At 38.1% G+C, this 72,089-nt stretch overlaps 3 protein-coding genes across 3 annotated transcripts; 2 read left to right on the top strand and 1 right to left on the bottom strand.

The window, feature by feature from the left end:
* The first annotated feature begins 17,596 nt into the window (after positions 1–17,596).
* Positions 17,597–25,763, top strand: LOC121777938 (chromosome transmission fidelity protein 18 homolog). The gene is made up of 23 exons (XM_042175273.1): positions 17,597–18,317; positions 18,637–18,698; positions 18,935–19,075; positions 19,207–19,482; positions 19,804–19,890; positions 20,481–20,582; positions 20,694–20,759; positions 20,994–21,104; positions 21,181–21,242; positions 21,537–21,581; positions 22,221–22,294; positions 22,501–22,568; positions 22,714–22,782; positions 22,883–22,983; positions 23,055–23,136; positions 23,282–23,360; positions 23,453–23,540; positions 23,606–23,759; positions 24,173–24,355; positions 24,467–24,526; positions 24,672–24,931; positions 25,234–25,339; positions 25,506–25,763. The coding sequence occupies exons 1-23, from the start codon at positions 17,702–17,704 to the stop codon at positions 25,557–25,559; spliced, it is 2,946 nt and encodes a 981-aa protein (XP_042031207.1). The 5' UTR covers positions 17,597–17,701; the 3' UTR covers positions 25,560–25,763.
* Positions 25,764–28,712: 2,949 nt separating this feature from the next.
* Positions 28,713–30,246, bottom strand: LOC121776028. Its single transcript, XM_042173141.1, has 2 exons — positions 29,985–30,246; positions 28,713–29,711 (listed from the first exon to the last, which is right to left on the bottom strand). Exons 1-2 carry the CDS (start codon positions 30,110–30,112, stop codon positions 29,357–29,359), a joined length of 483 nt encoding a protein of 160 aa, XP_042029075.1. The 5' UTR covers positions 30,113–30,246; the 3' UTR covers positions 28,713–29,356.
* A 26,147-nt stretch (positions 30,247–56,393) lies between these two features.
* LOC121777402 (non-lysosomal glucosylceramidase-like) lies at positions 56,394–63,911 on the top strand. The gene is made up of 18 exons (XM_042174655.1): positions 56,394–56,951; positions 57,643–57,753; positions 57,827–57,883; positions 57,977–58,053; positions 58,134–58,233; positions 58,337–58,410; positions 58,533–58,633; positions 58,730–58,833; positions 58,977–59,030; positions 59,123–59,178; positions 59,268–59,306; positions 59,795–59,936; positions 60,017–60,201; positions 60,449–60,516; positions 60,668–60,740; positions 60,816–60,877; positions 60,985–62,278; positions 63,411–63,911. Exons 1-18 carry the CDS (start codon positions 56,871–56,873, stop codon positions 63,670–63,672), a joined length of 2,940 nt encoding a protein of 979 aa, XP_042030589.1. The 5' UTR covers positions 56,394–56,870; the 3' UTR covers positions 63,673–63,911.
* The last annotated feature ends 8,178 nt before the right edge of the window (positions 63,912–72,089 follow it).

The raw sequence follows: 72,089 nt of genomic DNA, 5'->3' as shown, positions 1-72,089 counted from the left end.
AGCACTTTTACAAGTTTCAAGTCTATTTTATCTAAGCTAAAAACGCGTCAAACCAATTAATAGAGGTCAGTTTGACTTTTTTAGTTTTATTTTTAAATTACTCGATCTTCTTCCTCACTCAGTCACTCCCCATTGCGCCATGGTTATACTTTTTTTTTGCAATTTTTAAATTTTCCCTTCTTCCTTCTTTAATTTCAGCCCTTACAGCTATTCATTCCAAGATAATTTCTTCTATAATACCATTAGTTGGTAAGGGCTTAATATGATTTTTCAAAATTTTAAAAATTTTGAAAGTAGAAATTTTAAAAATAAATTGGGGTAAAGGCTTAAGCCCTACCCTCCGCCCAAGTGTGTCCGCCCCTGCACAGAGGGCCACGGCATGTAGCTTCGATGCCCCCGCCATGTTTGCGAATGTGATGTCACGGGCAAGAAAACCGTCTCCGGCAACCCCTTGTGTTCACCGAAAATAGTCATTTTATGTGGCAAAAGGGGAGTATTAATTAATTTTATCAATCTAAGTTGATATGCAGATTTCGATTTATTAATCAATAATTTTGATTGAATAATGAGAATCGATTTGGTAAAATATTGTAATAGCGTTTGTTTTCTTACTTTTTTAGATTGATGGGGTACGTACTAAACAAGCCCAATAGCAGTGACAGCTCGGCCAGCCCAAAGCCCAAGAGTTCAGTTCGGCATTACCAAAGAGTTCGGCCTCAGCCTACAGCTCGGTAAAAGCCAACCAATCAAGCTCTGCTCTCAGGTCGGCATCAAGCTCTACTCTCAGATCGGCAACCAAAGCAGTTCGGTCTCGGTATTCGACCGAACAAGGAGTTAGTGGACCCATACCGGATGTCCAACACACCCACTACCACGTGATGTCAGTTCAGGCCACGATCGTAGGCCATGACCTACGCTTCACCCACGATCTTAGGCCATAACCTACACGACATCCACGACTTAGGGTGGTGACGCAAGCCATGATCTGAGTTCATTATATAAATAGAACTTAGATCTGATAGAAGAGGTTAGAATCTCTCTAGAGAAACAATCATATAGCAAGTCTGTGTTGTAAGCTGTATTTGGCAGATCAAGCAATACAAACCTGCCCCCATTTCTCCCCGTGGACGTAGATTTACCTCAGTAAATCGAACCACGTTAAATTCTCTGTGTCGTGATTTATTTTTACGAGCATTTATCATCATCAATAATTCGCGGAATCATCACTGGCGCCGTCTGTGGGAAACGAAGAACAAAATTTGTGATAAAGCGAATTTTTGATCCATTTTTTCCACCCAAAAAATGCATACCAGATCGCAGAATACCCGCATTCCTGCCCGTGAGAACCCGGAGGAAGCCAATCCATCCCATAGGTCTGGAAAACAGCCTAGGGATAAATCCACCACCAGTTCTCATGGCGAAGGAACAGGCCGCTCCAAAAATCGTCCCACTGAGTCTTCCCAGCAGCCTGATCTGAATGAGGCTGTCAAGCTGTTCTTGGCTGAGAAGCAGGATGAGTTCTTAGCCTTCCTGCAAAAGAGCCAAGAGCCGAAGACGAAAACGGAGGATTCTCCTTCCTCATCCAGACATGAAAGTCACTACCGCAGTAGTGCCGTGTCTTCCAGGAAGAAGAATCCTCAACCCCGACATATTCCTGCTCTTCCTCGGTACCGGAATCACAGGAGAACTCAATCTCCTCCATACCGACGAGATATCGGATTCGCCGTGTACGGAGCACTGAAGACTCCGTTCTCGGACGACATCACCCGAACTCCCCTACCGCAGAACTACCGAACTCCGTCGATGACTTACGACGGGCTCGTGGACCCTCACGATTTCTTGGGGCGCTATCAGTATAACATGGCGAACCAGGGTCTCAACGAGGTCCACATGTGCAAGCTGTTTCCCGAGCTGCTCATCGGGAACGCGAGAAGGTGGTTCGATAGCCTCCCCCAGGGCAGCATCAGATCTTACCGAGATCTAATGGATGCCTTCCATAGGAGGTTCTTTCAGAAAGCGGAAGCCCGAATCACTTCGGCTCAGCTGCTTTCCATTCGTCAAGGTCGCGACGAAAAAATCAGCGACTTTATGACAAGATTCCACAAGGAATGCCTGCAAGTAGACGATCTCAACGATCTGCTTGTCATCTCGGCATTCCAAAATGGAATCCTGCCCGGAGCTCTCTACAGGAAGCTCGTTGAGTGCGGTCCGCAGACAGCTCAGGAAATGTGGGACATTGCGGACCAGTACTCCCGGGCCGATGAGGCAGACCGTCGCAAACGGTCGTTAGACAGCTCATCGTCCCGAGGAGACAGGAGGAAGCCCGATCATAGCGATCAGGGACATCCTCGCCGAACTCCTTTTGGCGATCAGGGACATCCTCGCCGAACTCCTTTTGAAAGGATTCAAAGGACTCCGGTGCAAGACAGATTGGGACCCCGTCTCAATCCCGAGAAGCCGCCCGCTCAGTTCGTACCGCTGAACAAGCCGAGAGCGGAAATTTTCGAACTACACTCCGACCTGTTCGAAAAGCCAAAGCGGATGACGAAATCTGCCGCGCGCCGACCCCAGGATAACTACTGCTCCTACCATCAAGACCACGGTCACGATACCGAGGAGTGCAGAAACTTGGCTGCAGGTATCGATGTTCTTGTGAGGGCAGGGACATTGAAAAAATACCAAAGCAAGCAGTCAAAGAAGAATAAGAAGCAGAGAGGTGCGAACTGCGCTCCTCAGGATCCGAAAAGGCAGCCGGATCCCGAAGACGATGACGAGCCGCAATATGATGGAGTAATCCTGACTATTGACGCTCTCCCTGCCGGGAAGACCAAGTCGTCCCTGAAGTCAGAGCGCAGGGGCTCCAATCGAGAGGAGCCAACGCATAAAAGGCTGAAGCAGGACGAAGTGATTACGTTCTCGGATGCTGATCCCGTCCCGGCCATCTCTCCTCACCAAGACGCCATTGTCATCCAAGCCGGAGTGGCAAACAAACTGATCCACAGGGTGTTTGTGGATACAGGAGCGTCAGTCAGCATTCTTTTTAAAGAGTGCTTCGACAAACTAGAAGTGGACCCAGCTCGGCTCAGCCCGGCTCCGCTTCCCCTGAAGAGCTTCGCCCAGGAGGACACCCGCCCTGAAGGTATTATCAGCCTTCCGATCACGGTGGGGAAAGCGCCTACTAGCTCCAGTACGATGATTGAGTTTTTCGTGGTAAAAGCTCGGTCCCCGTACAACGTCATCCTGGGAAGAGACTGGCTCAACACAGTTCGGGCCGTTTGCTCCACCTATCACCTCACCATCAAGATCCCTACTAAAGGAGGGATAGCGGTCATCCGAGGTGACCAAAAAAGAGCAAAGGAATGCCTGCAAATTGCGCTTAGAAGTGCCGAGCAGTCAGATCGGCACCACCAAGCATAGCAATCACAGCAGCCGGAGTCAGAGGCGATGACCGAAGTCATACCGGAGCCGAACTCGATGACAGTTCAGCTGTACGAAGACGATCCATCCAGAACGGTTAAGATCGGCTTCGCGGGAACGCCTCTACTTCGGGAAAAAACCATCCAGCTCCTCAAGGAGTACAAAGACGTCTTTGCATGGTCTCCGTTGGACATGACCGGAGTGCCCCCCGAGGTAATCACTCATCGTTTAAATATTGATCCTTCGGTCCGGCCGATAAAACAGAAGCAAAGACTCTTTGCGGCAGAACGAAGTCAAGTCATCCATGACGAAGTCCGTCAATTATTGAAGGCGGATGTGTTATTCGAAGTGAAGTATCCTTCGTGGGTGGCCAATCCTGTCATGATCAAGAAAAAGGAAGGAGGATGGCGGATGTGCATAGATTTCACCGATCTAAATAAGCACTGTCCCAAAGATTGCTATCCCCTTCCGAACATAGATAAAAAAGTAGAAGCTCTGATAGGCTTTGAATTTTTTTGTTTTCTTGATCTATACAAAGGATACCATCAGGTTTTAATGGATGAGATTGACGCTTCAAAAACGGCCTTCATTACTGATTTCGGCATTTTCGCTTATAAAAAGATGCCATTCGGTTTAAAGAATGCCGGAGCCACTTATCAAAGGATGGTAGACAAGCTTTTTCGGCACCTGATTGGAAAGGAAGTCGAAGTATATGTTGACGATATAGTCGTCAAGAGCAAAAGCACCTCGGAGTACGAGCACAACCTCAAGTCCACTCTCAACGTGCTCAAGAAAGCCAACCTCAAACTTAATCCCCAAAAGTGTACCTTTTTGGTAGATTCGGGAAAGTTTCTGGGTTGTTGGGTTTCAAAAGACGGACTCAAGGCAAACCCCTCAAAAGTTCAAGTCGTTCAGAACATGGCAATGCCGAAGTCCATACATGACGTGCAAAGGCTAACCGGATGTCTAGCCGCACTGAGTCGATTCCTTTCCCAAGCAGCCGAAAAGCAACTGCCGTTCTTCAAGGTGTTGAAAAAGGCACCAAAGTTCGAGTGGGGAGCCGAGCAGAAAAAGGCCTTTGACGAGCTCAAAAGTTATCTAGCCGAGCTTCCTATTCTCTCTGCTCCAGCCGAAGCCGAAGTACTATTCTTATACTTAGCGGCATCGGATCAAACCATCAGCGCGGTGCTTGTACGAGAAGAAGGCCTAAAGCAGTTTCCCATCTACTTTACAAGCCGAGCATTAAGAGGTCCAGAAACAAGGTATCAACCTCTGGAAAAAATTGCTCTGGCGTTAGTAAATGCAGCAAGGAGACTGCGGCCATACTTTTATGCTCACAAGGTATGCGTCTTAACCGATCTACCTCTTCGGCAAGTTTTGACCAAGCCAGAAGCATCGGGCAGAATCGCCAAGTGGGCTATAGAGTTGGGAGAGCACACAATTGAATATCTACCTCGGAAAGCCATCAAGGGACAAGCCTTGGCAGATTTTCTTGCAGAAGCGAAGTTCGATCAAGCAATTCCTATTATTGCCGAACAGAAGAATTCTGCCAATGCCGAACTAGCACAACCCTTGGAATCCGAAGTAGAGCCGCCGGACTGCTGGAGCGGATTCGTAGATGGAGCTTCAAACAAGATGGGAAGTGGAGCTGGTATTTTACTTGTCGCTCCCGACGGACACGAGGTAACCTACTCACTTCGTTTCCTATTCCCCACTACTAATAATGAAGCCGAGTACGAAGCCCTCCTGGCCGGACTCCAGTTAGCGCAAAGTCTACTCGTCAAATCTCTCAAAGTCCATTGTGATTCACAAGTCATAGTAAATCACATGTTGGGTACAAGTGAAGCCCGTGACGAGAGAATGAAGAAGTATTTGGACAAAGCGCAAAGCATCAGCCGAAGTTTCTCCTATTTTCGGATAATCCGCATTCCCAGAGCGGAAAATAGCCGAGCAGATACCTTAAGTAAGTTGGCCTCAGATCCGAGCTCAAAGGCGGAAGAATTAATGCATCGAAGCATTGATGAAGCCGAAGTACATTCTGTATCCAGCTCGCCGAACTGGATGACGCCGATCTTGCAGTATCTGGATCAAGGACAATTGCCCGAGGATAAGAGAGAAGCTCGGAAGATCACGTGCCGAGCTCTTCGGTACGAACTTCATGAAGGAGTCCTCTTTAGAAAGTCTTACCTCCAGCCGTTATTGCGGTGCGTAGGACCAGAAGAGACGGACTACATCCTCAGAGAAGTTCATGAAGGATCGTGCGGTAGCCACATCGGAGCCAGAGCTTTAGCTAAAAAAGTTCTGAGATGGGGATATTATTGGCCAACCATGGTACAAGAGGCAGTGCAGCTCGTCAAGAAGTGTACGAAGTGCCAAATTCATGCAAATGTCCCAAGGATGCCGCAGACCGATCTATACACTATGCAAAGCCCTTGGCCTTTCATGCAATGGGGCATAGACATAGTGGGACCACTTCCTCAAGCTCCTCGGCAAATGAAATTCCTTATCGTTGCCGTGGACTACTTCACGAAGTGGGTGGAGGCTGAACCATTAGCTACGATAACGAGCTCAAAGGCATTGGACTTCGTCTGGAAGAACATAGTGTGCCGATTTGGCATACCCCACATCCTCATCTCGGATAATGGGACTCAGTTCACCGACAAGACGTTCAAGAATTGGTGCCAAGAGCTGAACATACAACAGCGGTTCGCTTCGGTCTCCCATCCCCAAGCAAACGGACAAACGGAAGTAACGAACCGGATTCTGGTGAAAGGGTTGAAAGCTCGGTTAGAACAAGCCAAAGGACAATGGGTAGAAAATCTCCCTCAAGTCCTATGGTCCTACCGAACTACACCCAAAACCTCCAACGGTGAAACTCCGTATAGTCTGGTGTACGGCACTGAAGCCGTAATTCCGGTGGAGATCGGCGTACCCAGTCCCCGAACTCTAAATTTCTCCTCAGAAATGAATGACGACGGACTGAGAGCAGAACTAGATCTCGCCGAAGAAAGAAGAGAATTGGCGTGCATAAAAGCAGCCAAGTATAAGGAGCAAGTAGCCCGGTATTATAACCAAAGGGTGAAAAAGCTTCAATTTCAAGTGGGAGATCTCGTCTTGAGAAACAACGAAGTAAGCCGAGCAGAAAAGCTGGGCAAACTCGAACCCACATGGGAGGGTCCATATCGGGTGTCAGAAGTCCTCGGCAAAGGGTCTTATAAATTGACTCACATGTCAGGAAAACAAGTACCCCGAACATGGCACGTCTCCAACCTCAAGAAGTTCCACTTGTAAGAGACAAGTCCGGTCAGTCCGTCTCGTGTCTAGTTCGGTCATAGGGGTATGTGTTTTTATTTGTTTGTTTTTTACTTGCACCTTTTACTTGTCGTTTTATAAAAAGTTTAAAGTTTTTTCTTTCGTCTTTTTCATTTTTTCTCTATGTGTTTTGTCCCTATGTGCTTGTCGTCTCTTACAAATGGTACCAAGGTATATCGTTCTTTAAAGACTGATCCCCTTTTTAGATCGATTATTAAAGACTATTGTGAGTCCAAGCTTCTAAGGAGGATATAAGACCACAATTCAGCTTAACAAGCAGTCCGTCTGAAACGAACTGCAATAAGCCAACGATTGTGAGTCCAAGCTTCCAAGGAGGATACAAGACCGCAATTCAGCTTAACAAGCACTTCGTCTGAAACGAACTGCAATAAGGGAAAGTCCGATCCACGCGATAAACCTCGCCGAATTAGGACGACCAAGTTCGGTCAAAGAAGTTTACCTCATAAGACCGGGGACGACCATGTCTAGTCAAAGAGGTTTACTGCATAAGACCACTTCGGTTAACTGGGAAAGTCCGATCCACGCGATAAAACTCGCCGAATTAGGACAAGGGAAAGTTCGATCCCGGCGACAAAAATCGCCAAATTAGAACACAAACCAAGTCCGGTCAAAGATGTTTATTTCATCAGACCAAAGACGAGTCCGGTCGAAGATGTTTATTTCATCAGACCAAAGACGAGTCCGGTCAAAGATGTTTATTTCATCAGACCAAAGACGAGTCCGGTCTAAGATGTTTATTTCATCAGACCAAAGACGAGTCCGGTCAAAGATGTTTATTTCATCAGACCAAGGACCAAGTCCGGTCAAAGAAGTTTACTTCATAAGACCGAGGACAAGTACGATGAAATTTTTTCGCTAAGCTGTAAATACAGTGTTAGAAGCGAAAACAAAATTTCATTTATCAAATCTTGTTCGGCATACAACTCCGCTACCCTACAAAATGGCGTTACGCTATTACAAAGGACTATTCTACTGTCCAGGGTTGCTGAAGTTAAGCCACCTATCTGCAAAATCCTCTGGAAGCCGAGTTCGGTTGTTCCGAGCAGATGAAGAATAAGCAGGTCGACGAGATGCTATCCTCGACCCAACGCCTCTTCCCCGAGCCCGAGAAGTCCTAACACCTCGGCGATGAAGAGTCTCTGCAATAAGCATCTGCTGGTCTTGCTCGCTCATAGTCACAACTCCTCGGCGAATTTCAGTCCGTCCCCGTCTTGACGATTCCGGTTGCTCCTGAGCCCGTTCTCGCCTTGACGTTTCCGGCTGTTCCGGAGTTCGTTGTTGGCTGGGAGTAGGATTTTGAACAAGGGAACCAGAGGTTTGATCTGGAGTGCGAGCATCTGTTGGCGCGATATGCCGGAGGAATCTCTCAATTGAGGGACGCCGGGCAAGAACAATGTCGTACCGAGAAGCCCAGCGCCGCAATGATTTCACGACTTGTTGGCAAGCCGAGCTCTCCAGCGCATTGTTCCTCCGGAGTACATTATACTCCTCCCACAGTTCGTCAACTCGTTCCTGAACATCTGAGATGGTCAATCCCCCGCGCACACGGATGTAATCCTCGTACGCAGTCCTCTCAGCAATGGTCGTATTCAGCTCGGCCTCCAGATCCTTCTTATCGGACTCTAAGTCCTTATTATCGGCCTCCAGCTTCACTAAACGAGCCAGAAGCTCGTCATTCTTCGTCTGATCGGCTATAGCTCTTCTCTCAGCTTCGTCTAAAGCCGAAGAGTACAGCCGTTTCCAGTGAAGTATCTCCATCTCCTTGAGTACAAAGCAGCTATATTAGTTCGGCAGCTGTACCGAGCAGATAGTAAAATACAACAGGAATAAAGGCGAGTACGAAAAGCTATACGAAGACAAATGTAGAGAATTTTTCATTCACAAGGAAAATTTTTTACACTAAGGCTTCAAGGCCATTTTACAAGGAAGAAACTAGACTAAGAGAAGGGAGACGAAATCATACTCCGCCAGCTTCGTCTCCGGCTCCTCGGTCTGGTACAGCTTCCTTCTCCTGGGCTACCTCAGCCTCGGCCTCGCCTCCTGCCGGCCTCGCCTCCGCCTCCTGATCGGCCTCCTTCTCCGGATGCCCGGCCCGCTCGACTTCGGCCTCCAGCTCCAGCGGCTCGGCCTCACCCTCTCCGTTGTAAGTCGAAGCGGGTGAAACGGGTCCCACGGAGGCAAAGATAGCCTCCAGGTTCTCGTCCCGATCAGCTCGACAACTCCGGACTCGGTCTGCAGAAAGCAGGACCGAGGATGAAGCGAGCTCCTCAAGGAGCGGCAGATTCTGAAGCCGAGCTGCTATCTCTCGGCTGTACAGAGGCAGCACGACGTCGGCCCCCTGCTCGCCCTTATCGGCAATTAGCCTTACCAGACTACCGACAAAGGCCGAGAACTGGCTGCTCAAAAAGAGTCTCTCCGTGTAGGCACGGAGACCCTCTCCTTGGGCAACCACGGCGGCAGCATCCCTCCGTTTCGTCTGCTCTCGCTGGATGACGAGCTGGTTTTTGGCAAACTGAGCTTCATCCTGGGCCGAAATCCTAGCAGCCCTGGCTTTCTCAAAGTTTGCCTCAGCCTGCTCGGCCCGGTGACAAGCAGCCGCCAATTTCCTCTGCATCTCGGCATAGTCGTTGGACGCTTTGGAGAGTTCGACGGCGACGAGCTTGGAGAGCATATCATTCCTCTGAAAATGGATAAGGAAAAAAGTTAACAGAGGGCACCAAAAATACAAGACAAGCCAAGCCAAGGAATCAAGAAGACAATTCACCTCGGCGAAGTCCGTGGGCCATAAAAATGGCTCACAGATATGCTCCGAAGGAGGCGCCAAGACCACGTCTTTCTCTGGCGCCCTTGGGGGCTTCTGGGTCTTCCCCTTCTTGCTTGCCGAAGTCGACTCCGGCTTCTTTGGACCCGAAGAGGTCTTTTGCCTCTTCGGATTCTTCTCGGCATCAGGCGCCGAGCTGGTAGCCTTCTCTCTCTCCGGCTCCACAAGCTCGGAGGACTTTCTGATAGCCTTATTCAACATGAACACTGCCAAAAAGCAAGAAAGCAAAGTCAGATTTTCTTCGTTAAAGCAGTAGAGCATAAAGATAAAGAGAAATCCTCACCCTCGGCCTCTTCGTCCGAAGACGAGATGTCGAACACGACGTCGCCCTTGACGAGCTCAGACTCCGTGTATTGTTTCCTAACTATGGGAATCTTGTTGAGCTCGCCATCGAGCTCGTCCAACGGTTCAGGCCGAGGGTGACGGATAACGGACTCCGGCCCTCTCCAGGGAAAACTAGGAGCCGCGGTCCTATCATAGTAGAAGAAGCGATTTTGCCACTTCGGCCACTTCGTTTTACAAAAGGCCCTAAAGGGCTGTAAAGGGATCAAGTAAAACCAAGACCCCTTCCTCTTAAATTGAAAGAATTTAAGGATCGCCTTCAAAGACAAATCCCTTCCTAACCTACGGAGTTCGGCAGCGAAGGCCGACAAGTGCCTCCAAGAGTTCGGAGTCACCTGGCCTAAAGGAAGCTGAAAAAAATCTAGTAAATCTATAAAGGCAGAAGGGAGGGGGAAACGAAGCCCGCATTCTAAGCAGGCCTCATACACGGTGACGTAACCCTCCGGCGGGGAGTCAGCCCTGTGATCACCGTCAGGTACCACCGCCTTCCCCCCAGGAAAAGAGTATTTTTCGTAAAGGGATATCACAGTATCCTTACTCAAGATACTGTGAAAATACTCTACGGTCTTCTCCCCGGATTCTTTCCGGCTAGAAGACCCCTTACCCCCTTTCCTAACGCTACCCGACTCCGAAGAAGAAGAAGAAGACATTTTTCTTACTTTTTGAAGGTGAAGGTAGTCGGAAGAAATTTTTGAAAGCGGAAGGAAATTTTTCACGCAGAAGATAGAGAGTGCAGAAGAAGCCAATAGCAAAGGTGTTCAAATGATGAAGAAAGACGGTATTTATCAGATTTGGAAAAGATTTCAAATCATCGCACCGTTTCATATCCCACCTTTTCAGGATTCAACGGCCGGATTTTACTGTCGCATTTAATGCCGCATTTAATGCAGTCACGCGCAGGGCACGTCCCCTGACTTCAGCCTCCCCCGTACCCTTTTCCAGAATGCCGAAGTGACTCGCTTCGCCGAAATGAATCACTTCGCTTTTCGGGGGGGGTAGTGATGGGGTACGTACTAAACAAGCCCAATAGCAGTGACAGCTCGGCCAGCCCAAAGCCCAAGAGTTCAGTTCGGCATTACCAAAGAGTTCGGCCTCAGCCTACAGCTCGGTAAAAGCCAACCAATCAAGCTCTGCTCTCAGGTCGGCATCAAGCTCTACTCTCAGATCGGCAACCAAAGCAGTTCGGTCTCGGTATTCGACCGAACAAGGAGTTAGTGGACCCATACCGGATGTCCAACACACCCACTACCACGTGATGTCAGTTCAGGCCACGATCGTAGGCCATGACCTACGCTTCACCCACGATCTTAGGCCATAACCTACACGACATCCACGACTTAGGGTGGTGACGCAAGCCATGATCTGAGTTCATTATATAAATAGAACTTAGATCTGATAGAAGAGGTTAGAATCTCTCTAGAGAAACAATCATATAGCAAGTCTGTGTTGTAAGCTGTATTTGGCAGATCAAGCAATACAAACCTGCCCCCATTTCTCCCCGTGGACGTAGATTTACCTCAGTAAATCGAACCACGTTAAATTCTCTGTGTCGTGATTTATTTTTACGAGCATTTATCATCATCAATAATTCGCGGAATCATCATAGATAAAACTAATCACCATTAAAACTAAAAAATGGCTACAGGATTTGGTAATATATTAAAAGTGGTGTTAAAATCTTCACGACAAAATCCATAAGTCAATTAAATGAGAAGAAGAGAAGAGAGAGATAGATGAGAGAAAAAGAAGGTGAGAGGCAAGAGAGAGAAATGTAGACACAATCTGCACAAAATAAAATTATGAACTGACATCCTCCTGCTATGCTCAAAAGCATAAATAATGAAATGATCGAATTGCCCAAACCCCAAAAATGGTACTTTCGGCTAAAAAAATGCCAAAATGACTATTTTCGAGATAAATCCTTAGTCCAGGGTTGTCTGAGGATATTTTTAAAGTCCAGGGACTATAGGCGAGATAAACTCATAGTCCAGAGACTATTTTTGAAGTTCATTCTATATAATTTATGATTGAGTTGTGAGATTATTTCAGTTGTGGAGAGTTAGTTGTGACTAATTATCCCGTAATTATACATCTATGATTGAGTTGTGGGATTGAATCACATAAATCAAACCCACTGCATATTTAATCCCGAGATACAATCTTGCAAAACGAACACTCCATCTATGGTATATTTATACACTTAATCGTCTTATTTTTTGAGCATACGTTATAATTTGATTGATAGTTCAACGTTTTCAATCAACGGTTAAAAAACGCAAACTTAATAATAGCTCGCCAACGAAAAATTAGCATAATTTAATTATTGAAGTAATGTGAATGAGCGTCCCTAATTCGGGAAAAAAATAGGAGAAATAATTTTTTTTAAGAAAACCATTGGAGCCTAATAGTAAGATATTTTTACAGAAATTTGACGACAAAATATTAGAATCATTATCACGGCTCAATAATAAATTAGGATTCGAATTCAAAATTACATAATACTGTCTCCGTGCGTCATTAAATATTCCCTCCAGTGGCGGACGCAGAAATTTTGTTTGGTAGGGACTTTACTGTACATCAACATCTATAATCTCATTTTGACTTAGCACGAGTTTTACAGAATTGTTTGACTTTGTGAAGAAATATGGAAAAATAAGTTAGTGGAATGTAGGCTTCATTTTTATACTCCATATATTAGTTTTATAATAGAATATGAGTGCAATGATTTAGTTGAATGTGAAGTCTACTTATCTAAAATGAAAAAGGCGAATGAGAGTTTGAACCCCGGATATTCTGAAATGGCAAATGAGACAATTTTTCACGGACTGAGAGAGTATATTTATATAGTCTAGATATGTGTGTGTGTACACGGTCACATATCCATGATTTTTCAGTTTTAGGATGAGATAAAAATTATAGCGTCTCAAAACTTTAAAACATAAAAGATATAGTAAAATATTTATACATCAGAAGAACTTAACGAATAAAATGCCTATTAGATGAGAGAATTTAAAAAGATACTTCAAATTAACAGTATATTTGAAATAGAAAATTGAATTAAAAAGAATTAAAAAAGATCCAAAGTTTTTTTACAATTAAAATGATAAGGAAAAAAAAGTTAGTGAAAACTAAAATTATTGGTGAAAGCTAACCAATACTTTAAAAAAATAAAGAAGCTGCATTGTTTTAATCTTAAGTTTTAAAAATGAAATAGAATAGTAATATAAGTCTTTTAATTACTTAAATCAGCTAGAAGAAATTAATATTATAATTTCAAATAAATCGGTGGTTCTTTTTTGAAGCTATTATATTGAATTTGATAATGCCCACGTCTTCTTCTTCTTCCTAAATGTAGTGTTATCCATGATTTTAATGTGCGTTCAGTTTATTAGATTCAGCCCCTTCTTTTCATTTCACTTTCAATAATTTACTCTCCAACAACAATTATTGGGAAGGACCGAAACTCAATTTCAAAATTTTCATATATTTCACAAGAAGAAAAAATGGACAAATAAAACTTTTGGGAAGGGCTTAAGCCCTCCCCCATTGCTTACTGTGTCCGCCAATGATTCCCTCCATCCTAAAAGGATCAGACTTTGAATGACACGAATTTTAATATGCAATTGATAAAATAAGAGAGACGAGAAAAAGTTTTAAAAAAATGGAAAAAGTATTAGGGGGTGTTCAATTTGTAAGATTGTATCCGAGATTAAATTTATAGTGTGTTTGGTTCATGAGATTCATTCTCACAACTCAATCCTAGATGGATAATCATGAGATAATTAGTCATAGCTAACTCCATATGACTAAAATAATCTCAAAGCTCAATCCTAGATTATAGTATCTTGGTATTATTTTATCTTGACAATTGAACACCACCTTAGTGGATTGTGTGGTCAATATTAATATATTTTAAAAACTTTTCATCTTTAAACTTAGTCTAATTTTAAAGGACGATCTAAAATTATAAAACTAATATATTTTTTTTTTCAGGACGGAGGGAGTCTCGCATTTCACTTTTAGTTTATATCGCAAGCATCATCTAAGTGTGCATTCATACACTAGGTGTTCTTAACTCTCCAAGTTACTTATGTGATCAAATTAATTTTAAAAATATGACAATATGATTTTAATCCATGCAAAATTAGATCTAGATATAAAAATGTAGAACAAAATTATATGGAGGATATTTTTAAATTATTGTTAATTTACTTTAAGGTCATCTTAATAAAGGATGACTTAAAATGATTAAAAATGACATCAAATCCAGATTTTATACAATGACCTATAAGGCCATCCACTATGCAGCGCGCCACCGTCCCGCGTTCCGTCGTGGAGAGACGGAACGCTCGCGCGACGCGTTGCGGCACACCGGCCCGTCCCGTGCCCGTCCCGCGACCCGTCCCTGCGAGACAAGAGATGGGCTGTCTCGCCACGCGCCATGGCGACGTGGCGCGCCCCTGCTCCATGCGTGACGCCCACTCGCCGGCCCGCGAGTGGGCGTCGTCACGCGCTGACGCAAAAAGTTTTTTTTAAAATAATCGAATTTAAAAAAAAATTGTAAACGGTAATATTACCGTTTATATCCGTTTTTTCTTTTTTTTAATTAATTTTTTTCCTCTATAAATACTCATAATTCATCCTTATTTCACACACAACTACACATCTATTCTTCCTAAATCATCTCAATTTCCTCTCCATTTTTCATCTAACATCTCATCACAAAATGTCCGGCGACGGCAACTCCGGCGGTGGAGGTTCCGGCGGGTTGGATCTCAATGCGTTCGGCGATTGGGAGACCATGTACAACACACTGGGTGGTTCCGGTTCGTCGACGCCAGGAACCTAGGATTCTGCGACGTCGGGGGGTTACCAACCACCCAATTTTTACGTGGATTCATATGCCCGTCCCTCCGCCCCGCGGTATTCGCAGGGATTATTCCAGATTCGGGAGGATTTTCCCGTTGAACCCACGCGGGGAGTAGGCCGAGGCGGGGGAGGAGGCCGAGGCGGTGGAGGAGGCCGAGGCGGTGGAAGCTCCAGGGCGGAAGCCCAGGCGGGCGAGGAGGAGGAGGAAGAAGAGGAAGAGGATGAGGATCTAGGCCGGCATCCGTACACCAACAACAAAACGATGGCGGTGTACAATACCTGGATTTCCGTCTAGTACGATCCCATCGTCGGGAATTAACAACCCCGAAAGTGCTTATGGGAAAAGGTCCTCGAGACCTACCACCAGATCAAGCCGAAAGGGTCCCACAAGCGCACATATAAAATGCTCAGCTCTCACTTTGACCGAGTCGACAGACAGGTCAAAAAATTCTGTGGCATCTACTCGACCGAAGCGGCGCACTACCAAAGCGGCGCCACGGGAGCCGATATTCTGAGGGCGGCTTTGCGCGTCTACAACCAGGACACCGACAAACAATTCAAATTTGTCGATGTTTGGCAGGCCGTCAAGGACGAGGAACGGTGGGCCCCCGGTGCCAGCTCTAGCTCGGGCTCAACCTCGAAGCGCACGAAGCACACCACGAGTGGCCAATACTCGTCTGGTGACACCGGTGAGGGCAGCGACGCACAAGAGGCTGCATCGCATGAGTTTGCGGGTACGACCGGCGATGACGAGGGACCCAGCCGTGGGCACTGTCGGCCGCAAGGGACGAAGGCAGTGAAAGCGGCTAGAGCGAGGAAGGGCCGAGGCGAATCAAGCCAAGCGGCCTCGGGATCAAACACCCTTATGGCGGTGTACATGGCCGCCACAATGGCGGACACTTCCCGCTTCTCGCCCGCCCAATACCAAGCCTGGTGGAACGGAATTGTGTATATGTCAGCACAACTTGGCCTTCCGCCTCCTATTGCATCTCCACCGCCTTCGGGGAATGGTTTGCCGACGGAGTAGTTTTTTTATTTTCTTTAAATTTCTATTTTAAATTATGCAACGTTTAATTTTTTAGGATTTTAATTGTGTGTTTTTTTACTTTTTTTAAATTTTAGGTTGTAATTTTTTTTTATGTTGTGTGTTTTTTTAATGAAGTGTGTTTGTTTTAATTGAATTGGGTTGGAAATAAAAATAAAAAATGAAATTGAATGAATAGTAATTTAAGAGGCGGTTAAGAGACGGAGGGTTGCAGGTTCCGTCCCTTAGTTAAGGGATGAAGTAAAAAAGTACAGTGGGGTCTTCAAATAGTAGTTTAAGGGACGGTATAGAGACAGCGTAGTGGATGACCTAAGGCTAAAACTGATTAATAATGACCTTTCATATTTTTGATTAATTATTGACTATTAGATCACCTAATATGTTGTGTGTTTGGGATGTTCATTGGGATGATCCACTAAATTGACTCTTTTCATCTTTTAACAAAAAAATAATATTTTTTCCTCTTTGTATAGTTGAGATATTTCTTTTATAATAAAAAATAATACTCCGTAATATTTTCTTTTCTAATTTATTTTTCCACTTTGGTTTCTCTATTTCATTTACCAACCATCAATTTCTTAAATCACATATCTAAAACAAATGAGCCGAATCTTGTATTCTGGCATAGAGCTATGTCCAATAAAATAGAAAATGCACGCTCTATCCAATAAAAAATACTCCCTCCGTATTAAGAAAGATTACCCCTTCCTTAAGTAGCACATAATCTTACAATTTAATTTTGTGTGTTAGGTGGAGAAAATAAAATAAAAGAGAGAATAATGTAAAAATAAAAATAAATTCTATTTTTAGTAATGAGTCATATTGGGTGGAACAAACTAAAAAAGAAAATGTGTCATTTTCAGTGGGACGGGGGAGTACTCACTATGTCCCTTAAAAATAGAAACTATTTCATTTTCGTCAATCCCATAAAATTAGTACACTTATATTATTGATAATTTATTTTCTCTCTAATGAGCTGAGTTTCATTCTCCCGTAACAATGCTCTAATTATTTTTTTCTTTCTATCTTTTCTTAATTAACCAATTATATATTAAAATATGTGATGTCCTAAAAGTTTCGATATATATAGGACGAATGGAGAATATTATTATTTTCATTATTTTTATTCATTTTTAGAAAAAATATGTTTTAGTTTTTTTTCTAGTTTCTTGTAATCATATTTCAATAGTATTGTTATCGGGTTATGCCAAACAACATTATATCGTGTCGTTAATGAGTTAATGTCTCAACTCGCACAATTTGCCACTTCTAAATGATATTCATCTCTAAAAAGTGAAAAGCTTACCAAAAATGAAAATAGATTAATTTTGTGGGCTCGACAAAAAGGAAGATAATAGATTATTATCTGAAGATGGAGAAAGTATAATTTTTTTAAAAATAAGAGTATATATCTAAATTAAATATTGGTTTATAATGTATAATAAAAAAACATACTCCCTCCGTCCCACATAATTTGACCCAGTTTTTTATTTTGGGCCGTCCCACATAATTTGACCCATTTCATTTTTACCAATTTTGGTAGTGGACCCCACATTCCACTAACTCATTCCTACTCACATTTAATTATAAAACTAATATATAAAAGTAGGACTCACATTCCACTAACTTTTTCAACTCAATTTTCATTACATTTATTAAAATCCGTGCCCGGTCAAAGTGTCCCAAATTATGTGGGACGGAGGGAGTAATTATTAAACGTATAAAAGTATGACTAGTAAAAGTGAGTAAGATATAGCACTCGGTTTGCTTTTGCCGCTCTTCTTCGTCTCCATTTCCCGCCAAACAAACACACAGTGGTTCCCTCTCCGTCAAGGTCGCCGCCGAGATACTCATCGTTATAGTCCGAGCAAGTGATGGATATTCCCGATTTGGATGAGCTGGAATGGCTGGAATCCCATGCCCAGGACGACGATCAGTTCGACGACGATTTCGAGCTCGATGTCGAACCCCCCTCACCCCCTTCATCACCCCCTTCGTCACCTTCACTTGACAAGCCTCCACAGCGCCCGCCTCTGTCTCTCCCTCCCAAGCCCTCACTTCCGCTAAACCCTATTTCCAAAAAACGCCCCGGATCTGATCTCTCGAGCTCGATATCGCTAGACGAAACCCCCAATCGCTGCCTCAACAGTAACGGAACGAATGGAAAGAGGAGCAGGTGCGGAGAAGACGAATCTCGGAGTGGTAAAGTCGCCCTGCCTGACTGCCCGGACGTCTCTGAGGAGAACAAGGAAGGAAGCGACGACGACGAGGAGTGGCTGAGATTCTCGCCGTCGCGGGATACAATTGAAGAGATGGAGGTGGTGGAGGAGCAGGAGAGGATATTGTCGAGATTCGCGACGGAGATAGACGGGGATTGTGTGCCTATCACAGGGTTGGATGGGGAAAGGGTGTATGCCAAGATATGCACTAATACGGAGATGGATGAGGAGGCCAGGAAGAAGAAATTGAATTTCAGCCGAGACAATAATGGTGAGGCTGTAACCAGCACAATTGATCAGTCCTGTTTGTCACTTGTTTTACGTTGACAAAGTGATTTTAATTTGCTGGATTAAATAAAAACAATGCTCATTATCTAAGGGTTTGCATTAATTTCATCCATCTGAGAAGAATTTAATCCATTTAGCATCCCTGTTTGTGTCTTTCTGTGCATTTACTTGTTATTTGGAATTGTACAATGAATGGAAGATTTCTTAAGCTTCAATATGCCATCCACAATAGTACGGTCTTCACTTGCACAAAATTCATCCTTTAATCTATTGATGTGGATCAAGTGGACTATTACATGCAGGACTTCTTCAGGAATCCGTCAGAGTTATGATGGAAAAGGTTGAGCAAGAACAATTTGCAAAGGTAAGTTTGTCCTGTCCATACTGTTATAAAAACTAATGTAGAGTTTTCCCTTTGACTTTCAGATGAATATTTCCATTCATATTTTTTGTTGACTAAATGGTTATGTTCTAGTTTAGACAAGTAAATGTGTATAAGCAAGCTTTGTATTAGATTTTTCTGGAGAAAGGGAGAAGATGTTATGTACATTGATGATGCTCAAAACAAATACTATATTTTGAACGTGTTCATTTGTGAAGGCTTTGCAAGGAAGCTTTGAAGATGATACCGTGGAGGTAGTCCCATCATTGGCACCAGTTACTACTGAAAAACTTTGGGTGGAGAAATATGCTCCGAGTTCATTCACAGAGCTTCTCAGTGATGAAAAGACAAACCGTGAGGTTGTGTAGCATCTTTCTGTGTCACTTTCTACTACATGTATTTGGTGGACTTCTCAAATAAAATTGATTTGACTGCAGTACTCCTACATTTCACTGCCATTTGTGTAACCTTTGTATTCTATACACTCCAGGTTCTCCTGTGGTTGAAACAGTGGGATTCCTGCGTTTTTGGGTCTGAGATAAAGAGTACCACTGACGATGTTTTGACTTCGTTGAGACGGCATTCTACAGGCTCCCAACATCTTAAACAATCTTCCAGGAGTTTTTCTCGAAATAACCGAGAAACCAGATTTAACAAAGATATGATGAAGGCTGATATTGAGTTGGATAAAGAAAACAACACCTCCCCAGGCGTTCAGGAAATGTGGGACAAAAAGAACAAAAGTTCTGGTCCTCCAGAACAGAAGGTTATTTATGTGTATATTATCTTTTAACAACACTGTGCCACCTTAATTATAACACCTTTTGATTGTGAGGTGGAGCTCAACCGCTGGAGCTGATGTCTCATTCGCTAGTAAATGCCAATATTAGGGAATTTTTTGATTGCTATATCAGTAATCTGTTCTGAATTTATGATTACTTGCAGCATGGGCAACTAGTTCATTTTTGCAACTGAAGTTGCATGTATTACTGTCAATCATTTTACAGTAGTCATCTGCATTACATTTATTCCAATTTTCTTCTCTGACATTTTAGGAATGCTAAAATACCGTTTTCGACCATCGCAGGTCCTATTGCTTTGTGGTTCCCCTGGACTTGGGAAGACTACGCTTGCACATGTAGCGGCAAGTCATTGCGGGTACCGCGTTGTTGAGGTCAAATGATTTAAACTATATGTTTTATAAATTATGAGCTCATATTAGCTGCCTTTTTTTGTTTTTTTTATGGTCAAATAAACATAAAATTTTAAAGGCCGTGCCACGGTGGACTCGAACCACTATACTGCTAGGCCCACACACACTTAGTTGCCTTTTTGTTGTAAAAGCAAATAGCTGACTATTTTTGCCTCATTGCTGAGTGGTTTATTGTGAAGAATATTTTCCCATGCTTATAGAATGTGCACTGAATGGTTGCTTTAACTAAATATGCTGATCAGGATGAAATTTTTACAAGCCATCGAGCTTGTCCTTTTTCCTAGTGTTTTTTAGATACTTACCAGGTCAGAAGTAAACTGTTTACCATACGAAAGGGCTTCTATCCAGGATCAGTTCTTAGTGCAGATGAATACTGCTATCTATATATGAACTCTTCTGATCACACCACCTACTAAATAGTGCCATGTTTGCTTTATTGAAATTGAAGTATCATGCATATGAAGTGATCGAAGTTGGTCGAAGCCTTACATTTTAAAAACTTCAAATTAAGAAACCCTTAACTGACTGGCTGGGTGTTGTTCATATGTCAGATTAATGCAAGTGATGACCGGTTAGCATCAACTATCGAAGCTAAAATCCTCGATGTGGTCCAGATGAATTCCGTAATTGCTGATTCAAAGCCAAAGTGCTTGGTTGGTTTCAGTGTGTAATAATATCACTGTTAATATACCTTTTCAACTATTTCATAACATTCATTCCATAGTTAATGTGCTTATCTTGAACAAAATTTGGGACTTTTTAAGGTTGTTGATGAGATAGATGGGGCCCTTGGAGATGGAAAGGGTGCTGTAGAGATCATTCTTCGATTGGTAAATTATTGCTTAGATTTCTTTCATTTTGGTCATAATTCTCATTTCATACAGAAGTTATACAGTTGAAAACCCATACCTCCATGGTAGATTATAGTAAAAGCTACTAGTGCGGTAGTGCCTTGGTAAAATTAGGTCAAAGCCTATTGGTTTTTCTCTGTTCGTAGATAGGCAGGCTTTCTAATGTCAGGATATTCACTACAAAACACTATATTATGAACCATAATGATGCAGTTAGCAGCTGAAAAAAAACTTGATACTGGAAAAGAAAACGTATCTCAAGAGGCAAATACTGGTCGAAAATCTTCTGGAAAGAAGCAGAAAGGCTCAGTTTTGCTGAGACCTGTAAGTGCGACTTTGCCTTGTACCGTTTCTCATATATAATATGTATTGCTATGAGTTCACTGTTTGGGATACTCAGGTGATATGCATCTGTAATGACCTATATGCGCCAGCCTTAAGGCCATTACGTCAAGTGGCCAAGTAAGTCCCTATTATTTGATTTTTATGTTAGTTAAGTTTCTTTTGCAATGCTGGACTTGACAGGACCAGCATAACAAAATGTGTTTATTTGGAATTGAAATAAATGTTAATTATCAGCTAAGAAGAAGATAAGAACAGAGTAAGGGGCATGTAATCCATAATATATGACTAAGAGTGAGTAGACAAATCTATTGCAGGTTTACAAAATTTGACCAACTTAAAGTACATAAACTATTGATTCCTAGCAATACTGCAACAAGATGATGATCTCAAAAACTTACGCTTCTGTTTCAGGGTTCACATCTTTGTCCAACCAACTGTGAGTCGTGTAGCAAACAGGTATGTGGTTGATTTTGTTAATTTCATGAATCAGTTGATATTTCTTACCAATTTATTTTGTTGCCTGATTTGATATATCTGCTTTTCCATGCTGTCAATTATTCATTTTTGCACACAGAACATCACTCCTTGTTGATCTATATCTGGTTGGAACATTATGGCTAATAAAGCCGTTTAATTATTAGAAGATTTGTAATATCTTTGGAAGCTGCTTATTTCATTTATGTTAAAAACATTAATTTGAGAGTAATTTATTCGTTATTGATGTATAACTCTTCATAAAGTATCTGCTTATGATCAATTTCCCCTTTATAAGGGGTTTCCCCCCCTTCTAGTACTTAAATTACAATGTATGTGATGAATCGTTTTTGCAGTTACACCCAGTTGATACAACATAGATATAGTACACAACATATTGATATTAAATTCAAAATAAAGGTTATAAGTTTGATATGCTTTTAAAAGTTTAGTGTTTTGCCACTTTCCCAGTATGGTCCAATAACCATTTAAGTGTATTATGTAAAGTTTGGGCTATTATATAGGTTTATTTGATTCTATTTTCTGTTAATTATTTGGTAATATTTGGAAAATACTGTTGCTTATCATTTTCTAAGCTTGGTGTATAAATTTTAATGACAGGTTGAAATATATTTGTAACAAGGAAGGAGTAAAGGCAAGCTCCGTTGCTCTTTCTGCTCTTGCAGAATGTACTGGTAAGTCAGACTTGCTGTTGAGTGTACCAAGATAATGTATTTTTAATAGCTGCTCGATGCATACAAAAAACATAGAAGCTTGGTGCTGAACACTTTATGTAGACAAACTACATATATGAGTTAACACATAGTAATTATTATTATTATCAGTTTATCACCAAGCAAGTCATTGTAGTAAATGTGTTCATAATCTTCACCTTCATCAGAATGTGACATACGGTCGTGCTTGAACACTCTTCAGTTTCTTAACAAGAAGAAGGAAATGCTGAATGTGGTATGACCTTTAGCAACTTTTCTTTGATATGTATGTGTGTGTGTGTGTATCTAAATATACGATCAATATATTACTCATGATGCTCTCTTGAAACAAATCAAAGATGGTTTGACCTCCTTATTTTTTACTACTTTTCTGCTTCAAGATGGATATAAGCTCTCAAGTGGTGGGTCGGAAAGATGCAACTAAAAGTGCTTTTGATATATGGAAAGAGGTGAGTTGCCATTGTTTTCAGTTACATGCTAATTTGCTTGCTCATTATTCTGTTTTCTGTTTTTCATATATTCATATAATATACATTTGTATTTACAAAGATCTTCCAAAAGCAAAGGCGGAAATCTAGCAGAAGATCTAACAACTCAAGCAACAATGCGTCCAAAGACTTTGAATATCTCTACTCCTTGATATCTAACCGGTGAGCATAAATTTTCCTTTTAAGTTCGACTGGTCAAGTGAAAGTTGATTTAATTTTTTTTATTTTGCCAGTGGCGATTCGGAGTTAATATTGGATGGGATCCATGAAAATATTTTTCAGCTCCATTATGTTGATCCTCTGATGCAAAAGACTGTGAGTCTTGCTATTCTTCATTTATTTGATTTTTTTTTTTGTTTCGGTGGGGTCCAACCCCTCAAATACTCACTAGGTGTGTGATTTGGAAGAATCATACTACTTTGGAGTAAACATAAACTTTTCACTGAAACTTATGTCTTAGGTACAATGTTTGGACAATCTGGGAGTTTCTGATGTAACTCATCGGTACATCATGCGCACACAAAAAATGTCTCTTCTAGGTAATACTGTTATAGCAATCTTCAGATGTCACATTCTCATTATATGATGCGTATCTGGTCCTAATTGTTTTTGTTATTTACTTCTTCCACAGTTTATCAACCGCCCATTGCTATATTTATTCATCGTATGATAGCTCAACTTCAAAGAAAGGACATTCAATGGCCAAAATCCTTACAGAGGTATCTACACTACCTTTAATCTCGATTTTTCACTCTACTAGTATAATCTAATTGTCATTCCACAGACACCGAACCGTTTTGGCAGAAAGGATTGACGTGTTTCACTCATGGCATAATGGAATATCACCATATATTTCAAGGCATTTGTCAACAAAATCCTTTGTCGAAGACTCAATTTCTGCATTGTTGCATATTCTTTCACCACCATCTCTGAGACCGGTAAATGATTTTATTCCGTTGACTTCAGTTCTCAATTTTAGGTTTTCGTTCTATTAGACTGTTAAAAAAATCGTGAGTACTTGATATGTAATGTCCCACAACCGATGTGAAACCTACGCTTCAAAAATTTATTAGCACAGTTTGCTCCTGTAGCAACACGGATTAATCAATTGGTAATCCAAAAATGGGTGTCAAATAGTTGCTTGAGGGACCATTGCGCAATTGTATCGCTACTGGGCCCCACCTCTGTGGGCTGGGGGCGTTACACAACACATTGGCTTACATATAAGCTGTTTTAATGTCTCCTTCATTCACAATGGTAGAAGGTTTCCACTAGGAATGTGAACACCAGTCAACCAGATTTGCTGCTTCTGTTTCTCGTGTGCTGTCACTAATGCATTCTCCATATACAGGTTGCACTGCATTTGCTTTCGGACAAAGAAAGGGGTGATTTGGTGCAGTTAGTAAATACGATGGTCTCATATTCTATGACGTACAAGAACATCAAATCCGATCGACCTGATACTTGGAGACGTGAAGATGAAGCAACCACAATTGCACTCGATCCACCGCTTAGCAATTTCATACACTTCAAAGTTAGTTCCCTGGTTATGCAAAATGAGCTTACAATATACTGGAAATATCTCCTTGGTTTATTGCTCTGGAAATATCTCCTTGGTTTATTTGGTTTTCTGTCTGTTGAGCAGGACTACAGTTCATGCCATGTCGATCTTGCCTTGGCGGTAAAGCAGGTCTTGATTCACGAGGTAATTTATAGAACTGTGGGATGATTTATTCTATTTGCTGAACTAATGCTCCAGGTTGTTCCTTCTGCTATTATTTTATCTTTTGTTTTTTAAATTCCTGCATCAAGCATTATGACCCTATTACGCGATCATCTTATAATTGCAGGTGGAAAAGCAAAAGATTCTTCAAGGTAGCTTCTCCAAATCGACCAATCTGCGTGTGGAGGAGAACCATGCCCTTGCAAAGAATAACGTTGGAAGTAGACCACCATCAAAATTTAGTTTTACAAATGATGCGGTTGAAAAGAAAACGAACCATAAAAGTCAAGCAGTTGAAAAACCTGAACTTCCTAAAGCTGTTGGTGAAGTAAAATCAGTTCAAAAGCCGAAAAAGCCTTCTGGCAGTCTGACTAGTTTTTTCAGTCGGTATGCTTATTCCTTTGCTTTGATCCGTTTCTAGTTAGTTAGATAGGAAAGATAACAGTAAATGCAACCTATTCACAAGATTGAAAAGCAAAATAAGATCACTCTCACGAAACACTCACACATTTCATGTCATGCTATTCCTCTGTTTCCAGTTCATCGTACGAATTTTTCTTATACTTTTCTCTACACCGATTGATCAAATCTGTTTCCCTCTAACTTCCCTGTTTACCGCGGGGCTGCAAATGATTGATTTTACTTTGTTTGTCATTTATCATTTATCATTTCTTATGCATTTCGATCAGGATTAAAAAGGATGGTGAAAAAGGTTCTGAAGCTACAAACAGTGATGTGCCAAAGTCTGCAACAAGCCGGAGAGATTCACACACTTTCTTGTTCAAATTTAACGAGGTATGCTACATGTTTCCTAGAATATATGTCCTCTCGGGCTGCAACAATTGAATTTGACATGATTTCATGACCTGACCCGGTCCTAAAACCGGGCTGGATCCATCATTTTGGTCGACCAGACTTGGACCGTGCATTTTAATACTTTCGTTTGCCGTGCTTTGTGTAGGGGTATACAAATGCGGTAAAGAGACCGGTGAAAATGCGTGAATTCCTTCTCTGATTTATCAAGCTCCAACAGATATATTGTTATAACTTCCAATAGTTTTTTTAGAAAAGAGCAGTTTCAGGTGTTTTCCCATTTTCATTTTAGATAATGTAATAATATACAGCGTAATGTATCATTTCTCATTTGCTAGAGAAAACAAAAAAGTGTATTTTCATCATAAAATAGTGAAAAAAGTCCTACCAAGGTGTTTACATTTTAGTTCATGGGTGTCTGATGACTGTGGATGTGAAATGACGAAAGTTCAGAAACCAATTTTGAATTCCACTCCAAAAATAAAATAAATTATTGTTTCTAAATCCCAAAAAAATGGTTTAATCTAGCAATGAGATACTATGTTTTATTACAGACGATTTTAAGATTTAAAATTAGGGCTAAATAGCCTGGAAATACATCAACTTATACTAAATTTAGTTTTTTTCTACAAGTTTTATAAGTGGTGAAAATCTAAACGTAATTTCAGTTTGTAGTAATTTTTGAACATAGTTCAATGTCACTCAAATTTAATCCTATGTGGCGCACGGGATGTCCATGTCACTTGACCGTAACATTTTTAAAAACTTGAATGTTGTAAAAGATGCACGAACTTTGAATATTTTCAATAGTTCACTAACTTTTGGCATATTAAATGCTCCGTCCGTTCCACCGAAGATAACATACTTTCATTTTTAATTTGTCTTATCTAAGATGACATATTTAGAGTTTGCATTTTATTACTAACCAATAGGCAGTACTCAGTAGTATATCCTTATTTGAACCTTAACTATGGGTAATCCAACTCAAAAGAAAAAAAAAACTTCGATAACAGTATTGCATCTATAGACTAAAGCACTAAAGCTCGAAAAATCTAATTTTGAAAAAAAAATAGAATATCCCACAGTTAAATTATTCCATCCTATTAATTTGCTTTCCGTGTAAAATTTAATGTCCTTTTTTTGTGTTATAGATCTTCCTGTCTCTCTCCATTGATTTTGTATGTTATTTTCACTAAGATGCCAACTTTGTGGATTCTTTCCTCTCTCTATAAATGTGTAAGTAAACGGATGAGATTGTAGAGAAAAAATGTAGTACTACTAAATAAACGGATGAGATTGTAGAGAAAAAATGTAGTACTAGTGTACTACTAAATATTGACAAAAACTTTATTAAAAAATGTCCGCAGAGGCATCGCAGTTGATTCCGGAGGGGCAGATTTGTATGAAACTTTATTAAGAATCAAAACATGCTATATATATGATCAAATGATTTTTTAATTTTCAGTTTGCACATATTTATTGCATCTAAGTCATATCGAAGATTCGGATTCATATTCCACAATCAAACATTTGAGAATAAAATATGGCTGAAATTAATTGTCATTGGTAGATCATTATCATGATGGATATCACTTAATCACTTTAATAGCTAATCTTTATCTGCGGGCCCTTCAGCTTTAACTACAATTAGTAATCCCCACTTTTGGTTAGTCCTTTCCATATAAGAAATGGGATTCAAATCAAACAATTAGACATAAAAAATTAATGGGACATACTACTCTTTTTTTCTAAAAATGCTCATTTCCTCATTTACCAAATTCGGCGCTAAACTAAGGAAATCTTCATTCCTTATGATGACTACATATGTTCTATTATTATTTGGAGACGTGACCATAGCTAAATAATCTATTAAAGCATTTATTTGTTCATCTTACCTTACTGTGTTTGGACTAATTAATTTAATATGAAGAGGAAAGCAAAAAAGATTAATGAATTTCGAATTCACTATATAAAAACGTTGAAAATAAATTGTCACATCATAGAGTAATCTCATCGAAGCAACCTCCACTCCATCAACTACTAATATTTTATGATCAATTTCAAATACATCCAAAGCCAAATTTAGCGTTTACATTGCTCGCACGAAAAAATCAACCTCAGCTATTATTTATGAATTATGAACTCTTGCTTTTTGTTGTTGTAGATGATGACATACTAATTTAACTTGTAGTAATGATGAACGATAAATAATCACTTAGTTAGATTAATGAATTTGATTGGGTTATTTAAGAGCAAAAGTCAACCATGCTTGCATAAGGCGTGTGAGAAGGGCCCCAAATGATGGTTAATCACCTTTTATTATATTCTTAATTACGGCAAAAATTTGGAAGTGGTTTCTTGTCTATATCAATGTAACCCATGATAACTATTCTCCCCTCCATACCAATTCTTTAACATTACTAACCCTATCACCAAATATGTTCCCATTCTTTAAAGCTCATTTTAAAAGGTGGTTGTAGTCTTCCTATTTTTAAGGACTAATTCCAAGATCATCAAGTTTGATCATATTATGGTCAGTATTATCACTTTTGAAAATCATTGATTGTATCATAACTTTGATATATCTTTCAATTATCTTATGATTTCATGTTTAGGGAAATTTATGTTTGATGTGTCAGACGGAAAATATGCGTGGAAAAAACTTTAGGATACTTAAACTATGTCGTCGAATACACCCAGTTAGCCACGTCTTTAATTTTAAAACATGCACACATCACCACGTCAATAAGAGTCATATTTTGTCATTTTGGTTCGTTTTACAATAAGAGTCACAATGTCATTTTTTACCATAAATAGTAAGTAGATTCCACATTTAAGTGAACCACATATTCCACTAACTTTTCCAATATCCACTATTCTTTACATTTCGTAAAACTCGTGCCGACACCAAGTGTGACTCCTATTGTGGGACGGGGGTAGAATAACATAAAGAGTATATATTGAGAAGAAGTATACTTATTTATGTCCATTTTTAAAATACTATGACATTTATTCAAAATGTTTAAAAGGGAGAAGAAAAAGACCAAAAAGTGGTATTGGTGTGAAATAGACAATTTAGTTGTGACTTATTTCAATAATAGAATTGTCCCAGAATTTTGATCAAATTTCTGCTATGTACATGTAAAGCCATTTGTTTCACATTTTCAGTTTTACCAACCAAACCAAAACCCTTGTTTATATCTGTACTCCTGAGCGATAGATAAAAAGAAAAATATGGAAAATGGCATTTTAATTTAAAATTCAAAAACAAATTATATTATAGTAAAATTAAATTAATGACTACTATTTTTGAATTTACGTGCAGAATAACTGGAAATATGATGGAGACGACAGCAAAACAAAGCAACCTCCCTTTGTATAAAGATGGTAGGAAGCCATCATATATATAGTTGTTGAGACTTTTTTTATTTACAAGTATCACCATAGTCACAAAAATATACATCCAAAAGAAATATTCAAAACGTGAGGTCATTATTGAAGTCGACCCCATAACCAAAGTTTACAATTTTCTTTCCCACACAAAGTATTTGATTAATAAAAGCTGCAGTGCCACGCATTTCCATCAAATAATTTCGAGGAAATATATGTCCAAATTTAAATGTGGTCAAATTGTGGAATAAATCACAATAGATGGTAATATCTTCATCGCTCTCACATTTTTCAAAATCTAAAAATTAAATTATTGAAAAAAATTCGCAATTACCTCATCCGACTAATAATATATGAGAATGAGATGACGTGGCAACCGATTTTAAATATGTGGAAATGTTATGACTATATTGCCTCACTTCTATATTAATACATGTTTCGCATATTTCGTCAAAAAGAAGGTAGATGAAATAATTACAAAATATCATTTTTTGTGATTTAATTTGCAGATTTTAAAAAACATGGAGCTCAGTAGAATTTGACCAATTTTTCGTGATTTATTTGATAATTTTACTTTCAAAATTTCAGAATAATGTGTTGATTCATTCATTAGCTGGAGACTTCATCTAACAGCTTATACCTTCTCACCTTATTTCTAAAAACTGGTTTAACAATCCTCCTCTCACCCGAAACCCCGCCGCGATCGCTCGTCACCCTCTTCCTTCCGGCCAATGGCGGCGGCGCAGCCACCGCTGGTTTATTCTGCCCCTTGCTTCCCTTCTCAATTGTTCTTCTCTCTTTATGGTTAATGTCGATCTTACCCTTTTTGATCTTCATCACATCGCGATGACCCGTTTTGTGGGACGAATTTTGCAACGATTTTGTCGTCTCTTCCCCTTTTCGGTTGATGCACCAGTTGCAAATGTCGTACGATTGAGCTCCGGGGTACAAATTGCTGCAATATCTACCACATTTATGTATAGTCAGTAAATAGTTATACCACATTTTTTCTACAAACTCAAAACTATGATCTGGATCGTTAGATTTCATGATTTGATGTTAACGGAAAATGTCAATGGATAACATTTTACGTGGACGTAGTTTGTCCTCCGTTGACATCAAATCTTGAAATCCAACTATTCAAATCAAAGTTTAGAACTATTACAATATACTATAGAGTTTGCACTCAAACTCGATTCGATTAAAACAAACTAACAAAATTTAGTAAATTGATTACTTGTGTTGTGATCGGAATCCGCAGGCGCCACATAAGAAGAGCTCTGAAGAGACGCCATGATCCCCACACATACAACATTCAGTTGATGAAGATGTTGCACCTTCCACTTCAATGTTTTTTCTTCCCATTTATATGTACATATGTGTGGTATGATCATTTTTTGAGAGAGTATGTATATATATATATAGGTGTAAATATATGAATTTATATATAATTTTTGAGATTGAGATTGAGATTGAGATTGAGATGGGTATCATATTCATTTTTTCCAAGTCTTCTTCCATGTGAGATAAGTTGGAAAAAATTAATAAATATATGCCACGATTAGTGGCATGAAAAAGAAGGGTGGGGGCTCACCACTCACAACCTTTCTTTCTTCCCTTTTTTAAATTGTTTTTCTTAATAAGGTTTTTGCCGTGTTTACTAATGTTTGATTAGACGTTACAACAAACACAAGTTCCCTTCGAGTTTCTATTTGGTACGTATAAGAAATTATATTAGGTATGGTAGTGAATATAGTAGTATTTGGGATTGAAAAGAAAAAAGGAAAAGTATTTGAAGGTAGAACTTATATATTATGTGATTGACACATGCAATGAAATTATGGTTTATTTTTATTCTATGACCGGGTCTTATGAGTTATGAGTATGTCTTGTAGTATTATATGTTGGGGATAGTGCTGGAATTACAAGAGATAAACAATACCGGGCGTAATACAACCCAAGAAGGAAGGAAGAACTGAAACTGAAAATTACAATGAAATCGATACTGTAAAACCGTAAAAGCGTTTAGCCGAGTTGAGGAGTCCTCTTTCTGTAAGACGAGATACGCCCCGGTAGTGCTCTCGGTTTGGCGTGTCGTCCCCAAAGATAAAATGGCTACGTCTCTGGTGAAGCAGCACTGCAATCAACAGAGCTCCGGCGAACTGGATGGAGGAGAGGGCAGAGCTTCGGAAAGAAAGACTATGCAGAGTGTATGATACTTGTGAATATGTTGTTCTGATTGTGCTCTATTCCTAATGCAAGGAATGACTAGCCTATTTATAGGCTTGGTCCACTGCAGGGGTCAACTCAGCCTTGATGGCTGTCATCATAGCTCATATGGCGGGGCTGTAACCGCAGGCCGTTACGAGTTTGAAAGCTGGAGTGGTCGACTTTGAATCTAGACGCTGTACACGCCCTAGTTCAACCGTCACATGTGGACTTCAACTTGATCAAGACGCTGATCAAGCCATCGCTCAAGGCGCAGCAGGTCGAGTTGATCAGGCTACTGAAGCCATCGCTCAAGGCGCAGCAGGCCGAGTTGATCAATCTGCTGATCAAGGCGCAGCATGTCAAGTTGATCAGGCTGCTGCCCAAAACTTAGGTGGTCCAAAACATTAAGTCTGGATCCAGGGACAAGCCCAAGAACCAAGCCCAAAGACCACCCAAAGACCAATTGCCAAGATCCAAGTCCAAGACCAAGGGCAAGGGCAAGGGCTCTGGCGCGGCTCGGCTCGGCGTGCGTGTGGGCTCTTTCACCCATCTTAGTCCACGATAATTACTAAGTGTAATAAGTCACTTAATAAATACACATTTAAAGATGTGTCTCATCTCCTATATAGGATAATTAACACTAGTTAATTACTCCCTATACTTTCAACTCCTAGCTTTATCAAAAGCTACAATGTGATCAACTTTAATCCACTATTTCTTACTCACCGGGAATCGAATTTAAGAAAGTGAATATACTACGGTCATCTACGTGGAACATAGATCGACGCTATATCATTTAATTCTCCAAAATTAAATATCTCGTCATATTTATTATTGGTCAAACTTCATTGACCGGACATCTTAAAGCAAGATTCCAACAATCCCCCGCATGAGTGGAAATAGCCAAATGCATATGCGTGCAGACACAAGCTCAACCCTCACGAGGTATATAAGCATAAGGATAGGTAGTTGTTGGCTTTGAACCCTCCATAGTCGACACCATTGGATACACAGGCGGCTTAGTAGCGCGATGCTTTGAACTAATCCCCCACGGCGTGCACCGAGACAATGGTGTTAACGCTTAAACACCTCAACCTCATCCGTTCTCACGTTTTGTGTCCATTGTGGTCTTGGACACCACTTTGGATTCATAAGTGTGTTTTATGAAGCGACCACACTTCGCACTTACATAAGTGATTCTTAGTCAAGTACCTTGCCATACTTGGTCTCTTTGAGAACTCCATCTCTTTGAGATCCTTAAGAACCATTAAAAGTCATAGACTTATCCTTTACCACTCACTAGGCAAGTTCTCCAACACTGTATTGCTCTCTAGGGAATAGATATAGTTGAGTGTTTCTCATGAACTCTCATAGCTTAGTTGTCCCTTTGAACCAAGTTCTTGGGATCTCCATGTTAGGGTTTGTATACTAGAAATCACCTTTCGAGTGATTGAATACTGTAAAACTCTAATAATTATTTTCCAATGAATGCAACAGATTATTTTTGTCGTAATGTTGTTATGTTTTACATTTAATGGATGTTTATTGCATATTTAAATGTATAAGCGAACATAACATAAGTCTAAGTCTTTGTTCTAGTAGACCGGTTGTGGGCTGCGCTCAATTTAAGGTACGCGGTCAGTTCTGAACAAAGAAAAATAAGAATTTCACAACCCAGATAGACCTAGACTACCTATCGTGAAAGGTTGCAATGTCAGTCCGATTATTTCTAAGCCTTATTGAAATATGATGACGTTGGTGTGGTATAGCACTGAATGGATCTAACAGCAAGACGAGTCTTTATGCTATCTACTGAAAGACGAGGTCTTGAAAATTAATTTCTTAATCAATGTACGTTAGCATTGAGCATACGATATTGAGTATCTACTACTTTGACTTACCAAAGGTGCGGTTTTTCGTCACCCAATGATCCAGGTATATTGGGTAGTGATGATCATTATCTAGCGGTGCTAGGATTGCTATTATGTTGAATCGTGCGCGAGGAGAGTCTCGTTTAATAACATCCACAAGAGGAGCTCGAAACAAGGTTTTATTATTCAAAACCTAGCTAGTTGGAGTTTAATTACTCTATGAATAATAAATAAGAGTTTCTTGCTAAGTCCACTCTTGGAGTTCAAAATATGTTGATTAATTAAGTCCATAGCAGACATTAATTAATTAATGGATGTTTCTATCTTAAGCGCGGGAAATGAATTAAATGCAATTAAAAGGAAACCCGGAATACTTGTAATTTCGGATTTGGAAAGGCAGTGCAATATTACTTCTGTAGTGGCTGCTTGTATTATTCCAATATAAGCTTATATTAAATTGTGGGTTCAATTTAATTAGTAAAAAGTTAATTGGGTGAGGCCATGTCCAAATTCTTCCTTAGATCTCTGACTGGGCCCAATATGTGACTCAATATAAATAGGAGAATAAAGGAGACAGAAAACATAACAATTATTGCTCAGAATTTTCGTCCCCCTCAGAGAAAGAGAGAGTTCGAAATTTTGCCTCCTCCGTGAGCTGAGTTCTGTCTTCATTATTCAAGTCCTAGTACGCTGGTGAGATTTACCCACACAAATATCAGTGTACAGTCCGGGACACCAGTCAGAAGATCCGAGGTCGAGTATTGAAGATCTTCACGTGGAGACGGAGCAAGCCATCATCGATTCTTGATTGAATCCACGAGGTAAATTGGCTAATTCCGTAGTAAGCATGTTTTAGGGATTTCATATGCTAAAGCATGTTTTAATTCAAGTTATGAGCATGATATGTGTGATAATTACGTGAATAGAATTTGTCTAAATAATCTGCTAAATAGATCAAATTTATGTGATCGGACTACATGCACGCTTCCGCTGCCAACCCCTTCAATTGGTATCAGAGTCAGGTCTTTGGCTCTGATTATTTGGATTTAAATTTCGCGAAATTCATGTATGCATGTATTATTTGATTGCGAAGCATGTTCTTGGTGTTTTGTTTAATTTATTATGCATGTTGAACTCAAGAACTATCGAATCAAAGAACTTGAATTGCTCGATCGTACGAGACGTGCAATCCGTCGGCGCTCGCGTCGAGACGGATCGCACCACGCGCGATCGAGGTAGGGTAGTCGAGACAGTGGGAGCCAGGGAACCGTGATCACAGGGCGACGTGCAGACGAGTATGGGCTCGTGCATGCCGCTGGCCGAGACCGCACGCCCCAGACGGAGCTCGCATCGAGATCGACACGGAGGAAGGCGTGGCACGGCAGTTCGACCGAGAACATGCCGAGGTGCTGAGCCACCAGGCCGAGAACCCTAGGCGGAAGGGTCGAGACGGATGGCGGCGCAGGCAGAGAGAAGCTGCTCTGTCGCGCGAGCCGCTGGCCGGGAGCGCGAGCCGCCCGATGGAACGCTGGGCCGAGACGCGTCGGCACCTGACGGTCGACACGACCGAGACGGGTGCTCTGCTCGCCGCTGGCCGAGACGGAGGCGAAACCCGATTGCTCGACGGGCCGAGACGCAAACGCCCCACCTGCGCGTCGGTGGCCGATACGCTGCGTGCGTCGTTGTCCGACGAAGAACTCGTCGGATTTTCATCGTTCATCGTTCGTGCGAACCTCGTACGTTGAGATAACGATGAAGGATTATTTTAATGATTATTTAATTATTTTATTAAAAGATATCATTAAAATATTATTATTTAATGGAAATAAAATATTTTTGGAAGATTTATCTAGATTTAAGGAATATTTTTATTATTTTCTATATCTATGGAAATAAATAATATTATTTTGATTACTAGATGATATGGATGAGAATAATTTAATAGTTTCCTAATATTTATCTAGATTTAAGGAATATTTTTATTATTTTCTATATCTATGGAAATAAATAATATTATTTTGATTCCTAGATGATATGGATGAGAATAATTTAATAGTTTCCTAATATTTATATATATTTAAGATCCTAATAAGGATAGATATGTATGAATACATTAAATAATAAAATATCTCTTCCTAATCTTGAACAAGGAAATAATTTGAATTTATTTTTCTTGTCTTATTAAGGATTAAATAATTTGTTTATTTTAGATATACCTTATAGTAGACATGAATAAGAATTAAATTCTAGAATAATAGTTTCCTAAAGGAAGATAACAACATAAAACTAAAGATTTAATTATCCAGTAAATTAAATACCAACAGAATTTAATTAAGCCTTAATCTGCCTCAAGGCTAAGGATAATTGAATAAAAACCATAACCCAAAATATCTAAGCTATAATTACGAACTCAACGTTTGTATATGGTCTCCATCAATTGGTCTGTAATTTATGAAGTTGTTTCCAATATTATCGCCACCTGCACTGTGGGGACAATAATCCTAGGAAATAGCAAGTTCATAAGGCGGACTTCTCAAATAAAAATAGTATGAACTAGAATGTGGTTTCCAATATTATCGCCACCTGCACTGTGGGGACAATAATCCTAAGAAACTATGAGATTCAGAAGTTCACATAGAATTTATGGGATAGCTTGATCTTGTTAGCAGCGCATGAGCATTGTTATGAGAATGTGTTGTAGAAATGACATTCTGTAATGCTAAATTCGGTGGTCTTGCTTAGGCAACATTAGGCGGCCATGCCACTCTGTGGTCTCTGAACTATTCGTCGGTGTTGTGACCAGTGAAAATTGTAAGATTTTAATGCGTATTAACTTCCTCTGGAGGATACAAAATTTTAATTTTACTGTTGTAAGATTTTGAAAATTTTTATGGTTAATCTAATCAAACTTCTTACATAAGTTTATGACAAAAGGTAAATATTCTGTTTTGCAGTGCAAATCAAATCATCAATATGTCGTTCAATCCTCTTTCTGCAATACTTAAAGAAAATAAACTCGAGGGCCAAAATTACATAGAATGAAAACAAAATTTGGACATCGTTCTCACAGCATATGAGTACATCTTTGTACTCACAACCCCGCGACCTCCAGTGCATCCAGCTAACGCTGCGGCAGGAGTCAGAGATGCACACAGACGGTGGGATAAGGCGAATGAGATGGCTAAGTGCTATATGTTGGCATCTATGTCATCAGTACTCAAGCATCAGCATTCAGCCATGGAAACTGCCGCCGAGATTATGCAGAATCTCAAGAATCTTTTTGGTACTCAGAATCGAACGGCTAAGTCTCAAGCCTTTCTGAGTATCATGTCGAAGACTATGAAGGAAGGCTCGTCTGTGAGGGACCATGTCCTCGAGATGATGGGCCACCTCAACCAAATTGAGGTCTTGGGAGGGACGATCGATCCCGAGTCCCAGGTGACTATTATCTTTCTAAGTCTTCCCCCTAGCTTCCAGTAGTTCAAGCTCAACTTCGAGATGAACAAAAGGAACTACACCTTGGCAGAGCTGTTGACTGAACTTCAGTCGGCAGAGGACCTTATGGTCCAGGTTAAGGCGGCCATGATGACTTCGGCGCCTCGTTCCTCTGGCTTCAAGCCTAGCGCAGGAAAAAGGCAGGCACCGAACTCATGACCGGCCAAGATAGCTAAGGGAAAGAAGAAGAAGAGGGCAAACAAGAAGCCCACGGGGAAGTGTTTCAAGTGCGGAGAGAAGGGGCATTGGAAGACAGATTGTCCTAAAAAAGGGCAAGGCTACAGGTTCTTCCTCTAGATCTAGAGGAGGAACCTTTTCATAAGTGTGAGTCATGCTTAGAAGGCAAGATGGCCAAGAGGCCTTTTCAGGCTAAGGGCAATAGGGCCAAGGAAGTGCTCGTTCATTCCGATGTATGTGGACCAATGTCTATTGAGGCAAGAGGTGGTTTTCGATACTTCATCACATTTATTGATGACTTCTCGAAAATTGGATACGTCTATTTTATGCGCCACAAGTCAGAGTCTTTTGATAAGTTCAAGGACTTTAAAACTCTTGTGGAGAAGTATCATGGTAAGAGTATCAAAAGCCTACAATCTGATCGTGGAGGCGAGTACCTCAGTGCTGAGTTTTTGGACTAGTTGTCGGAGTCGGGAATTGAATCCCAACTGACTGCGCCGGGCACGCCCCAGCAGAACGGCGTGGCTGAAAGAAGGAACAAGACCTTATTGAACATGGTCCGATCGATGATGAGTTTTGCACGGCTACCTACTTCGTTTTGGGGACGTGCCTTGCTTTCTGCAAGTCATATTTTAGACAATTTACCATCAAAATCCGTACCTACTACTCCTTATGAGTTGTGGACTGGGCGCAAGCCCAATCTAGCTCATCTCAAGATTTGGGGTTGCCCGGCTCATGTATTGGAAAATGATCCAACTAAACTAGGATCTAGGACGGAGGTATGTTTGTTTATAGGGTACCCCAGAGGAACGAAAGCTTATGAATTATTTAGTCTCCAAGATAAGAAAGTTATTGTGAGCACTCACGCCACATTCTTAGAGGAAGACTATGTAATGAATCATAAACCCAGCAGTGAAGTGGCTCTTGATGAGCTAACTTCTGTCACAAATTCCATTAACCAAGAAAGATTACCAAGTGTACAAACAATTCCATAAACTTCAACTTCTATTCCAAGAATTGTAGTGCCGCGCCGCAGTGGGAGGGTCTCACATGAGCCCGAAAGATACATTGGTTTGGGGGAATCTATGGATCACTCCTCAGACAGCAATGTATTAGATCCCTGGAACTTTGCGGAAGCGCAGGCAGATGTCGATCATTGCGAATGGGTGAAAGCAATGGATTCAGAACTACAATCTATGATAGACAAAGACGTCTACGATTTGTCCGTCCTACCCGAAGGCTGTACTGCCATTGGGAGCAAGTGGATATATAAACGTAAACGTGGACCCGATGGACGAGTTAAAGTCTTCAAGGCAAGACTAGTGGCTAAGGGGTATACCTAAAAGGAAGGTGTCGATTACGACGAGACTTTCTCCCTAGTGGCCTGCTCAAATCGATCCGGATACTATTGTCTATAGCAGCTTATATGAATTGGGATGTATGACAGATGGACGTTAAGACTGCGTTTCTAAACGGCGGTCTTGAGGAGACCATCTACATGGAACAACCCGAAGGTTATGCCATAAAGGGCAAGGAACACATGGTTTGGAAGCTTAAGAAGGCCATTTATGGCCTTAAGCAAGCATCTAGATCATGGAACCAGTGTTTCGATCAAACTGTTTGCAAGTTTGGATTCGAAAATGCCCAAGTGAAAGTTGTGTGTACAAGAAGGTTAAAAAGGGGAATGTAGTGTTCTTAGTTTTATATGTAGATGACATTCTTCTAATTGGGAACAATAAAAAGATGTTGTCATCAGCACGAATATGGTTGTCATACCAGTTCGAGATGAAGGATATGGGAGATGCGGGACACATCCTCGGGATCAAGGTTCTTAGGAATCGATAAAAGAAGATGTTGTGCTTATCTCAAGAACCTTACATCGAAACAGTACTTAGTCGCTTTAGCATGCAGGACGCCGAGAAAGGTTTCTTACCTTTTAGACATGGCATCCATCTATCTCAAGAGATGTGCCCCAAAACGCCGTCTGAGATACAAGCAATGAGAAGAATTCCATATGCTTCGGCAGTTGGAAGTCTCATGTATGATATGCTTTGTACGAGGCCTGATATTTGCTTTGCTGTTGGCATGGTGGCAAGATATCAGTCAAATCCGGGCCAAGGACATTGGACTGCCGTAAAGAACATACTCAAGTACCTTAAACGGACTAAGGACTATGCTCTAGTTTACAATGCAGTCGAGCTCTGTCCTTTGGGATATTCTGACTCAGACTTTCAAGCTGATCAGGACTCAAGAAAATCTACCGAAGTCAGAGCTGCCGCTGTCCACAAGCCGGCGGTAAGCACGGCTATCAGACGTGGTGCAGATTGAAGACGACGTCGCAGCTGCCAAGATCTGTAGCTGATCGCCGCTGCTGTCCAGTGGCTGTGCAGCTGCTGCCCGGCGACAACACAGCTGCTGTCCGACGAGGACAGTTCCTCCGTCGCCGCCTGAGGACGATGCACCTGCTGTTCGTTGCCTACCGCCGGAGCTGCCGCCTGCTGGAGCACGTTGAGAAGGAGCTGCTGTGACTGCAGCGTTGCTGCTGTCCAGCCCTTCGCTCGCTGCATTGGCTGCCCGGAAAGCAAACTGCCGCTGTCCGAAGACTACAGCTGCTGCCCGGTGAAGACGATGAAAGAATTTTGAAATCTAATTTCCATAAATAGATTTCAATGATAAATCATTTCAAACCATGATTTGTTAACTTTTCAAAAACGTAAATTTGAAGTCAAACTCCAAAACGGTTTGCAATTTGCGGTAATTTTTACAAAATTTTGTTAAAGAAATCGAAATCTAATTTCAACTTCAGCAATTATGAAACCAAATTCATGAAAATTTTGAAATCAAATTTCGAATCAGATCAATCACATAATTCTGATTTCTAAAATTATTCCACAAGTAATTAGATTACAAAGTTAATTAAGAATAGAGCCCTGGGCTCTGATACCACTGTTAGGAATTCTTGTGTTCATCTAATGAGCGCAGCGGAAATTGCAGACAAGAATAACAGATCTAGATTTATAATCATATTGCAAGTTGAGCGCGTAATACACAACGGAACTAAATCTTACTTATTGTTGTATTTTCTTCTACGATTGTGTCCTGCAAGTTGAATCCACTACTATCGAGGTCCACGTGTATTCTGATCCGATGCAGGAACAATTCCTTTGTACAATCGTTATATAGAGAAAGCTAGGAAATCTCTTGTGAACGTAGCGCCGCTTTTCTCTCTTAGAGAATTAGGTTTTCTGTATCTTCTATTCTCTACAATAGAGCATATATATAATAGAATAAATTTAACATTGGACCAAGCCCAATAGAATTATTTCCTATTAATCTAATCTAGCCCATTAATCTTTTACCAGCCGCTCTTGATGCGGGTGTCTGTACATGAGTCGGGGTTGATGCCGTCGGTGTTGGGGACGTCGACGGGAGCGAGGATGGTGAGGCGCTCGATGATGACGTTGGAGCAGTAAGTGGGGTGGACGTGCCATGAAGGAGAGTTGGTGAGAGTCAGGTCCGAGATTATGAGTGTGTGGGGTGAAGGATTTCGATCAAGTATGGGGCGACTGTGTTTCAGCTTCTTCTCTTTGAATTTCTTCCACCAGATTTCGCCTTGCCCGTCTATAGTTCCATTCCATCCTGCGTTCCATACAACAATTTCATATTTATTCAAATTTTGGTTGGCCAAGAGTTTTAATACACAATTGATAAAATATGAGGGGTAGAAAGAAAATGTAATTAAAGTATTGTTAGTAGATAATAGGTCTCTCATTAGAGAGGAAAGAGATTCCAAAATTAGAAAGTACGTATTCTTGTGGGACAGACTAAAAAAGAAAGAGTGTATACTCTTATGGGACATAGAGAGTAGTATTTAATCGTGGACTTTAGTGTTATAAGATGTAAATAAACTGATGTATATGGGCAATGAGTTTAGGACAATTTTTCATAATTAAAAAAGCTCATTTTTATGGGATGGGCGAAAATGAAAGTGCAGAAATTTTTTTGTAACGGAGGAAGTATAAATTAAGCGTACCAAATCGTGCGGGTAGGTAACAACCCAACCTAATAAGACATAATCTGACATGTGAAGGAAATTCTCTATCCAGATATAACCCATTACTTTCAAATCTAAAGATAACAACACGATAACAATGCGAATCTTATTTACGATTAAACCTAATTTTTAAATTACCCACTATCTTCAAACCCAAAGATAACAACATAATAACGACATGAACATGATTTACATAATTAAAATCAGATATCGCATGATAAAACACGATTTACACGAAAAGTATAATTTTAAGACAAAAGAATAAACAACATTAAAATAATAGTAAAAAAAATAAACTGCCAAGCCTATTAATTTTATGTCTAATACATAAGACATGACTCAAACTCATTAAACCTATTGTAAACATAAAAATACATGTTACTACGACATCTGTTAGATTGGTGCCAACAATGAGACTGGAAAACCTTTTCCCTGCAGCTTCTCTTCCTTCCATACGACGGCAACAGATCGATCAGAGGATAATCCGACTCTTCCTGTAATCAACAAATATTCCACACAAAACATTAACCAGTAACGAAGCCAGGATTTCGATGTAAAATGATTATCGTTAAAAGTGACGTCATAGTTATCAAATGTGGGATATTTTTTATCGTCGGTGCAAAGTGATTATTGTTAAAAGTGACGTCGATGTCGGTAGATCACAATAAAACTCAATGTATATAAAAAAATTGAATCAATGTAAAATGAACTTGCACAATAAGATATTTAGTAGTGTGTATAATAATAGAATAGATTTTTGTGAGTGTTTAGGTGAAAAAACTAAATTAGAATGACATAGAAAATAGATAAAAAGACAAAGTATATAATTTGTTGAGTAAGATAATTTATGATGAGGAAACAATACTAAAATAATTATAAAGAACTACACTAAACTAAAACGAAAAGGAGAAAAATCGCATGTTTTTTGTTTCTGGACTAAGACAATTTGGAATGAAGAAGTAAAACAGAAAATAATACTAAATAAGAACTAAACTAAAGTGAAATAAAAGTAAATTAACTTAATGGCATTAAGAGCATTCACAACTGTGATCTTGGGCAAGAGCACCCGACGGCAAGGACGGTGCTCTTGGGCAATTAACTTAATGACATTAAGAGCATCCACAACGGTGCTCTTGGCAAGAGCACGACAGTGCTCACCGATGTGTACCGATGTGCTCTTGCCGAAGGCATAGCCGTACTCGATAGCAAGAGCATCGCCGTGCCGAAGAGCACGCCTACGTGGCGCATCCTGATTGGGCTCGTTTTTATTCCATTATTGTTTTCAAAAAATTCATAAAAAATCGAAAATAATCTGGAAAAAGGAAAAAAAATATTTTCGGATTCCCAAAAATATACTCGTTTTTAACCCTTTTTCATTTTTTTATTTTTTCAAAAAAAATTATCCCAAAATCATCTATAAATACCCACATTTATCATCCATTCTTTACATCAAATTACCTCTCATTCATACTTCAAATTTTTTTGATTATGAATTTAATTATGTAAATTTTAATTTTTAGGATTTTAATTAGGTAGTTTTTAATTTTTTAGTAATTTTTTATAATATTTCAGGTATTTTTAATGCATTTTGATATTGTGAAAATATTTTTAGTAATTTAAGTATTTAAATTCAATAATAAAATGGTGGGACCCTTGAGCATGCTCTTGCGGAAGAGCATGAATGTGAGTGTTGTATTCTTGAAGAAGAGCATGGATGTGAGTGTTGAATAAAAGTAGGTCTGTGCCCACATCTATGTTCTTGCCTAAGAGCATGGATGTGGATACTCTAACTTGTACACATATTCAAATTAATAATGCAAGAGGGTAGAACTAAGTACCTATGAATAAGCATGCACAAACCGAACCGGCCCGGTAGTTAACCGGCGGTTTGGAACCGCCGGTTCATGAACCGGAACTGGCACCAGCGGTTCGGCGATTCAACCTGGCCAGTTTAGGTTCGGAAATATGATGAACCGTAACCGGCGGTTCACCGGTTTGAACCGGCGGTTCATCGGTCCCAACGGACAGATTCCGGCTAGGGCGTCGGGTTGCAGACAAGATGTGTAGAAAAACCGGCGGTTTCTGACGTAAATTGCCGGTTTTCATCAGAAACCGCTGGTTTAAACGGCCGGTTTCTGACCGTTCCGGTGCTTTTTCAGGTGGCAGAGCGTAGGTGGCAGTGTATAGGCCCGAAAACCGGTCAGAAACCGTGGATTGAACCGCCGGTTCAGGCGGTAAACCGGCCGAATTTGAAATTTGAATTTTTTTTTATTTCTTCCAATTTTACTCCTATAAAAACCCCACTTCCCCCATCATTTTTACTCACCCCTTTCTTGTGTTAACAAGGATTTTCTTCTCAATCTTCATTTCTCTATTCTCTCCTCATTCTCTCTAATTGCTCAAGTTGTTTACTAGTTACTACTTACGACAATATTTGTTGTTGTGTTCGTAATTTACCATTTATTCAATACTCCATATTTCATCCATACTACTTTCATTTATCACTATGTCTTCTTCTCGTGGTGGACCGGGACGTGGTGATCGGGGCAAAGGAATTGCCCAAGATCAAAGTAGTCGTCCCTCAAAATCAAGGCGACCTAGTCGTCGAGAAGTTATGGAAGAGGTTTCCCGAGTGGCGGCTGAACGCATGCAAGTAAGTTCTAAAAAATTATTTTTACAATTCATAATTTCATAAGATTGAGTTTTTTAATTTTTTTGTGTTCCTACTTATAACTTCAACTTATATAATATTTATATATAGAAGAAGATCATAGGATGGCCATGCTACTCGCTGAAATGCATCAAGGTGGGGGCGGGGGTGGTGGTTCCCAACAACAAGATGACGAGTACGACGTGTCTATATCGTCGGACTCGGACAACAATGATGATAGATCTCATTCTCGTATTCCGTCTAGCACAGGCGGAAATGAGGAGATGCCTCCTCCCCCTCCACCCACTAACACTACAAAAGTTTTGAAATCTGATATTTTTGTTAAACACTACAAGAAGGTCCCGGTGGTGATTCCAAGTCCTCATGATTCGCACTCTCAAGAAGAGACATCAGCGTTTCATGCATATTGTAACTATTGTGATAAAGTCTACAAATTTGCGAGTGGTGGGGGATATGGCATCCTCCGTCGTCATTTGGTGACAAAGCATCCGGTAGAATGTGGCACTACCTCTACCCAAACCCAACAAAACTTCCAACCCGGTGGCTCAGGTTCGTCAGGTACTCCTCTTTTTAAATATGATCAAAAAATTTTTGCTGGCGTTATGACTAGATGGGCTGCAATGAAGGATTTTCCTTTTAATGTTTATGATGATAAAAAAAATTGAGGTTACTATGCAAAGTGGTTTAAACGTAGCTATCAAAAGAGTAGGTCGAATGACCATTCAACGATCTACCGTTAGACAATGTTTAGAGAAAAAAGTTGAATTATCACGTTATTTACTTAACTTGGGCCACAAAGTGAACATTTACTCAGATGTATGGATTGATTGTTTTAACCGACATTCATACATGGACATTACGGTTCACTTTGTGGACAATAGTTGGACTTTGAACAAGCGTTTAATTGGTTTTAGAGAATTTGAGACACCACACACTACACCTGAAATTGCTTATTTAATTATTCAAGTTTTGAATGAGTTTCAATTATGCAATAAGATATTTTCTATTAGTTTTGATAATGCAAGTGCTAACACTGCAAGTATTAGTGATTTGATTGCGGCTTGTGCTCCGGTTATTGGAGGTAAGTATTTTCATCAAAGATGCATATGTCATATTTTAAATTTGTGTACAAGATGCGCTTGAATTATGGCAAAAGCATGTTAGTCCTATTAGAACTGCAGTTAGATTAATCCATCAAAAGCCAGCTATTGGCAAAGTTTGGAAGAAATATTGCCATCAAAAGAATGTAAGATATACGAATTTTACTATGGATGTGTCTCATAGATGGAATTCGACGTATGATTGTCTGAATTCTACTTTGACGCATAAAGATTCTTTATGTGATTTTTTTAGAACCTATCCCGTTCATGATTTATATCTTTCGCATAGTTGTTGGGAACATAGCGTGGCTTTATTTAAATTGTTCAAATATTTAAAAAATGCAACTGTTGAATTATCGGGTGTTTATTATTGCACTGTTGTTCATGTTTTAGAGCATTGCATGTATATATCACTTGGTTTTAAAACTGCAATGAAAAATGCTTACTCTTCACCTGAATTGATGTGTGTTTTATATTATATGATTGAGAAATGACTTAACTATTTCAGTGAGATTCCAACGGTATTTTTGATTGCAAAGGTCTTGGATCCAAAATGAAAATTAGCCGGTACCTCCAAGATTTTAGATTTTTATTATAATAATTTGAGTTCTATTGATCTTGGTCCACTTAAAGCATTGCAATCGGATACCAGTGATGAATTCGGAGTAAACCTCTTAGAAACATTTCAAATAAACCTCGTGAACCAGTCAATTATCCAACACACCTTCGAGTTTAACTTACGTGCTCTCTACACCGAATATGAAACCAAGTATAACAGTACCCACCAAGTCAGAAGACCTCCCCCTCCGATTATGATGACCCCGACGCGCAATCCCAATTAGCCGACCTATACAGCTACATCACCGGATGAAGGTCCTCAGGTATGGTAAGTGAGTTAGATTTATATTTCGATTCACTCTTTTCCTTTGGTGATGAAGGTCCTACTCCTCCCGTCCAAATCGACGTCCTCGATTGGTGGGGAACACACGAGAAAGATTTTCCCATACTTGCGTCAATGGCCAAGGAGATTTTTTTCTGTTCCGGCTTCCACTGTCGCCGTCGAGTCCACTTTTAGTATTGGCTCGCGTGTGTTGGATGAATCAAGAAGTAAGCTCTCCGCGAAAAATATGGAAGCCGTGAAGTTACTAGATGATTGGGTCAAAGCTGACGTCAGAGAACAAGAAAATGATTGGGATGATCGTCAGGAAGGATCACAAGAAGAATTCACCGGGGATGAATCGTAGGCCAACCGTCAACTACCGATCAAGCCAAATAGGTAAGTAAGGTAAGAGAACTACGTGGGCTTTGATTCCCTAATGCAAATGAGCATTGGGGATACGTAGGCACCTCAACTTAAATTTTAAATTTAAGTTGAGCTCAAGTCCTTTTTCCTTTATTTCTTTTTTTCCCATTTGTTTCTACTTTAAAAATATGCAAATACAATTAAATAATTGTATTTGTATATACTCTAGTCAATGAAATAGATTTCTCTATAAGGCTAAATCCGGAAAACTTTTGACAATTCTACTATAATTGTTGATTGTTAGACTAAACTCAACATTTAAAGTTGAATTGCTAAAGGTGTCCTCAATTTAGTTATGTAGAAAGATCTCCTTCGCCGACTAAGAGTATATATACTTATAAAATTATTGTTCAGAACTTCTAAATCTTTTTTGTAATTTGTAATTAGCTTCGTTGTTGACTAGTAGTCTCGTTGTATTTAAATTTTTGTTTAAGACTTCAAGACCTCAAGGTTTTTGTGATTTGTAATTGTTGTAACTTGTAATCTCAATAAAATTGCAACTTTCATCGTGTTTTTTTGAATTTTATTTATGCACATTTCATATATAAACAAATAAAAAAATGAAAAAAAAATTGACGAACTGCCGAACCGGCCCGGAACCGGCGGTTCAGGCAAAAAACCGGCGGTTTTTGAACCGGAACCGTCGGGACCCTTGGCGGGCCAGTTCTGGTTCATGGGGATGATGAACCGTGAACCGCCGGTTCATGAACCGGAACCGGCGGTTTCGACCCGTGTGCATGCCTACCTCTGAAGCAAGAATAACAGCCTTTTGGTGTATATACAAAGTGAAATGGCTAGCCAGACCGAACGATCCGGTCAGCCATTTCCCGGGCGGGACAACGACCAGCGCCCCGCCATCGGATGCAACCTTGCTCAGGTTAGCAACGGCCGCCTTAAACGAGGCTGTGTTAGATGTGACTCCATCTCCTTTGCCTCCAAAATCTGTCAAATATGCAATGTGTTTGTGACAGTTTATCGCGGAATATGAGATTTGCTGTTTGCAAGAGTTGTAATCTCTTGATTCTGCTATACTCACAAACACCAGTCCCAGTAGAATGAAGGTCAGCAGCTTCTCTATGATCTGTACAAGTTTGGAAGATAAAAAAAAGAAGAAATTAAATCAATTGAGAAATAATATGGTTTTTGAAATGAAAGAAGGGAAAATCATGAAGCGTGTGTGTGAGACTAACATGGGGTTTTGTGCAACTCATTTGTCTTGAACATGGTATGCTGTATGCATATGATTGTGAGTGCCTATTTATATGATTTTGTTTGAGTGGAAGAGAAAGTAGTAGTAATATTGCATTATTTATGTAGTCAAGATAATATTTGCTATATTGTGAAATTAAGGTGTTAGAAATAAAATTGACAAGATCTTGATATGTTTATGGCATGGTCACCTTTAAGGGTATTTAATAAAACAAATAGAAAGTGCAAAAGAGATCAAAGAATTTTTTTTAAGCCGGATATATAATTCAATAATGGAAAATTTGTAGGACTTATCCGAATAAAGTACTCTCTGTCCCATAGTAGATGTCATACTTGGGAGATGACACGGGATTTTAGGAGCTATTATTTTGTATATTAAGTGGTGAGAGAAAATATAATTTTATAATTGATGTGAGAAGAATTTTTTTCCAAAAGAGGAAATGTGACATCTTTTGTGAAACAAATTAAAAAAGAAAGTGTGACATCTACTATGGGAAGGGGGTAGTATTTTCTTTAGATAAAGAATAAATTAAATACTCTCATTTTCTAGCAAGTACAATAGTTTTTTTTTCTCGTTATTATAAGTAGGAAATACTCCATCCGTCCACGAAAAATAGGACACTTTGTGAATGACACGAGTTTTAATGTAGAATTGGTAAAGTAAGAGAGAAGAGAAAAAAGTAAGAGAGAATTAGTGTTAGTGGAATGTGGAGTCCATATTATTAATAAGATAGAAGGAAAAAAGTAAGAGAGAAGTTGTTGAAAATTTTCCTTTTTTAAATGTGCCCTATTTTTTGTGGACAACCAAACATGGTAAATTTGCCGTATTTTTCGTGGACGGAGGAAGTAGTATTTTGCATTTCCGTTTGTTAGCCACATTAGTACAAGTGTACAAGACTTCTAGTGCTATTTTATGTAAGTTTTCTATGAAATTGTAATTCTTTCATCTTTGTGTTTAGGAGACATACATATTATTGGTGTTTGTATTTCATTTAAACTAAGTAAATTAGGGTTATATTTAAAATTATGGTTAGGGTTTACGGTATTTGAGATTTATAATATGTATATATATGTTTTAAGAATTATGTCTTTGTGTGTGAACTTATATTAGGGCGGTAAAATCATACGGTGTGGTTTGAGTATAGGGTGTGATCCTCCTTATAGTAATGGATCTATTGTGTTAAGTGGAAGTGTTTCTTATGATGTCCTTATTTATTTGGTCAAGAAAAAATTGGAATAAACAAGAACGATCAAAATGTAGAAATATTATAGATACATTTAGTAAATTTGGTATATGGATACAATTACATAGCTGCAAGACTTGACAAATGTGTATGCAGATGATGTCCGATGAGGCTTGTATCTCACGCATAATCGAATTGTATGTTGAGATATCCCCAAATTATCAACAACAGTCTTAGCCAATTGTCACATATGATGTTGAATTTAGGGGTTCATAGTCTCAACCATATTATATCGGGACATCTGTAAGGGAATAATATCGGAGTTCACTAGTAGATGTGCATGGTATGAATTTGAACGATAATAGGACAAGTATGGTTGATTGTTGAGGAAGATGTTGATGAAGATGATGATATAAGTAGTCCACTATCTGAAGAGGAATTTGAAGGAGAAAATGATATGATTAAATAATCAGATGAGGACCTTTCTCATGAAGATGTTTTAGAGGCACCAAGACCATATGCTCCGATATCATGGTTTAAAATATTTTCGTTCTCTTCCTAACTATAGTTACCAGTCAAGTCACTATGATGGCAATGAAGATAGAGGTAATGGTATTGGATACATTGGTGTGGTAAGAGGAATAAATGAAGTTGGAAGGGAGTCAAGGATGAAGTATGGAAGCAGTTTCACTTCCACTAGACCAGAGTTGAAATATGGCGAGAATCCACTCGACTAGAGTGGATAATCACATCTCCAAGTCAGAAAGTTTCACTCGATCGAGTGAAAATGTGTCCAAAATCTACTCGACTATAGTGGACTATCATATCTCCAAATCAGAAAGTTCCACTCGATCTGATTGGTGTTGCGCTCAACCGCAAATTGACAATTTTTTTTATCATTTTAAGTGGCGGTTTTGGGCTCACTTTGGGACATCCCGGAACGTCTGAGACATGAAAAGAAAACGGAGAAGAAGGCCATTGCATTTCTCACTATAAGCGAGTGACTTTCTTTTTTTAGGATGTCCCACCATAAGTGAGGCATTTCCCGTTTAAGCAAAAATCCTCTCTTACATTATTTTTCCACCTACTTTATTCTTTTCACTTTATCATTTTAAATTTAAAACAAATGGCTTGCTTATGACGAGACATAGAGTAGTTAATTATACTACCAAATAAGCAACAAAGGTTTAATAATAACTAAAATACTTTTTAATTAAAACAGCCCTATGGTAAATTTCTCCAAAATTCTCCTTATATATACGTGAGATTGCGTCGGAAAATATACTGGACACACAAGTTATAAATGTCTCCGATTAATTCATCGACGCTTGCTATTTGCGTTCTCATTTTTATTTGTCACATAATCGAAAGAGACACTTTTTTTAAATGTCGGTGAAGTGTTTCAAAACAAAAAATAACGTCCCGAATTAACTAAAAAGCATCCTTAGCTGTCTTTTTTTTAATGATATATGATCCGGGTTGCGTTAGTGTGCTTACTGTCTTTGTGTTGATATTTTTAACATACAAAATTGATATTAGTTATTAATTATTACTATAATTAGTTAATATTTGATCAGACACGTCCTATTCACATTCTTACATGAAGTGGAAATTCTCATGTCTTTCATGTTCAAAAGAATTATATGCATTATATCTTGAAAGTGGAAGAGAACATAAACATGTAGAATTTTTCAATAATATTTTTTTTAATTTGGTCTGCCAAAGAATATGTTGATGTAAGCTACAGTTCGGATTTTCTTGGAGTTGTTATAAATAGAAAATGGAATATATCAATAGTATTTTTATGTGAATGATATAAACGCGACTAGCCAAAGCCCATAATGTTTCATGGGCTTACTAGTTTTGTGAGCTCTAACAATCTATTCATTTTTGTAAGGTATGTTAATTCGAGTCTTTGATACATTCCAAATCAAATGAATTCGAGTTTCTCTTATTTGGATCGATATCGTCATCCCATGAAATTAGTCATCTATTTTTTTAAATGTCCCTAAATATAGTTTGCTACTTAATTTCAATCATATCAGCATTATCTTACTAACACTATATTGTTAATACTGAAAATGTAATAATTGCAAATAAATCACGGTTTCCAAATAATACTAAACGTATTTTCTTATTTTGGGTAGAAATTGAAAGATGCCTATTTTTATGGGAGAGAGAATATTATTTGTGAACAAAATTGACCATTAGTCCTTCTTTCTTTTGGATACTATTATTTTGTATTTTTATACCTTGAAAACTATTATGGGCCGTCGAAATTACTAATTAAATATAAATTGAATCTTGACTTATTCGTTTATCTCTTTGAATATTAAGAGGAAAATTAATATATTGGTAAATTAATGTGTAATTTATAAATTTAATGATCCGGATAAAACATTTGAAGTAGTAAAAATAACATCTTCCTCAATCCTATAAAAATAGACACTCATTTTATTTTGGTTTGTCCTATAAAAATAGTCCACTTCTATTTTTCATAATTTTTTCTTTTATTGAGGTGAAACCACACACTCCACTAATAATACTCCAATTAAATATTTTTTTCTTTCTATCTCTATTCTATTTTGGCAATTGTGATTAATATTCAAGTCATTCTTAAATTATCTCTTTATTTGACAAGGGAGTATTAAAAAGAAAAATGAAAAGTTATAGTCAGGTAGCATAAGATTCATAATTAACCAAATAGTTAAGAGTTCGATCTTTATCTTTGAGTATGTAAGAGTTTTATAATCATTGGGCCAATTGTCCTACTTTCAAGATGACTACAAATTAACACGACTAACAGTTACTAAATCGGAAGCTGAATACCCTTGGTCTAAAAAATATTAAAATATAAACTAGACTAAATAACAATGTTACTAACAAATTATAAATCGCATGTTATGTAAGATGGATTATTTATGATGATTTTGGTCCTCGGATATATTCAAATTATATATTTATTACTATATATCATGTAGTGACGAAAAAATTGCCACACGCATAAGAATCATTCAGTATTTTGACCCCCATATGATGATATCTAGAAGTGTTGAAAATATTGAAAGTATATAGTTTCAATTTGGGACACAGCTATACTAGCTACTATTTGGTATAAATAAAATATAGCCCTAGCTGCAAAAGGTTGACCACATAATTCTTCTCAATAACCAAGTTATTTCTAATCTCATATAATATGTTAACTGCAGTTATATTAAGTGATATCACATTTTTAGTGTTAAATTGCTGGATCTTTATGTGCAAATTGACCTTGATTAATTATTCAAATGGCAATTAACAGTCTCACCCATTATAACAGAAAATAAAAAAATCGCACACACACATATATTTTTAAACCTATTTTTTGGGCATTTTGGCTCTCTTTAGCTACACTCCACTAACAAACAATTGGCTATTATGGTCCTGGATATGTGGGTAGAATAAATATAAAACTATATATATATATATATATAGAATTATATTGTGTGATCGACAGATAAAAGATTAATTCAAAGTCAATATCAATATGACAATTGACAGAGAAGTTGGAGGAAAAAGTATTACTATTTTTTTTCTTTATTACTACTATTATTGTTGAAAATAAAATACGGATTATCCAACAAGCAGTACTTCCAAATCGTACAAATTTTTATTGGTGTATCTATAATTGGATTAATCATGGTATTTAAATTTAAAGTGATTGGATTGATGCGTCACCCCAATATATTTTTAGCTGTATAAAATTGAAAGTTTCGTTGTCATGAGTTATATATTGATATGTTATGATATACACTTTCTTTATACACTGTTTGTGAGTACGGTTTACGTTTAGGCATAAGTTTTTTTTTTTATCAGCTTACTTAATTTTAATAACTTAAAAATTATTAATAATATAACTACTTTTAAAAATTATATAATGATATACTATTTTTTATTCATTTATTTGAACTTATTAAAAAATGAACAAATCTAATACTTATAGATTTTATTAAAATTATATGGTATCAATAATCATTTTTAACTTTTTTATATATATTTATATATGGTTAATTAAAAAATTAATGTTAACATTGACTAAAAGAAAGTAATACTCGCATGAGATTCCTCTGTAGTAGATTATAAGTTAGGTAGTTATAGATAGCGAAAACAATTATTATAATTCCAAAATATAACAACTCACAATAATGATTCAATTATGTACCATCAATATTCATCAAATCTATATAGTGAGAATTCCACGTTTCAAATGAAGGGCATATTTTATTTATAAAACAGTATATATGTTCAATACTATATGATTGTAAAGAAATCACATTAGGAGACTGGTTATGATCGATTTAATTAAGCCAATGTGACTGTGTACTCTCATCATCTCACTCATACTAATATATTATTGCCGACCACTCTACTGCAAAAAACTTGTAACCACAATTATTAATAAAAGTGATAAACAATGAAAAAAAATGTCACATCAGTATTCTCCTTTTTTAATTTGCATAATAATTAAATAATTATATTAGGTTCGGGTTATCTCAGTGACCGACGACGGAACCATCTAGCGCCAAGCACGCTTAACTTTTAAAATTATACATTAAAATCCGTGTCAATTTCAGTTTAAGCAAAAATCATTTTCTTGGCAATTTGCTTAATTTAGAACTAGTGCAATCATTTATTTATGTTGAAATCTAAGTTACTGTAACATACTAATAAGACACATGACCATCATAAGCATTAACAAGTACTCCTATTTATATACATACTTGTTTTGGAAGAGCGTCCCTTAGAGGCTGAAAGTATATTTGTTTGGGTAGGTAGTCGAGAACTATCAAATATGGCAGTCCATGCATGTCACGATCGTCCTTTAGGATTAATAAATACGGGTGGTCGCAACATAAATAAATTTAAAACAGACGAAGAAAAAGACGTCTTTGCATTAAAGAGAGTTTCACCAACGACTATTATTCAAAAACGACAAGGATTTAACATTATCTAAAACACATCAAGTCTTAAATCCTTCAAAAATAAGTAGGTTAAAAGTCAAATGAATAACGAGTAAAAATAATATCTCAGCGAAAGCGTTCAAGAAAAAGAATGACGTCATGTATGAAGACACAACGACACCCAAAGTTTAAAGACAACCAAAAAGGACTCCAATTTTATTTGTGCTCAACACCAACAAGTGTTCGTTGCCGCTCAACCTGCACATAAGGAAAACACATGCATGGCAGAGTACTATAAAAATACACAGTGGACTTATGCCGAAAACAAGTTATCAAAAGAATATTTATCATGCCATTAATAAGTAACCATCGGGGTTTTAGCTTTAGAAAGGCCCGAGGCACTAAAATCATCCACATTGTTAAAAGTAGACTGATCAGTCATTTTCTCATAGACGTTAACCATATCTGCACATACATGACATGGAATGTGGCCACAAACCAAGTCACTAGACCGGCCAATCCGTACGCTAGCACACGGTCTAGCATAGGTGTACACTAATCCAAGTAGGGTTTGCGGCCTTACAAGGACCCGAATTCGATTTATATAATAAATGGAAAAAGCCAATTCAGATAAGCACGTTAAAAACAAAACAAGACATGATAAACAAAATTTCATTCCCATCGATAAAATATTTAGGATGATGTCCTTATTTAAAGAAAACCCACCTCAAGTGCTTAATTTGCAATTATATTCTTCCCTTTGGTATCATGATTCGCTTGCAAGATATAACCTTTAGATATTAAAATAACACATATATCAACAAAATGAATCAAGCAATAGTAAAGATGCATGCATCCTAAGGCTTCAATTATTCTATCGATACAATTATGAATTCTTCCCAATTAGGACTTGGTCTTTTTTTTGATTAATTCCTTCCGCTCACGCCCCAACAAATTTTATTAAAACAATCCGAAGATTAAAACGCCGTATAGTCCAATAAAACGCCCGATCCCGACCCAATACCAGGCGGGTTTTGGGTACCTGAAACCCGAAATTATGGGTTCAGGTTCGGGTACGGGTTTGGGTAGTTAATGTTAGGATTTAGGGTACCCGACTAATACCCGATCAAACCAGATTCATTATGTATTGTGATAAATATTTTTATTTAGTATATGGCCTACGGCTCGTAGGGAAAATTTATTTAATCACATTGAGATTTATGTATGTTTTTAGTATAATGCAATCCGGTTTAGGGTTGGTTTGACATTTTATTGCTATCTAGATTTTAATACTTATTTACATTTTTGCTATGTTTTATTTATGTTCTTACTTGTTATCTTTTCAATATTTAGTTATGCTTTCTCCATTTTATTTACATGTTTATTTAAAATCTTAAAAAGTTTATTCTAATATCTTTTGAGTTTCAATTTATGCCAAAAATTTCTTTATCTTAAAATTAGGTAGTGTCTATTTGTCTAATGTCTATTATATAATATGGGGTCATATAATCATAATCTAGAGAGAGCTAAAGCATTAAATTTGAAGTTTAAACTTTTAATAATAGTCAATAAATAGGTAGTAGTGTTATTTTTAATAATTTCTATTCTCATCACAATATAATTTATACAAATATAATAAATTTAAAATATAATAATTTCGGGTTTATGGGTACCCGATTAGTTGGGTTCGGGTACCCGCATCGGGTATTAGGGTACCCGAATTCACATACAGGTCGAGTATGATATTTTTGAAATTTCGGGTTCGGGTACCCGAATTTTCAGGTTTGGGTACCCACGGTTACCCGAATTTGCATGCCTAACGAGGGAGTATATATTATAAAATTATCACACTTCCTCAACTATAACCGTTATATTACCGTTGTTCCTCATTTTTTATTTTTTCCCCTCAATTCACATGAGTATTTTTTTCCTACCAAAAATTCTATCTCACTCAATTTTCCCTCTAAATTTCCATTCTCAATTGTGCTAAAAAGTCCAGTGGAGGCAATTGGGACAATATTTTTTTTATCAATCTCAACGATATGAACCAACCAAGTCCGGGTTTGGCGATGCCCGCCCCTCCAACTGATGTGTACAACCCCATATGCCCTACACGCCATACAATTCAACACAGTTTTGTACCAAATTACGGTGTCCAATGAGCAAATTGCAACGTACGGTGAAGCCGTCGAACCCGACACCCGTCATCCCTACGTCCCAGTTCCCACCCAAGACGGAGAAACTGTTCAAAGTGTGGGTCATTATTTTGGAGGATTCGGTCGTGGAAACCCAACAAACCCGTAAGATTTTTTGGTGACAAGATTTGTGCGATGTACAACGCGAATAAGCTGGAAGGTGCGGGAGATCGAGAAGTGGACGGGTGGCACCAGTCAAGCTTGGGCTTGAGCTCAAAATGCAAGAAGCACACATTGGGCGGCAATTACTTGTAAAAAAGTAAAGTTGTTTGTAATCACATTCCCGATATTTATTTTTGCAGGAATCTTTTTTTTGCGAACTTTAGTTGTCCATGAAACACACATGTCCTAAGTGAAAGTTACGCTCTTTAATTGCAGCATACAAGCGATTCCGTCACCTTGGCAGCCACCACACTCCGGCCCGACATCATGTGAGGGGTTCAATCAGGGTACGCAGTAGTCCGTTAAGGGGGATGCCTTAACCCACTAGCTGCCAGAAGCCCATCTCCCAAGGCCTCATACTTGTGTCTGAGAGATGGAAGCAACTACACGACAGTAGTGGGTTTCGAATCCAGGCTCATTGCAGCAAGATCTGTCCCTCCTTTGCCAACTGTGTTGGCCCGGTGGGCAAAAGTTACGCTCTTTAATCATAAGGGATTGGGAAGCATTAATATTAGCATAATTCTTTATTCCAAGTAGATTTTTCTTATTTATCTTTGACATTCTTAATTCAACTAATTAGTACATATTCCTTTGTTTCAATTCGTTCTAGAAAATTGCATTAATCTAAGAAGTAACCCACGTATTAAAAAGTTAAAAATGAAAGAAACAATAAAAAAAACATATACAGTGAGATTAGAATTTGTCTATCGGACTGTTTTATAAAACATATTAAATGAAAAATTGTTTATATTTATAAAAAGGAGAGAGTATCATGTATAAGCTCGTAGCATCAAATTCTCAACATCGATATTCCAATATACAGAATCAAATTCTCAAAATCCAATTTACAATATAAAATTCGATGAAATAATTCATACAAGCATTGCAAGTTATCTTTCAATGCAATCGCTGTCAAATAAATTATGGCTTTTAACGGGTTTGATATAACTATTTTTGGAATGATTGTCAAATAGCATGATTTTGACTACTAATTTTTTTGTTATTAGAAAGAAAATAGAAATGAAGGCAACAGAGAGAGGTGGTGTAGTTAGGCTGCGCCAAACCAAACCACAAAATCAAAAATTGCATCCCTTTTTCAACAATTTCAATCCAAATGACAAACTGGTCAACATTGCAATTTCCCTCCTCTCTCTTTTTCTCCATTCACCCATAGTCTACAGAGCCTTTCACCATCTACTCCATATAACAAGTGTGTGTGAGAGAGAGAGAGAGAGAGAGAGAGGGAGAGAGAGAGAAGTGGATTTGCAGGCTTGAGGTGATACTGTACGTAGTCATCACCACCTGGCAATTAATCACAGCTCCATTCAATATAAATTTAATTTCCCCAAAAATTCCATATCCTAATCCCGAGATTGGAGGTGGGTTATCTTAAAGATTGGATTTTGGGAGGATTTATGTCTTCTAAGATTCTTCGTCTTCTCCCAATTGTTTTTATGAACTGACTACTGAGGGTAGTTTTCTGTTTGGCTGATCATATATCTGAAAAAAATCCAATCTTGAATTCTTGCATATTGAGTTGGGAAAGTGAGAATGGTTGGTGGAAATCTGTTTCATTATAGAAAGAATTCATGGCCGCCACAAGAATACATTAATCGAGCAACTTTGCAATTGGTAAGCATTTCTTGATGGTGAATTCTACACTTTACATATTGGTTGTGACTTTGGGGTGTTTTATTAGTTACTGGAGAAAGCCAAGTGGTGGATAAGCTAGAAAAAGCAATTCCAAATTTGATATGTATGTGGGATTTAAGAGTTTGATCAGTGACTTTATACGGAGTATTTCAATTTAGGCCTTTTGACATGGTTGGAAAGCAGAAGAAATTAGTTGGATTGGGACTAACAATTGGTCTTCATTGGTATTGGTTTAACTGTTGCATGTTGTACACGTATAGAAATAAACTAATAGTGATGTGTTTCTCTTCTTCAAATTTGTTTGGAGACGCCTTCATTTTTTGTGCATATTAACAAAGGATAGAATCAGATGTATTTTGATGCTCTTCTGTTCAAACATAGCAGCAGGGAACATTGCAATATGGATTGGTTAAGCAGTTGATTATGATAATCTCTAGGGTCCTTTCCAGTCTTAATATCATGTCTCTTTTGTTTGTGGTAATCTTATATTTGAAATTTCCACTGTTACATGTTTTCTTGAATCTTGTTGAATGTTGAGGACAAAACCAGACTAAAGACTTGGATTAGATTTTGACTGATATCTCATTTATATGATGTTTCATTTTGATACATTTAGCAAGTAGTAGCTTTATACGAGCAGTTTTGTAATCCGATTTTTCTTTTTCAATAGTTTGATATTGATGGTGCTGCCCCTCCCGAACACGCATTGAGAAGAAAATTAAATAGCCATGCCAGTATTCTCAAAGAATTCAGTATCACATTTAGAGAAGCCATACAAATGGTAATCAACACTATCTCTCAGAACACCTTCACAGTTCTTGACTCATCATTGACAAATTGGTTCATGATTGTAGATTCGACTAGGAATACGACTATGGCATTACGTACGGGAAGAAGCATCGCATGGAAGGGTAAGTTTCTCATCACCCATCCTTTTGAACGTCTTGCTCTTTTCAGCTTCCTTCACTAAACGAGCTTACTTAGTTTTTACTCTCCTTGTGCAGAAAGCACCCATAGACCCTTTTACTCGAGAACATTGCAAACCCTCTGCATCACAAGGAGTGCCGCTAGGTGGGATGGGGTAAGCAGTATTTATATTCAACACTCCTTCTCGCTGATCATGTAATGGGAACTTAACGAGTCCTCCTCTATGCCCTTCAGGAGCGGTAGCATATCTAGAGGCTTCAGGGGGGAATTTAGGCAATTTCAAATACTTCCTGGTACATGCGAGACTTCACCAGTGATGGCCAATCAATTCTCTGTAAGAGCTTTCTCCTCAATTTATCATTAATACAGTTCCTGCTTCTGATGAACGCATGTCACTTTCTATTGTTAATCACAACCTAATATCTTAAGTTCTGCAGATCTTCATATCTCGTGATGGAGGAAAGAAGAAGTATTCATCGGTTTTATCTCCTGGACAGCATGGAGGCTTAGGGTAAGGACTGTGACAGTGTAATTAGTACATTTGAATTGTGTATGGTAGTGAAATATCATTTCAAGGAGAAACGAATTGGAGATATGATCGAGGCCATGATTAACGTTTTGTAATTTTGACAGAAAGCCAAATGATCAAGGTATATCATCCTGGGGTTGGAATTTAAATGGTCAGCATTCTACATATCATGCTCTATTCCCCAGGGCGTGGACAGTTTATGACGGTAACTTGCCATCAATTATATTCTGGCTGGTGGATGACAATTTCGGCCATTTCTATTAGACGTTGCATTTTCATTCTTTCCTTTTTGTTCCAACAGGTGAACCAGACCCTGAGTTGAAAATATCTTGTAGGCAGATATCACCATTTATACCTCATAACTATAGAGAGAGTAGCCTTCCCACATCTGTGTTTGTGTACACTGTATGTCAATTTTGCATTCGAAATTTATCCTTCTATCTCAGCGAACATTCTGCTCAGGCACTGAGCAATATAATTATATCCGCCTCATCAATGTGGAGTATGAAGCTGTCCTTTTCTTATGTTGGCTTTTGTGTCTTATACAGTTGGTGAATACCGGGAAGGAGAGGGCAAAAGTCAGCTTGTGTTTTACTTGGGCGGTGGGTTGTTCATGTGCTGATAGCTGTTGTAGTTCTTTCAGCTTAGTTCGAGTTCAATTTCCTACTTATCAACATCTTTCTCTTCATTTCAGAATTCTATTGGAGGCACGTCACATCTAACGGGAAATCATGTCAACGAGCCATTTATGTAAGTTATCTTACAGAATAGTATTGTTCAATCATTCAATTTTAGATTGTGTTTTGACATTTTTGCTTGTTTTCCCTCTTTTCGTGTAGAGGTGATGATGGTGTGTCAGGCGTGCTGCTACATCACAAGCAAGTCATCATACTTTTTACTTAAATGTGACGGTTGGTTAGCATATTTTCTTATATGTTGGCGTGAAAATTCCAGATTCTTTCCCCCAATCAAGAAATTTAAAATGTTAATCTAAAACAAGGTCAATTTATTCTCTTGAAACTCGATGGTTAGCTGTTAATAAGGGAGTTATCAAGTTAAATTGTGCAGTGGAAGTTTATTTAAGAGTAGGTTTTGAGCTTTTTAGCGTTGTCTGAGAGAGAGTTCTATAACGTTAGCATGGCATTGTGTACTAAAAATGGCAATGGTGCCATCTAATGATTCTAAGAGTTCTTGATTGGATTTTGCATACAAGGTGTCTTCAGATTATTTTCTGCTTCAGTTTTGGATTTATGCACGGCTGGTTCAATATCATGTATTTAAACGAATTTATGTGTACATGTTTTTTGGTTTTAACTAAATGGATACTAACTAATACATCTATGACTGTAATATTTATCATTTTCAGGACGGCAAAAGATAACCCTCCTGTGACTTATGCAATTGCTGCCTGTGAAACTCAGAATGTGAGTGTCTCAGTTTTGCCTTGTTTTGGCCTGAATGAAGAAAGCTGTGTAACTGCAAAAGATATGTGGGGCAAAATGGTGCAGGTATGCTGATTTGTCACATATTGCTTTGATTTTTATTTAATCCATATTTCATGTTGTAAGCTAACCAGTCTGAATCTTAGGATGGACACTTTGATCAAGAGAATTTTAGCAAGGGACCTAGCATGCCGTCGTCACCTGGGGATACCCATTGCGCTGCAGTTTCTGCTTCTACATGGGTTGAGCCTCATGGGAAGTGCACAATTGCATTTGCTGTTTCTTGGTCATCTCCTAAAGTTAAATTCTGCAAAGGGAAGTCCTACAATAGGTAATTTCAGTCGATGTTTCTGATATTTACGCGTGTGCTTGCTTACATGTAAAGATTCTTATGTTCGTTATCTGGAGTTTATATAGCTGTAGTACCGCCCTTTTCCTTTATTACTATTTTTGAGACGGCATTCTCTTTTATTTCACCTTTTCACTTTTCCATTGAGATCAAATACATGGTTTTCAAGAAATCTGATCATTTTGTGGCATATCCTTACTTGTTTCTACATTTGTTCAATTGGGCACAGGAGGTATACTAAATACTATGGTACTTCGAAATATGCAGCTAAGGACCTGGTCCACGACTCTCTAACAAGTGAGTGGTTTTGTTACCTCTATTGTTGTTTCACCAATCGAGTGTTTTTGTTACCTCTATTGCCGTTTCACTAATCAATCCAAAGTTGTTCGAAAGGGGTAGTGTCCTCAATTGCATTAATCACCTTCTGTTTTGTTTGATTCTTGTTTAGAGTACATACTGTGGGAAGAAGAGATTGAAAAATGGCAGAACCCTATTCTTAAAGATGATAAACTGCCAGAATGGTACGCAATATCTCTTTCCTAGTACTCGATAGGAAGGATTTGCTTCTTCGACTGAATGCCTTGCATTGTTTGCAGGTACAAATTTACTCTGTTCAATGAGCTATATTTTCTAGTTGCTGGTGGAACAGTGTGGATTGGTATGTATACTTCAACTGCCTTTCGTATTCTTTCAACTCGACTTATGTACATCGTATATCAACTTCTCCGCTTTCATTCCTTGATAGCTTGTGCACTGATCATGCAGACTCGGGCTTACCGATGGAGGATTCAGTTGGTACCAATTCTGTGATTACGAATGACAAAAAATCGAAAAGGAAACATGTAACGATAGTTCACAAATCAACTGGGCTTGTAAAGGAGACTGCTGTTGAAGATTGTGATGCCTCTGTAGATGTTGATCCAAGCAGCGGTGGAGATACGGCTCGGAGAGGATCTTCAGATGAAGAAGAGTCGAGCTCTTGTGGGAGTGGAGATGGAGAGAACTCTCTCAAAACTTCCCCTATCAAGTTGCCAAAGCCCATCAATGACGACGAAGATGTAGGCAGGTTTTTGTATTTGGAAGGCGTCGAGTATATCATGTGGTGCACGTATGATGTGCACTTCTATGCGTCTTTTGCGCTTCTCGAGCTGTTTCCGAAGATAGAGCTAAGCATACAGTCGGAATTTGCAAACGCCGTGCTGTTTGAGGATAGACGGAAAGTCAAGTTTTTAGCAGAGGGGAATCAAGGAATCCGTAAGGTGAAAGGAGCTGTTCCTCACGATCTCGGAACTCACGATCCGTGGCACGAGATGAATGCATACAACATACACGACACGAGTAGGTGGAAGGATCTGAACCCGAAGTTCGTTCTTCAGGTGTACCGAGACTTTGCTGCGACAGGGGACCTTTCGTTCGGGGCAGATGTCTGGCCTGCTGTCTGCGCTGCAATAGACTACATGGACCAATTTGATAGGGACAATGACGGTATGATCGAGAACGACGGGTTCCCAGATCAAACATATGATGCATGGACCGTTCACGGCATAAGTGCTTACTGCGGTTCCTTATGGCTCGCCGCGCTGCAAGCAGCCGCGACCATGGCCGTCCAACTAGGCGACCACGCATTTGCCGAGAAGTGCAAGAACAAATTCGTGAAGGCGAAAGTCGTATTCGAGGAGAAGCTATGGAACGGGTCCTATTTCAACTATGACAGTGGGTTTAGCAATAATAGTAAATCCATCCAAGCCGATCAGCTCGCCGGGCAATGGTACACGGCAGCGTCAGGTTTGCCCAATCTTTTTGATGATTGCAAGATCCGAAGCGCGCTCCAGAAGATTCACGATTTCAATGTCATGAAAGTTCAAGGAGGCAGGATCGGGGCTGTTAACGGAATGCATCCGAACGGTAAGGTAGACGAAACCTGCATGCAGTCTCGAGAAGTATGGACAGGAGTAACTTATGCCGCAGCTGCTACCATGATCCATGCCGGAATGACGGAGCAGGCTTTCACCACCGCTGAAGGCATATTCCTCGCCGGCTGGTCGGATGAAGGATACGGGTAAGCCTCACCAACTCATCACACACCACATATTCTGGTCACTTTTGCCTATTTATGTACTCTTTCAGTCCGCCTTTAAAAGTCCCGATTTACCATTTTAGCCCATCCGCCATTAGGAGTCCCGGTTCACTTTACTATAAATGATAGGTAGAATCCACATTTCACTAACTCATTCCACTCACAATTATCATAAAACTAATATATAAAAATGGGTCTCACATTTTACTATTACCTTTTTCCACCTACTATTTTCATACTTATTAAAAATTGTGGCGAACTCAAATAGGACTCCTAACGGCGGATGGAGGGAGGACATTGGATGTACAATGCATCCATCTAATTAGTGTTTATTAATTGCCTTAGGATTTATTAATCCCAAAGCTAGCATCATCTACGGTATCCATGGTGGTGTTTGGTTCATTAAACAAATATACAATATTGGATAAGCCGAATATGATTTGTCTAGGATTAAAGTAGTCGTGCAATATGAGATACTCCCTCTGGTCCCCATTAAATGTCCCATATTTGACCGGTATGAGGTTGAAGAAATTTTTTGACTTTGTTAGTAAAAGTGGGTAGAAAAAGCTAGTGGGATGTGGGTCCTACTTTTATATACTCCCTCCGTCCCCAGAGAGTATTAACTTTGGGTTTGGCACGGGTTTTAATGCATTATTGGTAAAGTAAGATAGAGATAGATATAGAAAGTTTTTTAAGTATTGTTAGTGGAGAATGGGTCCCACCTCATTAGAGATAATAGAGTTTCCAAAATTGGAATGTTCATACTCTTTGGAGACGGATGAAAAAGGAAATAGTGCATACTTTTCGAGGACGGAGGGAGTATTAGTTTTATAATTAAATGTGAGTGAGAATGAGTTAGTGGAATGAGTCCACTACCAAATAAGGTAAAAGTGAAACTGGATATTTATTGGGGACCGTCCAAATATGGAAATATGGGACATTTAATGGGGACCGAGGGGAGTACAATCTAATCTTGACATTATGGAAGGCAGGCCGAACTTTTGAGAAAAACGCAACCGAATAATTGATAAGATTAGTCATGGCCTTTAATCACAAGTAATCGTAGCAACTGAACGCCCCTGAGATGGTACGAATCCGGTCATTGCTCGTGCAGGTACGCTTTCCAGACGCCAGAAGGCTGGACAACCGATGGGCACTTCCGTTCCCTCATATACATGAGGCCGCTCGCCATATGGGCAATGCAGTCGGCGCTGTCCTCATCCAAGACAGTCCACAAAGCCCCTATGGTTGTGGCGATGGACAGATCGCATGAACCCTCCGATACTTCAAATTTGTCCTACAACAAGGGTGGTGTCAAGAAGAGAGTGAAGAAGCCGTGGTGCTTTGGCAACGCCATATTCCACTGTTCGTGCTGACTAGCCGGCCGGCGTCAGACGTGTATGTAGTCTCTAATGTAACTGTTAATGTCTCCTGTTTATTAACAGGGATTTTGTATGACATTATTATAGCTCATTCTTTTTAATCATTGTATAGTTGTATTCTAGTTCAAATTTTTGCAGTCATTACTGTTAAATTTGTTGTGCAAAGAATGTTGTAAGGAGTTCAGAGCTTTACGAACTAAATATCTAGTACTTTAAAGAGGTTTATTTTCTGCCATGATCTCTAATGTAAAGGTAATATGTCAACTCATTATATCTTGTGAGATGTATTGAATGATTCATTAAGATATACTAAGAGATACATTATATTCTGAAAGGAATATTATCAATTATTAACGTTCTTAAGTTGCTACCTTCGCTAACTCATCAACGCAGTGTATTAAAATGTTAATACGATTATATTAAAATATCAACACATATTTTTGTTAACATTTCAATATTACTTTGTTGATATTTTAATGTCATCGTGTTGACATTTTTAATACACTGTGTTAATGAGTTAGCAGAGTTAGCAATTTGAAAAATTAGCAGTATAATATACCCCATATTCCGAAATGTAGTAATATATCTATCCTAATCTAAAGTGCAAGTTGGGTGAAAAGACTTTGATGTCCTTTTTGGAGGAAAAATGGAAAGATGGAGTGTCTTTTATTTCTTTATTTTATTTTATGTCTTCCAAAATATTTTTAGACATGAAAATTAATAATTAATTAATTAATTAATATTTGAAGGCAAAAACAATTGGACAAATAATGAATCCAATAAAATGCTAGCTTATTGAAGAAGTTTTAAAACACATTTTAAATAGTGCACTATCATTAATTTTTTATATATAATTAAGTTATTAAATTTATATATTATTAGCCTTATATTTGGATTTAAATTGGAATTGTGCTAGAGAATATAGTTTGCCTTCCATTTATTTAGGTTAAAATTGAGATTTAAATCTTTATTGCAATACTTTTTCTCTGAATTAATTCACAAGCTAAACGACAACACATATATGTTCTCATATGTTTACAATTTTCATCCTATATTCGCCTCTTATATTTATCTTCATTATCTTTATAGCATGGGTGTTATTGCTAGTATACTATATATACTAGATATTTTGAAATGTAAGTTCTAGTTACAGATATGATTAATATTACATGCAAATGCACACATTTATTATTACGGTATAATTTATAAATGGAGAGAGAATTGAGCTACTAGAGAATTTGTAATTATAACACTTTTGGTTTTTAGGAAATTATAATCAATATATAAATGTTCAATGCTTATGTTTTAATGGGACTAGTTTTACCACCCGTGCTATGCACGGGCCATAAAACTTTCAGAGAACTCTAAGATAAATGAACAAAAAAAGAATTAGATGATAAAAATTGTATAATTATACTTGCTGAAAAAGAATAAATGTCTAATAAAAAACATTATAAAAAAGGTTTACATGATGTCTAGAACTACAGACTGAAGTTGTAAACTAACATAAAAATGTATTAATAATTTGCATCCCTCAATACTTATGACTGTTTTACATGTGCTCAATGTACATATAATCATAAACTGCTATTTCAAAGAATACTATACATAGAAATTAAAAAAATTTAATACTCCCTTTGTCCACATAAAATAGTAATATTAGCTTTGTGGACGACACAAGTTCTAATAAGAAATTGATAAGGTAAGAGAGATGGGGAGAATAAGTAGGTAAAGTATGAAGAGGGGAGAAAAAGTGAAAAAGTATGTGAGAGAAACTTTCCATTTTACGAAATGAGACTATTTTCTGTGGACATCCCAAAATAGCAAAATTAGACTATTTTTCGTGGACATATGAAGTATATACGTTTCAAGTACACTACAGAAACTAAGAAGGACTGAACCAGAATCAAAGCAACTTTGGAACGATGGAACAAATCTTGTTTCTAGTGCATGCACAAGCATAAACAACACAAATAATCTGAAAAGGTAAGAAACATTTTACTGAATATAGTTTATACAATGTGGAGCCAAAAGATCTTTAAACTCAGACTATATGATTTGGATTAAATTCTATTTGATTTAATAAAGCTTAAGATTTATATTTATGATTCAAATACACAACAAAAAAATTTTGGTGAAATATTACCAATCGTTTATAAAAGTTACAATAATTTCAACTATCAATTATTGAGTGTAGAAAACTACAATCTAATAATCAAACCAAGCAGTAATACGAAAATACATCAATCTTCATTCAAAATCGATGATTCTAAAATGCTCTCATTGACAATAGATGAAGTACGTTCATAAAAAACAACATTACTTATAACTATAGGACTTTGAAATGATCCACCCACATTAGCTACAAAATATAAATCATAATTAGTAGAAAATTAATCAATAATATATAATTAAATTATTATTACTTTTCAAATTAAAAGAAATAGAAATAATTTACTAAAAACATAAAAATAATAATAATACAAAAATTTACATTAATAATTTAAAGAATATTAGTACAAAATTAAAACCTAAAAAGCCACCAAACAAATTAGCACAAAAAAAATTATCATCTTTTTTTGCCCCAACAGAAAAATTAGTAGACACTTTAATTAGCTTATTTAAATATTCTAGCACATAAGAATGTTGCACGATTGAGTTCATATGAATGTTGGCAATGTAATAAATAAATATGCTACAATGCTACTGCTTGAATATTGCAGATTTGAAAGGAAGCAACTAAAAATATGGAATGCAGAAGATCTATTCAAAGCAGATTAAAAGAGAACAAATCTGGGAAGAAAGAATGTGGAGGTAACTACCTAATATTTCAGTTGCTTGTTTCACTTGACAGTAATTTTGAAAGAATAGTAGGTTTTATAGAGAAAAAAAACATGGGCTTACATTATAAAAGGTGGGCCTGTTGTGTAATCCAAAAGTATGCATGTTTCCCATAAAAGTTAAAAACATAATCATAGAAAGGACCTTCCAAATAACACAAATAAAAGTATCAGATATAAATTATCATCCCTGAAAAATATTATTATGGTTAGTAAAATATTATTATGTAGTATTATATAATTAGGTTTAGTAAATCTTAGAATAAATAGAGTTTAGTGTAGCCTGTCAATTGGAAACCCATTGCATTTAATAAATAGAATTTATTATACCCACCTGCAAACATAATATTACGATAAGTAAAGTATAAATGATCAATATATTAGGTTAAGTAAATCTTAATATACATCTCAATAAACAGAGTAAATAAGGCCTTGAAATCAAATACTTTAACTTTCAAAACAAATAAAATAGACTTAAAGTAATACATCAAATAAACAAACAAACAAAAAGCTTCACCAAACAATAGAATTAAGGAGTAGCCGCCACGTGTCAATTAAAAAAACAATGCATTTTATAAATAGGGCTAGCATAACCTAAAAAGATAGTAGCAGTTGCCTTCTTTGTGGAATTGTGGTAGTCCCTAAGGCCATCCACAACGCTGTTCCTATACCGTTCCTAAACCGTTCCTTAAACTACTATTTGCGGGCCCCACTGTACTTTTTTACTCCATTCCTTAACTAAGGAACGGAACCTGCAACCCTCCGTTCCTTAACCGTTCCTTAAATTACTATTCATTCAATTTTATTTTTTATTTTTATTTCCAACTCAATTCAATTAAAACAAACACACTTTAATAAAAAACAAACACACTTTATTAAAAAACACACAACATTACAACAAAGTTACAACTTAAACTTAAAAAAATAAAAAGCACACAATTAAAATCCTAAAAAAATAAAAGTACACAATTTTACTAATTTCATCCGCCAAAGTTTGCCCAAATGTGCTCAATTAGATCCTGTTGGGGCGGCGCGGCTTCTTCCGCCTCCCGTCGTCGATCTTCTTCAAGTGATTGTTCCAATATTTGACGCATTTGTTCAAAAGGATCCATTAGTTTGATTAAATTTAGGAGAAGAAAAACAGAGTTGATTTGAGATGAAAATTGGGGTGGAAATAGAGAGGATTTGAGAGGAATAGATGTGTGTTTGTGAGTGAAATGAGTATGAAATAGGAGTATTTATAGAGTAAATAAATTAAAAATAAATAAATAAAAAACGGCAAAAAAAAGGGTAACAATACCGTTGCAATTTTTTTTTTTTAAAATTCGATTTTTTTTTTAAAAAAATCAAATTATTGCGTCACCGTGACGACGCCCACTCGCGGGGCAGCGAGTGGGCGTCACGCGTCGAATGGGAGGCCGCCACATCGCCTCGGCGCGTGGCGGAACGTGTAGTGCCGCGTCTCGCGGGAACGGCACCCGCACGGAATGGCGACGACACGGGCGGCTGCAACGCGTGCCGCCGCGATTCCGTTCCTCCGGAATGAAAAATGGCACTGCAACGGCACGCGTTGCGGGTGCTCTAATAGCCTAGACTAGTTCAGGAAGAAGTAGGACAAAAGAAGATAAAAAGGTATACTATTAAAACTTCATTCACAAAACGCATAGGGCTTTAAATTTGTTTCAAATATAATATGCTTCATAAGACTTAATAATTGCAGCAAAAAAAATTTAAGAATAGCACCCCTCCAAAAATTTAAAAAATTGCATCCATACAATATCATACTTTGTCAATAACTTCTTTTATGAAATAGAAAGATAGTAAAAGTGTATATATAATTTGTTTTCTTTTAAGTTATGATTTCAGAAAAGAAAAGTGCAAATATGATTGCTGGTTCAAAATAGTGTTACTAATCTTGATTTTCATAAATTGACAGAATTCGATTAGTTTTATAATCATGCCCAAGTAATATAGGAGTATATGTTATTATTCTGTCAATTATGAAACATATTAAGTTTATACTCTACAATTATGCGGGGTTGGAATACTTATTTTGATGACAAATATGGTTGAAGGGATAGTAGGAATTAGATTTGTGTTAAATTTTTATTTGCCAATGTAAAAATGAAGATTATACTTTTAGTTATGGCTTCTAAATTATTTTAAATTGCAGGTTTGTAGTAAAGAGACGCACAAGAGGAGAACCGGCTGATTGACAATCTAATAAAGATAATCAAGATTTGTAGTAATAGATTTGGATTTTATATTTCCAATGTAAAAGCTAATCATTTTGTTTAAATAGGCCTGCAACATGGACATTGGAACAACCAAGAAAATCTCAAAAGATAGTCATCACACTGCAGTTTAACATGCGCAACAACTGGCCCGAAATTTTTTAAAATATGCTTCTAAAAATTAAAGCCTACAAAAATTATTTAAAAAAGAAAAGCAATGAAACCACATTTTCCCGCCAAAAATGTGCCAGGTGGCATTCTAAAAAACTGTCACTTTATATATTGATAGATGATAGATAACCCAACATGAGTCAAAGATTGACCTTGACTTTTGTTAATTATCATTGCATACGACACAACCAAAGGAAATTGTAGTCGTTGAAATTTGAATGGCAAACTTGGATCAGAAGGAATTAAAGACATTCGAGGGATCAAAACTTTATGCCCAACATTATGGCCAACCAACAAAACATAATCACCTAATCGTGTAATTAGCAATCTTGTGCCATTACATAATCCATATATACAAACTAAAATAATTTAATGCATAAATAATATTAACCTTATATACAACAAAGTGCAAAAAAATACCTCCACCCAGATTCAAATTTGACGAATTCAAACTAATCTAACTCACGTTACGCGAACCATGTTGATTAATAACCTATCACTTAAAATAATGGATCTATCAACGAATCCACCAACATCAACTACAAAAAGAAAAATTGTTATTAGTCGAATCAATGTAAATTAAATATAATTAAATTTCAAATAAAAAATTCTTTACAAATTTAAAAAATTTAGAGAGAAATTAACATTTACAAAACTATTATATAAAAGAGGAAATATATTTAAAACAATTACTCTTATTAAATTTAATATAATTCATACAAATTTATCATAATAATGGGCCACAAAAAAATTAACATCTGGCCTATTTTCTTTATCGGTATAGGTATTAGAAACAGCCAATTCAAATACTCCAAACTAAATTGAGAAGCCCAAAATATTCTTACTCTAGATTGCCCAATTAGATTAACTGATAAAATTATAGAAGCCCAAAATATTCTTACTCTAGATTGCCCAATTTGATTAACTGATAAAATTATAGCGGCCGAATATCTCATCTCAATATATTTATAAAAGCCCAAACGATTTTTTCAATAACTTGCTAAAACTTAACATTACACTAACTAAAATTAATCAGCATAATTAAAGACATTAGGAATTATTAACTTATTGCTCAGAAAATATAAATAGTGTTTTTGTCACATTTCATGCGCAGCCTAGATTGGAAACCCTAATTTCTCTCTAACTTCCCCACGGTTCCACCTGCAAAAATGGAGAAAGAAAGGCGGTGGACGGTGACACCGGGTCCAGGAAGAACAAATCGGCGACTCCTCCACCTTGAGGCTAGTTTCCAACGACAGTAACAACACTAATCGCCGCCTCGGTGAAAAACCCTAATTCCCTCTATCTTCTCCACGCCTCGACCGACGAAAACGGAGAAGAGGAAGAGAACGCCGACAACGACTCGACTGAACAACAAATCGGAGACGCTTCAACCATTTGGCCAGTCGCCGACGGCGGTCTAAATCCTATTCGCCGCCTCAGTGACAAAACCCTATTTCCCTCTACCTTCTGCCTCCACCATTGAAAAAAGAGAAACAGAGGACGCCGAAGCAATTTCTTCAAACCCCTACCAGATCGGCAACCGATCATCTCTCCCTCACCAAAAAAGGTACTTCACAAATTTGTTTTTGTCATATAAGTTTTAAATTTTCATTACAGGTTTAGATATGAACTAATTTCATTGAAAAAATGTTAGCAGGACTGGATCTAAAAAAATCGATAAGCTTTCATTTTCTCAGCTGCAGAGCTTCTAAAATCATGAAAATCAATGCCGGTTCCTGTAAAAGGTAAAGCTTAGAGCTATTTCATTTACAGAATAACTGTGGAGCTCTTCATGATTGTCAACGTGTGACTTGAATCATGTTATGTTGTAGCATGAGCCCTTTCCTGATTATGAGCTGTATATTATTCATGGAACAAACCCTCGTTTATCTTTCAAGCTGAGTTGTGGAAGGAACAAATGTGGTGATATCTCTCTGCTTAGTGACTATATTTATTGTTGATGATGGAATTTCCGTCACTCTGATTGAGAACTATTCTTTGCCTGTGTCTTCCATTGTTCTATGCAAATCACTTTAACGACTATGTTTATAGAGCTGCATTCATTCATACAACAGTGTAAACTGATAGTATTAATAAAACTTTACCTTAACCGAGATAGTAGATCAATTAGAGTTTGTTGATGGTCTTGCGTACCAATTTCTGTATGAAAAACAATTGCATCTGATGGCTCTCACTCTACTTGAATTGCAATCACAATGTCACATTTACTTTGACATGTTGTGCCTCTAACTCTCTTCGGGCTTTTGTTGTAACAGGAAAATTTTTTTATTCTAATTGGAAATATTGTGGAGAAAGACTTGATGGTTCTGTCCTATTTATAATTCTGATAACCTGAAGTGTATTCGGTAAGCCAACTTCATATTTATTAATAATTCAAAACTCATCTCTGCGGATTAATAACAATTTTCAAAAATGTTTCAAGCCTCTCTGAAAATGAGCCTCTACACAATCTTTGCACTTGAGTCGATGTTGATCAGCTTTTTTGTGAGCCAATTCTGTTTGAGGCTAAAATTGTAAATATATCTAATTTCTAATTATCTATTTAAAGGTAGAACCCCTAGGCAATTTTAATATAAATATGTTTGCACCTATGCAATTTTCGATGCATGAATTACTGACATAATTTCATATCTTTTGTGCAGAGACTGGTTGAAAAATAAGGTATTGATGCATAAATATTCATGAGGTAATGCCTAATTTAGTTAAACTGAATAGACTATTTAGAAGAAACAAATATGGTAGAAACAAAAGTAGATACTAATATTGTTAAACATCACATAAAAAATGGTAAACATACCATGCTGGAGAATGAGAAGAACCAAAAATGAAGCTCAAATCTGAATGCATTAGTATTCAGAGGAATTACTATTTGAGAATCAACAAATAATGACATAACTTCATTCTTTTGTGCATGGATTGATAAAAAAAGTATCGATGCCAGCTATGGAAAGCAAATTATATATAAATATTAATGAGGTAATGCCTAATCTTCATAAACTAAATGCAATACTGGGAATAAACAAATATGGTAGAAACAGAAGCAGATTCTAATGTTAATAAAGATCACATAAAGATGGACAAAATAGCAAACTAATCTCATCAATTTAGAGCTAATATTCAATTGGAATGATTTCAACTTCAG

The sequence above is a fragment of the Salvia splendens genome, chromosome 18, assembly GCF_004379255.2.
Source record: "Salvia splendens isolate huo1 chromosome 18, SspV2, whole genome shotgun sequence".
In the NCBI taxonomy this organism is placed as follows: Eukaryota; Viridiplantae; Streptophyta; class Magnoliopsida; order Lamiales; family Lamiaceae; genus Salvia; species Salvia splendens.
The sequence above is the reverse complement of the archived record's forward strand: the minus strand, read 5'-3'. Positions and strand labels throughout refer to the sequence as shown.

Excerpts from the sequence above, each read along its gene's own strand:
- LOC121776028 (XM_042173141.1), bottom strand. The coding sequence starts at position 30,112 with ATGGGAAGAAAAAACATTGAAGTGGAAGGTGCAACATCTTCATCAACT. Across the intron at positions 29,712-29,984 it reads GGATTCCGATCACAACACAA|ATATTGCAGCAATTTGTACC; the intron begins GTAATCAATTTA and ends TAAATGTGGTAG.
- LOC121777402 (XM_042174655.1), top strand. The coding sequence starts at position 56,871 with ATGGTTGGTGGAAATCTGTTTCATTATAGAAAGAATTCATGGCCGCCA. Across the intron at positions 59,307-59,794 it reads GGCGTGCTGCTACATCACAA|GACGGCAAAAGATAACCCTC; the intron begins GCAAGTCATCAT and ends TATCATTTTCAG. Across the intron at positions 60,517-60,667 it reads GGTCCACGACTCTCTAACAA|AGTACATACTGTGGGAAGAA; the intron begins GTGAGTGGTTTT and ends ATTCTTGTTTAG.
- LOC121777938 (XM_042175273.1), top strand. The coding sequence starts at position 17,702 with ATGGATATTCCCGATTTGGATGAGCTGGAATGGCTGGAATCCCATGCC. Across the intron at positions 19,891-20,480 it reads GCGGGTACCGCGTTGTTGAG|ATTAATGCAAGTGATGACCG; the intron begins GTCAAATGATTT and ends TTCATATGTCAG. Across the intron at positions 23,541-23,605 it reads TGGCCAAAATCCTTACAGAG|ACACCGAACCGTTTTGGCAG; the intron begins GTATCTACACTA and ends GTCATTCCACAG.